This window comes from Lissotriton helveticus, chromosome 3_1, assembly GCF_964261635.1.
Source record: "Lissotriton helveticus chromosome 3_1, aLisHel1.1, whole genome shotgun sequence".
Taxonomy (NCBI): Eukaryota; Metazoa; Chordata; class Amphibia; order Caudata; family Salamandridae; genus Lissotriton; species Lissotriton helveticus.
Window position 1 is genome coordinate 1354514277 of NC_136061.1, and position 72089 is coordinate 1354586365.

Below are 72089 nucleotides of genomic sequence, written 5' to 3' on the forward strand. Positions count from 1 at the left end.
ACATCAAAACAAAAACAAAAAAATGGGAGGGAGGAGCAAAAGGGCAGAAACAAATACGGTCGGCTACAGCCCTCCACCCAACCATACGATCATATTACATGTGAACCAGAACGACACAATCTCGAGCGCCAAAAAAACGTACGGGGGGGTCTCCCACAGCACAAGAATTATGAGCAACGTCGCCACAGATCCGTACATCAATAAACCACCGGGAGCCGTGCATCTCACCCCAGTCCCTTCCTAACCACAGTTACCACCCACCAAAGGACAGTGTGAGGTAGACAACACAATGCGAGGCAAGCACACAATTGAAAGAGAGTACGAGCAAAACGTAGGCCAGGGAGGGCAATCAATAAGCAAGCGGGCAAAAGTTCAAATAGGCAGTTCAAATGTCTCAGCAATAACAACGAGGGCAATAATAGACAGGAGTTCAGTCTCGCCGTTAGGAAAAGCGGGGATTTCCCAGCAAAATAGGAACACGACCTCATCAAGGCAACGACAGGCAGCGGTCCACCATTGGTCTCAGGCACCCGGGGAGGATCGGGTCCCCGCACGACATCCAAGTCCCCAAACTCCAAACATCGAAGAGCAGGAGGTCCCAAATCCACCGGCCAGCAGACCCGTCGATGGATAGCGACAGTATCCCCCGCAGCAACCTGGGGAGGTGAGGCAGTGGCATCACTGAGGCAAGAGGGGACCATGAAGGAGCGTTCACCCAAGATGGCGGTGGAACAAATCGAGTCTTCCGGAGCACCGGGGGCCAGGGCCGCACGTAAGGATCGTAAGGCATCAAGAACGTCTCCAATCGTAGGCTCACGCACACACGTCCAGGCCCCCGTGAAGTCCAGCAACCCAAGGCCGTCATCACGAGGAGACCCACAGCACAGGTCGTCGGTAGCCATTTTGTGAATTCAGCCTCCTCACCACCCTCCGCGATTCTTGGAACAGTTCACAAATGCGGGCCTTTACAGATTTCCGGGGGGACCCAGCAATGGCAGCCTCGGTGAAAAAAGGAGATTCGCCCAAGGCGGGGGGCCGTCTGCAATATCGCTGGTGCTCCTCTCAAACAGAGTCCGAAGACGAGGGTCCAGGATCGATGGACGGAGCAGCAGCGGGGGGACCCCTTCCCACGATCAGTCCACGGAGCACCGCGCCCCGCACTAGCCTCACGGCCGTCAAGGCGGGCCCGGATCAGGGTCACCGGGGTGTTCTCACAACGGCTCTCACCAGTGGCGCAGTCTCTCGGCCGGGGCCGACGGTCACCATGACGCCAGGCCGGATCCGATAGGCGAGGCCCCGGTCTCAACACCACGAGGGCCCAGGTCCCTTCGGGGGGCACAACTTCGAAACCGCAGCACGCCGGAGTCTCCAGGCCAAACGGTGAGTAAGAGCGAAACGTTGCGTTGCTATTTCTTCGGAATTGTGTCGTCTCTGGGCAGGATATACAACAGGATAGGCGAGTCAGGCCAGAGGGCTGACGGAGCCGAGCTACAAGGCGACCATTACGCTCGCGAGCTTGGCTTCTCCCCTCTACGAACATTTTTCGCATATGTTTGCTCCTGCTGGATCAGCCGAGCGGCGAATTTCTACTTAACCACCTCCTATCATGAGAGACCTCAGGGCTGCATCTTTTGAGCCCAGTACTGAGCCTGAAAAGCGTTTCCAACCCCACTTACAAGTAAAACTTGCTAAAATGTGCCTGGCTGGTCTTCTCTGAAAAGCTCATTCTGCGTACATTTTTGGCATACGTTTGCTCCTGCCGGGTCAGCCAAGCAGCGAATTTTTACTTAACCACCTGCTACCATGAGAGACATCAGGGCTGCATGTTTTTAGCCCAGTACTGAGCCTGAAAAGCGTTTCCAACCCCACTTACAAGTAAAACTTGCTAAAATGTGCCTGGTTGCTCTTCACTGAAAAGCTCATTCTGCGTACATTTTTGGCATACATTTGCTCCTGCTGGGTCTGCCGAGCGGCGAATTTCTACTTAACAACCTGCTATCATGAGAGACATCAGGGCTGCATCTTTTGAGCCCTGTACTGGAGCCTGAAAAGCGTTTCCAACCCCTCTTACAAGTAAAACTTGCTAAAATGTGCCTGGCTGCTCTTCACTGAAAAGCTGGTTCTGCATACATTTTTGGCATACGTTTGCTCCTGCTGGGTCAGCCGAGCAGCACATTTCTACTTAACCACCTGCTATCATGAGAGACATCAGGGCTGCATCTTTTGAGCCCAGTACTGAGCCTGAAAAGCGTTTCCAACCCCACTTACAAGTGAAACTTGCTAAAATGTGCCTGGCTGCTCTTCACTGAAAAGCTGGTTCTGCATACATTTTTGGCATACGTTTGCTCCTGCAGGGTCAGCCGAGCAGCGAATTTTTACTTCACCACCTGCTATCATGAGAGACATCAGGGCTGCATGTTTTGACCCCAGTACTGAGCCTGAAAAGCGTTTCCAACCCCACTTACAAGTAAAACTTGCTAAAATGTGCCTGGCTGCTCTTCACTAAAAAAGCTCATTCTACGAACATTTTTTTTTTTTTTTTTTGTAAACCTTTATTGGTATAGACAGGATATACAAATCTGGGCCTACAACCAAACTGGCCGGCCATAATACGTGAAAGCAGTCAAGAAGTCCAGAATGGAGTTACAGAATCAATCATAGAGGAACGTAAGCAATACAATCTTAAAAGGGGGGGGGGAGAGAGGATCCAAACGGCCAGCAAACAGGAGCAAAGAAGGTTATTTATTATAATAGGGCGATAAGGAGCATGACAGGCTCGGCGACAATAGAGGAGAATCCGGATTCCCAAATCAAACCATCGGTAACAGAACGGCTAAAGGGCAGCCATGCAGGAACGTCAGCACTGTAGATATCAGTATAAAAACAGGGCCGTGAACACAAGTCAGTGTATAATTAAGAACAACTTTGCGTCCCCACCACCCAGTAGCACATCGGAAACAGAACAAAGGGGCCGGAATAGCAACAACACCAAGACTAACCCGTCATACTAACCTTGGGAGAGAAGGAAAAAGGGAGGGAGGGGGGGGGAAAGAGGAAATAAGAAGGGGAAAGGAAAACACAAACTGAAAGAGAAGACTGCCGCGCCTAAACAAGCGCCCCGTAGTAAGGAACACATAAAAGAGCAATAATATCAACAACGAGAAGAGCATGGGAGTCTCAATGGAAAGCAGCAGAAATACAAAAGGAAGAACAGCGACGTTACAGACCCCACCCCAAGCATACCACGGAAGGCAAGGACAGACGCGGCACTCCAATAAAGAGATACAAAAGGGCCATAGAACTGAGGAAAATAAAACATCAAATAAGACCCAACCCACCCATCCCACCCAGCACCCCTGCAGAAGGCTACGGCCTACCCTCCAAACAGCGCGCCTGTCGCCCTAAACCAGAACCCGAAATGTAGTAGAGACAAGAGAAAGGAAGAATATAGAGACAAAAAAGGACATCAAAACAAAAAAAAACAAAAATGGGAGGGAGGAGCAAAAGGGCAGAAACAAATACGGTCGGCTACAGCCCTCCACCCAACCATACGATCATATTACATGTGAACCAGAACGACACAATCTCGAGCGCCAAAAAAACGTACGGGGGGGGGTCTCCCACAGCACAAGAATTATGAGCAACGTAGCCACAGATCCGTACATCAATAAACCACCGGGAGCCGTGCATCTCACCCCAGTCCCTTCCTAACCACAGTTACCACCCACCACAGGACAGTGTGAGGTAGACAACACGATGCGAGGCAAGCATACAATTGAAAGAGAGTACGAGCAAAACGTAGGCCAGGGAGGGCAATCAATAAGCAAGCGGGCAAAAGTTCAAATAGGCAGTTCAAATGTCTCAGCAATAACAACGAGGGCAATAATAGACAGGAGTTCAGTCTCGCCGTTAGGAAAAGCGGGGATTTCCCAGCAAAATAGGAACACGACCTCATCAAGGCAACAACAGGCAGCGGTCCACCATTGGTCTCAGGCACCCGGGGAGGATCGGGTCCCCGCACGACATCCAAGTCCCCAAACTCCAAACATCGAAGAGCAGGAGGTCCCAAATCCACCGGCCAGCAGACCCATCGATGGATAGCGACAGTATCCCCCGCAGCAACCTGGGGAGGCGAGGCGGTGGCATCACTGAGGCAAGAGGGGACCATGAAGGAGCGTTCACCCAAGATGGCGGTGGAACGAATCGAGTCTTCCGGAGCACCGGGGGCCAGATCCGCGCGTAAGGATCGTAAGGCATCAAGAACGTCTCCAATCGTAGGCTCAGGCACACACGTCCAGGCCCCCGTGCAGTCCAGCAACCCAAGGCCGTCTTCACGAGGAGACCCACAGCACAGGTCGTCGGTAGCCATTTTGTGAATTCAGCCTCCTCACCACCCTCCGCGATTCTCGGAACAGTTCACAAATGCGGGCCTTTACAGATTTCCGGGGGGACCCAGCAATGGCAGCCTCGGTGAAAAAAGGAGATTCACCCAAGGCGGGGGGCCCTCTGCAATATCGCTGGCGCTCCTCTCAAACAGAGTCCAAAGACGAGGGTCCAGGGTCGATGGACGGAGCAGCGGCGGGGGGACCCCTTCCCACGATCAGTCCACGGAGCACCGCGCCCCGCACCAGCCTCACGGCCGTCAAGGCGGGCCCGGATCAGGGTCACCGGGGTGTTCTCACAACGGCTCTCACCAGTGGCTCAGTCTCTCGGCCGGGGCCGACGGTCACCACAACGCCAGGCCGGATCCGATAGGCGAGGCCCCGGTCTCAACACCACGAGGGCCCAGGTCCCTTCGGGGGGGCACAACTTCGAAACCGCAGCACGCCGGAGTCTCCAGGCCAAACGGTGAGAAAGAGCGAAACGTTGCGTTGCTATTTCTTCGGAATTGTGTCGTCTCTGGGCAGGATATACAACAGGATAGGCGAGTCAGGCCAGAGGACTGACGGAGCCGAGCTACAAGGCGACCATTACGCTCGCGAGCTTGGCTCCTCCCCTCTACGAACATTTTTCACATATGTTTGCTCCTGCTGGATCAGCCAAGCGGCGAATTTCTACTTAACCAACTCCTATCATGAGAGACCTCAGGGCTGCATCTTTTGAGCCCAGTACTGAGCCTGAAAAGCATTTCCAACCCCACTTACAAGTAAAACTTGCTAAAATGTGCCTGGCTGCTCTTCACTGAAAAGCTCATTCTGCGTACATTTTTGGCATACGTTTGCTCCTGCCGGGTCAGCCAAGCAGCGAATTTTTACTTAACCACCTGCTACCATGAGAGACATCAGGGCTGCATGTTTTGAGCCCAGTACTGAGCCTGAAAAGCGTTTCCAACCCCACTTACAAGTAAAACTTGCTATAATGTGCCTGGCTGCTCTTCACTGAAAAGCTGGTTCTGCGTACATTTTTGGCATACGTTTGCTCCTGCTGGGTCAGCCGAGCAGCAAATTTCCACTTAACCACCTCCTATCAAGAGAGACCTCAGGGCTGCATGTTTTGAGCCCAGTACTGAGCTTGAAAAGCGTTTCAACCCCACTTTCAAGTAAAACTTGCTAAAATGTGCCTGGTTGCTCTTCACTGAAAAGCTCATTCTGCGTACATTTTTGGCATACGTTTGTTCCTGCTGGGTCAGCCGGGCGGCGAATTTCTACTTAACCACCTGCTATCATGAGAGAAATCAGGGCTGCATCTTTTGAGCCCAGTACTGAGCCTGAAAAGCATTTCCAACCCCAATTACAAGTAAAACTTGCTAAAATGTGCCTGGCTGCTCTTCACTGAAAAGCTCATTCTACAAACATTTTTAGCATACGTTTGCTCCTGCAGGGTCAGCCGAGCAGCGAATTTCTATTTAACCAACTGCTATCATGAGAGACATCAGGGCTGCATCTTTTGAGCCCAGTACTGAGCCTGAAAAGCGTTTCCAAAGCCACTTACAAGTAAAACTTGCTAAAATGTGCCTGGATGCTCTTCACTGAAAAAGCTCATTCTACGAACATTTTTCGCATATGTTTGCTCCTGCTGGATCAGCCGAGCGGCGAATTTCTACTTAACCACCTCCTATCATGAGAGACCTCAGGGCTGCATGTTTTGAGCCCAGTACTGAGCCTGAAAAGCGTTTCAACCCCACTTTCAAGTAAAACTTGCTAAAATGTGCCTGGCTGCTCTTCACTGAAAAGCTCATTCTACGAACATTTTTAGCATACGTTTGCTCCTGCAGGGTCAGCCGAGCAGCGAATTTCTACTTAACTACCTGCTATCATGAGAGACATCAGGGCTGCATCTTTTGAGCCCACTACTGAGCCTGAAAAGCGTTTCCAACCCCACTTACAAGTAAAACTTGCAAAAATGTGCCTGGCTGCTCTTCACTGAAAAAGCTCATTCTACGAACATTTTTCGCATATGTTTGCTCCTGCTGGATCAGCCGAGCTGCGAATTTCTACTTAACCACCTCCTATCATGAGAGACCTCAGGGCTGCATCTTTTGAGCCCAGTACTGAGCCTGAAAAGCGTTTCCAACCCCACTTACAAGTAAAACTTGCTAAAATGTGCCTGGCTGCTCTTCACTGAAAAGCTCATTCTGTGTACATTTTTGGCATACGTTTGCTCCTGCCGGGTCAGCCAAGCAGCGAATTTTTACTTAACCACCTGCTACCATGAGAGACATCAGGGCTGCATGTTTTGAGCCCAGTACTGAGCCTGAAAAGCGTTTCCAACCCCACTTACAAGTAAAACTTGCTAAAATGTGCCTGGCTGCTCTTCACTGAAAAGCTGGTTCTGCGTACATTTTTGGCATACGTTTGCTCCTGCTGGGTCAGCCGAGCAGCAAATTTCTACTTAACCACCTCCTATCAAGAGAGACCTCAGGGCTGCATGTTTTGAGCCCAATACTGAGCCTGAAAAGCGTTTCAACCGCACTTTCAAGTAAAACTTGCTAAAATGTGCCTGGTTGCTCTTCAGTGAAAAGCTCATTCTGCGTACATTTTTGGCATACGTTTGTTCCTGCTGGGTCAGCCGAGCGGCGAATTTCTACTTAACCACCTGCTATCATGAGAGAAATCAGGGCTGCATCTTTTGAGCCCAGTACTGAGCCTGAAAAGCATTTCCAACCCCACTTACAAGAAAAACTTGCTAAAATGTGCCTGGCTGCTCTTCACTGAAAAGCTCATTCTACGAACATTTTTAGCATACGTTTGCTCCTGCAGGGTCAGCCGAGCAGCGAATTTCTACTTAACCACCTGCTATCATGAGAGACATCAGGGCTGCATGTTTTGAGCCCAGTACTGAGCCTGAAAAGCGTTTCCAACCCCACTTACAAGTAAAACTTGCTAAAATGTGCCTGGCTGCTCTTCACTGAAAAGCTCATTCTACGAACATTTTTCGCATATGTTTGCTCCTGCTGGATCAGCCGAGCGGCGAATTTCTACTTAACCACCTCCTATCATGAGAGACCTCAGGGCTGCATCTTTTGAGCCCAGTACTGAGCCTGCAAAGTGTTTCCAACCCCACTTACAAGTAAAACTTGCTAAAATGTGCCTGGCTGCTCTTCACTGAAAAGCTCATTCTGCGTACATTTTTGGCATACGTTTGCTCCTGCCGGGTCAGCCAAGCAGCAAATTTTTACTTAACCACCTGCTACCATGAGAGACATCAGGGCTGCATGTTTTGAGCCCAGTACTGAGCCTGAAAAGCGTTTCAACCCCACTTTCAAGTAAAACTTGCTAAAATGTGCCTGGTTGCTCTTCACTGAAAAGCTCATTCTGCGTACATTTTTGGCATACGTTTGTTCCTGATGGGTCAGCCGAGCGGCGAATTTCTACTTAACCACCTGCTATCATGAGAGAAATCAGGGCTGCATCTTTTGAGCCCAGTACTGAGCCTGAAAAGCATTTCCAACCCCACTTACAAGTAAAACTTGCTAAAATGTGCCTTGCTGCTCTTCACTGAAAAGCTCATTCTACGAACATTTTTAGCATACGTTTGCTCCTGCAGGGTCAGCCGAGCAGCGAATTTCTACTTAACCACCTGCTATCATGAGAGACATCAGAGCTGCATGTTTTGAGCCCAGTACTGAGCCTGAAAAGCGTTTCCAACCCCACTTACAAGTAAAACTTGCTAAAATGTGCCTGGCTGCTCTTCACTGAAAAGCTCATTCTACGAACATTTTTCGCATATGTTTGCTCCTGCTGGATCAGCCGAGCGGCGAATTTCTACTTAACCACCTCCTATCATGAGAGACCTCAGGGCTGCATCTTTTGAGCCCAGTACTGAGCCTGAAAAGCGTTTCCAACCCCACTTACAAGTAAAACTTGCTAAAATGTGCCTGGCTGCTCTTCACTGAAAAGCTCATTCTGCATACATTTTTGGCATACGTTTGCTCCTGCCGGGTCAGCCAAGCAGCGAATTTTTACTTAACCACCTGCTACCATGAGAGACATCAGGGCTGCATGTTTTGAGCCCAGTACTGAGCCTGAAAAGCGTTTCCAACCCCACTTACAAGTAAAACTTGCTAAAATGTGCCTGGTTGCTCTTCACTGAAAAGCTCATTCTGCGTACATTTTTGGCATACTTTTGCTCCTGCTGGGTCAGCCGAGCGGCGAATTTCTACATAACAACCTGCTATCATGAGAGACATCAGGGCTGCATCTTTTGAGCCCAGTACTGGAGCCTGAAAAGCGACTCCAACCCCTCTTACAAGTAAAACTTGCTAAAATGTGCCTGGCTGCTCTGCACTGAAAAGCTGGTTCTGCATACATTTTTGGCATACGTTTGCTCCTGCTGGGTCAGCCGAGCAGCACATTTCTACTTAACCACCTGCTATCATGAGAGACATCAGGGCTGCATCTTTTGAGCCCAGTACTGAGCCTGAAAAGCGTTTCCAACCCCACTTACAAGTGAAACTTGCTAAAATGTGCCTGGCTGCTCTTCACTGAAAAGCTGGTTCTGCATACATTTTTGGCATACGTTTGCTCCTGCAGGGTCAGCCGAGCAGCAAATTTTTACTTAACCACCTGCTATCATGAGAGACATCAGGGCTGCATGTTTTGACCCCAGTACTGAGCCTGAAAAGCGTTTCCAACACCACTGTAGTGTAGTTCCTATTATCCCAATAGGCTCTGCGCATTGGAATAATACCTTCAATAGTATAGGCCTAGACCAGACGTTAACTAGGTCTACTACTGTCAATATTAGACTTAAAGTTTTGGGTTTGCCAGCTAGCTCAGAGTTCACTAGAAACTTTCTCGAATAGGCAAGGAGGAGTTGAACCTCCCTGGATAGACAAGAAGGGATTTAGTTTCTGACAACCATAGAACATGACAACTTTGCTCTCCCCTAATCAAGAGTGTATCTCTAGAGTCGTGTGAAAACAAAAGACAACTTATTTTACTCAGTCAGTACGTGCATTCTTAGTCTCACCAGATTGTAGAGAAAAGGAAGAGACGGGCGTGTTCAATAAAAGATGTTATTTATTGATCAGTCTCTTTTCTCGTACAAGAGAAATGGATCGATATTATTGCAATACTTATGGTTAAGTAAAGTGCATACAATAAAAGCAGAAGTATAAAATAATACTGTAAAAACATTTATATGGTTTCTAAGCCATATGATGGTTTAAAATGGATAAAATAGATACATACATATAAACATTTGACTAATCGTACTCAACTGGTGTTTCTAACTACGCCTACCCCAGATGTACCTGACCTAAGCCTAATACGTGGGCGGGAATAGAAAGTAGCAGTTTAAGTTAAGTTTGTTTTGCCAAGTGACTGACTAAAGAATTCTCTGCAAGGGGTTATTCAGTTCTGTACCTGGAATCTAGGATGAATGAGGGATGGTATCTCTCGTCTCTGGTCTCGATATTCCAGGCTGCCTGCGAGGGCTACCCGGAAGCGCCGGAGCTGGATTTCTCGGCAGGAGAAAGCAGCGTCTCGTTCTCAGCGCGTCAGGAAGGCGGGGCTGCGCCAGCGGGGTCTGCTCTGCTCTGGGTTTCGGCAAGTCTGGCTGCTCCGATCTCGTCACCACCGCGTGTGTTTGCATAGGGCAATATCGGTAATATTTATACCTTTAAGGTGCCGAGATTGACGTAAGGATGGACATAGATACGTCAATAAGGATGTCAAACGACCTGGTCGTTAGCACATTCTTTTGCTGAAGTTCTCAGTGAAATCAAAACAATGGCCGCAGGGTTTTTCCCAGGATGTCATAGGTTTGATTTGTTTTGAGAACTCCGTATGCCTTATCAGGGGCTGGAGGAATATCGCTTGTCTAATTAGATGGCAAGCGTTATGACCTAATCAGATAACACGTTCCTGTGCCGTAATGTGGCTTAATCAGATAACGGTTCCTGCATCATGGGGGTTTTCTGCCTCATGGGATGGCTGCTAGTTAACTTGTTAACCAGAATAGGGTCAGGAATAGGGGGATCGATACAGAACCTATAGGAATACATCACACCCACTCCACGCTAACTATGGACATATTTACGAATCTATGCATAGTAAAACATACTGTAGAGTATCATGTATACCTTACCACCCCAAAATACATAAAATGCATTTTGAAATTATCAAATATACGGAAAAAACAGTCACATGTAATATATGCACTCAAGCTGTAGAATAATGCTAAAGTAATCACGCATATCTATACATAATCACTAATTTGTATATGAGAATTTACACATGGAAGGGCTCTAAATACAGAAAAAAGGTTCGAGACCATTCCATCACAGAATAAAATAATTATGAACATACCAGCGGGCAGCTAATGTCTATAAAGTATCTAAAAATAAAATGTTAGTTCTCTAAGAATATTTCTTTCTTTAAGCAGAATATAAGTGTCCCAAAAAATATGTAGAAAGATTTTGGGGCTGCTGAAAAAAATTGCTGTCCGTGAACTGGAGGGAAAATTGTTCATGGTATTTTGCTATTCTAGTTGAAGGCCAAATTCAGGGAACGCCGTGTGCGAGCTTGCTCAAAAGTCTCTATTTCTGCTCTGGTGAGAACATCATATCATTTAGACTGTCGAAAAAGCTGTCAACAGCTTCCTGGGAGAGTTCCACTAACTCGGAAAAAGGTGTAACCATGCATTCGTGCGCCTGATTGTCTCCATTGACGTTTTGATTAGAGTTGCTGACAGAAGGTCGTACCTGATCAATGCTGCTTTCATCTTGAACTTCACTGCCCCTTAATCGTAGTGGTGAAGCTTCCACAAATGCCGTCATCAGGATTGGTAGCCGTTGAGGGCAGCACAAAGCATGAGCCTTTATTGGACTCAACAATGTTTCTGCATCCATTGGCGCATCCGATTGTAGCGTCAGACAGGTGTCTAACACGCATTCTTCTCCGCATAGCAAGCACCTTAATACAGGTAAAACACATCGTTGCCACATTGGTCGAAATGAAAGAAACCAAGTCATGTTCAGGTCTCTAAGCCGGGATAGTCCCAGGATTTTTGATATCCGGTCCCGGTATCCAATGGCTAGGATTGTTTCTTCCCTTGTCGCAGGTGTTTTGTCTGTGACATGGTTTGCCATAACGAAATATAAGGACTAGGAATAGGATTCCTGCAATTAGTCCCAAAATGAGGGGAAGTCCGCCAAAAATCGAATGGACGAAATCTGGAAAAATACCCAGTATGGCTTTGAATGGTGTTAATGCCATCGAAAATACTGTCTTAAATACTTTTGAGACTCCACTGGTATCAGAAATATTTAAGATTTCATTCAGGATTTCTGTGAAATGTATGGGGGAATTAGTTGATAAAAATGAGTGAATCTCTGCAGTCGTCCTTGCGACTAGGAGATCATACGTTTCTTTTGATGACGTGAGCCTGGTCGGCGTCTGAAGAAGCACTGTTTTCATTCTGCTTAAAGTATCTATTCGAATAGAAGTAATTTTCAAGTTGGGCCATGCCCTTGCCTCCCTGTCTGGAAGGGAGCTGGGGAACAATAAGCGTCCACAGCACCTGACCTTCGCAGTCGTAGTTACGAGATAAGGAGTCCCGGGCATAAGACTACAACATCTGCGGTCCACAATTAGAATGTAACTCCCATTATAGAGTCTTTGAAAGAATGGTTCTATCTCTGTTGCAGGTGCGCCTAGCTGGTGACATGAAAGGTTATTTGAGTTCCCTTCACAGGCTCCATGCAAACTAATTCCATTACACAGAAGTGTACCGCTCAGTGACATCGCACAATTATTGCCACTAAGAAACACTTTCTGTCCTTTATTACTGACACATGCATGTGAATAGGGCAAGTTCCATGTTGTTTTAATGTACCCTTTTCCCAATTTTTCGTACATGCCAGCCTGTATATATTTTTGGCAGTATTGAAACCTGAAGGTAGATATTGGAATATTAATTATCCCATGTATTATCCATTCACTGACAGGTCGTTCTGACATTGTCACTGGTAATCTCTCGAGTTTCTCAATGCTCAGGATTGTATAATCAGCACCCTTCTGTGCCATACTGATTTGTTTATCAGTAAGGTTAAAGATATTGAATAGTGACGTTGTGTTGATTAAACGCCAAGGCACATAGCCTGAACGCAGATTTTGTAACGTCCAGCCAAGCTGTACAATAGAACGCAAATTGGGACTGACCGTGTTGTAACAACAGTAAGTCTTGCGATAATATGTCGATTGCTGAAGACACAATGCTGTCCAGAGAAAAAATTCTGGAGGACAGAGTCATTAACCCATTGTCCACTACAGAAAGTGATTTTTCCAAATTAATACGGTCAATTTCCCGTATACTTTCTGCTGTCTCAATTTGAGTCACCTTCCAGGCCTCGTTGTATGCTGCATATACAGAGGCTGCTATGAAACGTTTCTGACGCTGTTTGCGTGGTCCCATAATGAAATCACGCAAGTCAGCACCATCAGTAAGTAAAGTTAGGTGTTGCTTAATTTCTGCCAGTGTGGAAGTTTGTAGCCACTGAAGGCATAATTTGCCCACACTGTAGGTGGTTATTATCCCTGTGTGTTGTCTTTGGGAATATCTAGGGTCTGGCCTGGTCATTTTGAACCCCTGTGTTTTGTTCAGGCATCTGTCTTGACAGTTATTAGTATCTGTAGGCCAGATCAACCACTTTTTCCAATCAGGATTTGTTCTGTTTTGGTTTAATACATAATTTACGTCTATCTCTTCATCTGTAGAGCTATTGTTGTTCATTATTGGTTTTGGAATAGACGGTTTATTTAAGTCTTTGATTTTGGCTAGGCCGAGACAGGTAGTTTGTTGAACAGTGTCATTTAAAAATATAATTTGTTCTGGGATCATGCAGGCTCTAAACAAAGATTCTATACCCTGTACTTGCCATTCTTTTGTACCCCAAACACTCTTTACTTCAACATTTTTGTCCCAATAATCAAAACCAAAAGTATTCATTTGTTCAAAGAATGAGTCTGAATATATCAATTTCGTGTTTGTTATCATGGTCTTTGTCCCTGTCTTATTTGACAATTTGAAATAAAATGTTTCAGCAGTACTTGAGTTGAAACCTGAAAAGTATGAATATTTGTCATAAACGGTTCTTGAGCTTCCTTTTGGAGGGGTTGCACAATGTTCCCATTGATTATAATTTAAAACATTTCTAGGTTGTGCAGATCTATGTAGAAAATGGTTACCATAGTGGTTATAACAGTACATACTATCATAATTTGTCGAACCCTGCAAATAATCATGTTTTGTAAATTTAGCAGACATCACTAAGTCAGACATCATATTATTTATACTTTCAAAGTCCCAATCATCAGCAAACGAGCTTGCTTTTACAAAGTCACTCAACGAGATCTTAATTTGGTGTGGATATTTCAGGATTTCAACCGGACCATAAATTTCGTAGTCAGTGTTGTCCCATGCTACCCCACCCGGTATAGGATTGGCTGTGAAGTTGACTGAAGAAAGTTCTCTTTTCTCGACGTGTGAAGATGTGTGTGGTTTGAGGATCAAGTTGATTTTCTGACTTGCTGTGTCCATTTTAGCATATTTTCCCTCAATGAAGCGTCCCAAAGTTAGTACCATGATGAGCCAAAGTATGAGGATAAATGCACCAAAACCCACCCAAAATTCAATCCATGGAGAAATCAGATATGTTTCTTTCAGTTGTTTCAAAAATACTTTAACTTTATCTTTAAAGGTTTTTGTTGATGGCTGTGTTTTTGATTCACTTAGGTCTTCAGAGGAATCATCGAAGTTTATGAAGTAGCCGGATGCAGTTCTGTCAATTGTTCCAATTGCTTCAGGATTACTGTTTCTTGCATAGTCGTTTGTTACTTCATTATAGATTGGTGTGTCTCTGCTAAATGTTTTTATTTGGGTTTTCAGAGGTTTAAGTTCCAATGCATTGTTGCATAGTCCTTGTTGTAGTTCTGTAGGCGTTTCGAATGTGATTAGCCTCTTAGTTTGATATTATTAAATGTACAAAGCCTCTGACACCATAGATTACACAGGTTATTTTTTGTTCAAGTCCTATTTATTGACTATGAACGCTATTTGTCTTAGCACATTATTTTAGGGTTCAAACAGGTACACATGGGGTGTGAACAACTCAGCTTAGAGTATCTCCTTATGACATAAAGTGCATTCACTATTTACAACAACATGTAAAAAACACAATTGCAAAATTACAATGACAGAAACGGTCCACAAAAAAGAAAAGTGAGTTAATGTGACAGCAAAATCTTATTTACAAATGGTATTTCAAGGTCCTACCATACATCTAAGAGAGATTATGTTATTGTCCCTGGGGAATATTATCAATTTGTCCCTCCAAGGTAAAAGTAAGTTGTCCTGTAGCTTGCCAGGGACAGTCATGTATTCAAAGTTATAAGATGCCTGATTGTGAGATACGTCTCTCACTATATGTCCCAAGTATTTAATTGGATCATATGGCTTGTGTCTCTCCTGGCACTTAAGTTGAGCCTACGCGTTTCGACCTGGATAGAAATCTTGACAGGATAGGAAATTTAAGGCAGGTCTTCATCAGGGCTCACAGTAGGTGTTGGGGATCATCATGTCACACCTGGGGGAGATTTATAAGGGGCATGTTTTAGTGATAGGATATTGGGCATAGGACCAATTACAGTGCTTGTGGGTGATATTTACAAATCAGTGTGAATGATAATTATTTGAGATCACGTACCCGAGTGTGGAAAAGTCTGTACTGGATTTGTTGAGTACTGGTAAGTATCAGGAGGCGGGGTTACTCACTAGCCGGAATGGCTGTGTGTCCGCAGTCTTTAGTTACTGTGGGGGGAAGTAGGAAGATGAATTCAAAACTTCATGTGGATCAATTAGGTCCTGGAGGCTTATCTACGTTTGGAACCTATTACATGATGCATATGTGGGCGCGGCAAGATGCCGATGTTAATTAATGTTACGCTGGCATCGGTGCATCTCGTACCTGGGGAAATGTGGAAATTTCCTTTATGGCGCCACAGCGTCGTCGTTTGCGGGACGTATTCTCCGCAAGGTGGAGGAGCAGGGGGTCGTTACATTCCCGGCGTCTCCTCGTTGGCGTGTTGCTTCTCTCTCCGCCGCCGCTGTGGAGGGATTGCACAGCGTTCCGAAGGCTGGGAATCTTACGTCTTGGACGCAGTTGAGAGCGGAGCTCTCATTGGCTAGTGCGCCTGCTTTGATGTTTGAGCGCTGCTAATTGGACGGCGTATCGCGTCATGGGCACATGCGCTTGTTGCTAGGCGATCAGGACGCTTAATTCTTCGCAGAAAGCTTCTGGCAGCGCGCTGGGGTTTATGTTATGATTCACATGAAGTTGGATATTTCTGATAATTCATTGAGTCCGTGGTTGACTGTATCAAGATACATGATTGTCTTGGCTTCTTGCTTGGACAAATTCTCAGCCACATTTTTCCCTTTCACTTGTTTCACCACAGTCCATTTCAGGTCATCTGGTCCGTGCTGTTTTTCAATGCAATGGGCGACCATGGGTGCATTTTCCTTTCTGCATCGAATTCTCGAGCGGTGTTGTGATATTCTTGTTTTTACGGGCTGGCTAGTTTTTCCAACGTACGCAAACCCGCAGGGGCATATGGCGCAGTAGATAACGTTGCAGGTATTGCAGTTTGTAAATACCTTGTGTTTCATTTGTTTCAGGCCATAGGAAAAGACTGTTCCTTCTATAGTGCTACTACAGGAAATGCAATTGCCGCATTTATGGTGTCCTTTAACTGGCGGAAGGTGCAGAAGTGACTGGATTGAACTTTCTTGCCTCGGTAATGTAGTGTCAGCTCTGACCAATTTGTTTCTTATACTCTCGTTCTTTTTGAGTGCGAAAATGGGTGGACCTTCAAATGGTTTTAGGCTCCGTACTGTATTCCAATTTTTTGTGACTATTTTCTTGATTTCTGCGGTTGCTCCTGAGAAGGTTGTCACACATACCATTGGGGTGTCTTCCTTGTTTTTGTCTTTGGGGGTCAAAAGGGTATCTCTCGGGATGTACCATGCTCTCTTCATGCTTCTCTTTAGTAGTTTCCTGGGATAACCTCTTTCGATCAGTTTACATAGCAACTCTTGGGCATGGTGGAAGTAGTCAGTCTTCTTCGTGCAATTCCTGCGCAGTCTCATGAATTGGCTGAATGGTAAGTTTTCACGGAGGTTGCGTTGGTGAAAACTAGAAAAATGTAAAAAAGTGTTGCGGTCCGTCTCTTTGGTGTATAGCGTGGTATACATATTGCCTTCTTCATGCTTGACCATTAAATCCAAGAAATGTATTTGTGTTTTGTTATATGTCATCGTGAACTGGATGTTGGGATTACGGTCATTGAGCCAGACAGCAAATTCATTCAATGTTCTTTCATCACCTCGCCACAGCATGAAGACGTCGTCTATATAACGTCGCCAGACTTTTATATGTCCTTCGTATGGATTGTTATTGTAGATCCAAGTGGCTTCATATAGGGCCATATACATTATAGCCATTTCCGGCGCAAAGGGGCATCCCATAGCCGTCCCCATCGTTTGGAGAAATTGTACGTTGTTGAATTTAAAGAAATTGAATTTCAGGCAAATTTCCGCTAATTTGATTAGGAAATCTGTAGGGACATTATGTGGCCTTTCTCTCTTTTCCAGAAAAAATTCTAGTGCTTCCAAGCCGTCTTCTTGCGGAATGTTCGAATATAGACTCACGATGTCCATGGTGACTAGAAATTCCATTGGTTCATCAAAGGGTTGACCATCTAGAAAGTTTATCGCTTCCATCGTGTCTTTAATGAAGCTTGCAGTCTGACCCACAAGGGGTTTTAAAAATGTGTCAACGTATTTAGCCGGTCGTTCCAGAATAGAGTTCACTCCCGATATAATCGGGCGGCCAGGAGGGTTCATAGAGTCCTTATGAACTTTGGGTAGAATATACATCAAGGGCGTGCGTGGATTCTTATTTATTAGATATTCTCCCTCTTTTTTGGATAGCCATCCTTCTTTTCTACCTTGATTGACCAGCGTTTCTAGGCGATCTTTCAGTTTTTCATTCCAGTTGTCATTCGTTTTTTTATAGTATTTTTCGTCTGTTAGTTGCCGCAGCACTTCAGCTTCATACATTTCTCGTTGGAGGATAACAATCCCCCCACCTTTGTCCGCCGGCTTAATAATGAGACTTTTGTTGTCTTGGAGTCCCTGTAGGGCGATTTTTTCATCCAGTGTTAAGTTCCATTTTGTATATTTTTTCTTCATTCTCTTATCTAACGTGTCTAGGTCACGTAACACATTCTTTTCGAACGTCAGTAATTCTACAGGCATCTGACTGGAATTAGGAAAAAAGGTTGAAGGATTTTTCAGTCCAGAATAGTTTCTAGTCGTTAGGTCTGATTGATTTTCGAAGAATATCTTAAGCCTCATTTTTCGAAAAAGTTGGATCAGTTCCAATTTAGTTTGACAGATATCTGGACGGACAGTTGGAATGAATGTTAGGCCTTTCTGTAGCACACTTCTTTCGTTATCTGACAGAATGTGGTTAGACAAGTTGAAGACTGCGTTGGAGTACGGTTCTACCATCGGTAAACTCGTCTCCTCGTTGTGATCTCCCCTTGGTATTGGTTGTTGGGGCGGTTGAACCACCTGTTGCCTCTCGGGCGGCCACGGGATCTGCCTCTGCCTCTGTCGGAAAAAGGTGCCTGTTGGTAAAATTGGCGGGCTTGGTCGTCTCTATTGCTGGTGGAGGCGTCGGCGTCACTTGAGTTGGTTGATGCGGAGGAATCTTCTGAGAATGTTATAAATTGTCTTCTGCTTCTGCCTCCGTATGTGCGTAAGGCGCCGGTGTTCTGTTGTTGTTTGTAGTAGTCCTTATCCAGATACGGGTACGTTTTTTTCTCGGAATAGTTTGTAATGTCTTTCAATAATTTCTGTTTTTTGAAGTCTTCGGTTGTTTTTTGGAAGATTTGGTTTTCTTTTTCTATTTTGCTTAAAAGTGCCTGGGCGTTTTCAATTGCTTTATTGTTCTTGAAGGCTTCTTCCAGTTCTTTAATTAACTCCTGTTCTTTTAGTCCTAGTCGTTCAGCAGTTTTGATTGAATGGAACATCCAATCTCTTGAGCATTTAGTGCCGATGTGGCTGAATCCTTCCAAATATTCGGGGTCGTCTGTAAAGATCACGGGCACATTTTTTACTTGTAAACCAACTGGAATGGTTCCCGCTCGTAGGTGTTCTAGTAGTACTTCACCGTGAAGGGATGTTCTTATTTGTTTTTTCTTCAGGCGGGCAATTTTTTCCAATTCAGTGGATTGGCCAGCTTGTAGTATGGTATTGCCAGGATTCAATGTTGATGGTCTCTTCAACAGTGTTTCAATGTCTTCTTCTCTAATGCTCAGAGTCTTCGGTTCTGACATTTAGATATCGTCAGGGTGAAATTGTAATGCGAGTGCTCGGGTACGTGAAATTCTTGAGTAACACTGTTTGTAAGGGATAAATATTATGTTTGGTTGGGTGTCGCACCAGTGTACCGTTGGTGGATTTAAGCAGAAAGTGGACTTAACGATCTGCTGGGTGGGGCTTGTCTCTCCAAAGGGAAAAAGTTTGGACCTCTGTATTGGTAGCAAATCTTGGTGTTCTACTACTTATCGGGAGTCCACTTGGCCTACTGTTTGTTATCGGCCACATGATTGTGGTTTTACCAGGTCGATGGATAAGACTCGGTTCTCCTTTTTACCAGCAAGCGGCGGTAGTACAACTGATCTTGTCCCGTTGATAGACAAGACAGGAACTGCTTTTCTGTAAGAAGGCCCAAATTCCTTCTTTACCGCGATCTTTTCTCTGACTAGATCCCCAACTTTTGGAATCCAGACAGGTCTTGCTGGGACAGGTGGTGGTTCTTCAGTGGTTGTTGGCTGCTGTTTCAACTTTATGTTGCTCAGGTCTTTTCTTGTTTCGTTTAAGTCCTGCAAAATAGCCAAACAATCTTTGATATCAAAGCTTTTTTTCCTTCACCACTGAAGTCTGACTGTCGAGGTCTAAGACTAACATCCTAGTTCCAAACAATAATTCGTACGGACTGAATCCCTTCAGAGAATTTCTTGGCAGGTTATTTAGACTACGTTGGACACTTATTAGATGTTTGACCCACCCAGCTCCCGAACCTAATATCCTTTCTGTTATAGATAGCTTTATGCCTTGGTTTTTTCTTTACACCATCCCGTATCCCTCAGGAAGGAAGTGAGAAGAGTCCCGCTGTGCTATGCTCATTTGGCCATGTTTCCCCTCAGGCTGGAGGGCTAGAGTGAAAACAATGGTCAAACGTAGCATGCTTCTAGCGTATATGCCATTTAGACTCGCAAATCTTTGTATAACAGTCCAGACGTCAGCCGAGTGCTGGTGATCTACATTATAAGTGGAAACTAGCCTGTATATGTTAATCGGACGCTTTGCTTTTTACTGTTGATCTTTTCTGGAGTGAAACGACACGGTATTACACCGTTTCTCTCACCACTGCGATTTCTGTTACAGTTTGGGCAGTTCTTTACAAACATGGTATGATGCAGGCTCATGCCTGGCCACCAGTACCTTGATTGTAATTCTTCCAGAGAATCTTTTAGTTTGAGGTGTCTGAGACCCTCGCCCATATGTGCGTCTGCTATTAACAAGGTTCTCCTGTCCATGTTTGGAATCACTCTATCCCCCACTCCAGGGATTCGAGCAAAAGGGACGGAGTTTGCATCGATTATGTATGTATAATTGAGTGGATAGTTGATCGGTAGCGCTGAGCAGTCGCCTTTTGATGACGTTTTCACCGCCAGCACTGTTTCACCGTCAATATACTTCACTGTACGCTTTTTTCGAGCTACGGAAGCCGATTTAGTTGCTACCGCTGTGGCTGTCTCAGCCAATGAATTCCCTGCAACGTGAACGCCATCACGCTGATGACTCAGTGTATGTATCACGTGAGTCTTTGGTAGTTCTTTTTGTAACAGAACTATTTGTTCCCAAAGCAGTTTTTGCTTTATTGTTGCACCTGCGTCATCTTTGTAACCGTTTTGAATCCATGTCTGCAAATCGTTGTTATATGATTTGACGCAGTAATATGAATCGGACACTATAAGTGTAGGGAATTCGCAATCCGCATTATATAGCGCCATTTTCAATGCTATTATTTCAGTCTGTTGTTCTGAATTAGTTTCTACTGAGTGTGTTTTTGTTAATAGAGGTCTTAGATTACCTCCGCGCCACACTTCTTTTTTAATCTCACATGTGGGATTGTATGCTTGTTCTCCCGAAACGGAGGGTTGAGCATGTCCGTCTGTATAGATTACACAAGCGTATTGTCGTAAGGGCAGAATGTCGATTGGCAGAGGGAATGTTCTTTCATATTCTAGATTTTCCAATTCCTTTAGTTCTGGATCAAAGTAGTAGTATACTTTGTCCATTGTAATTGAATTCACCCATTGTATCCATTCCGGATTCAATGTTGTTGTTGGTAAATTACACGGTGTTGTTAATGCCTCAAAGGCTGATTCTGCTATTCTGACTGTGATGTGTCTACCGTCCGCTTGATCTTTTTCTCTAGCTATTGCGGTTTGAACTGCATGAACAATGTTTTCTTTAATGCTGAATTTCTTTTCAGCTTCTGTGTACAAGTGTGATTTGAATGCAATTGGTACCTTTTCTCCCTCATTAGAGGTCAGGTATGTGAATCTGCATCTTCCTGGGATGACTCGAATCACAAGATTGCGTGTGTTATCACGTGTTTCTAATTTTGTTTTAATTAACATGTCTGTTTGTAAGGATCTCAGAATTTCTGTGTGTATTTGAGTCCAATTGGTTCTTTTAAAATCTGGTTTTATTAGATCATAAAGGGGTTTGACCCTTTCTGCGTAATTTGCAATGTATGTTCTTCCGAAATTTAGGAAGCCTAGAATTGACTGTAGGTTTTTTAGTGTTCTAGGTGCTTGGAGTACGGCACATTTCTCTAGGAAAATGTCAGCCAGGCTTTTACCTTCACTTGATAATTCATATCCTAAGAACAGGACTGTTAGATGGGCAATTCTCGATTTTTTAAAGTTGAATTTGTAACCCTCTGCTGCGAACCCAAGTATTATGGTGTTCACTCTCTTCAAGTGAGTATCCAAGTCATCATCTGTTAGGTATATGTCATCGACATAAGATAATGCTTCGTCATCATATGTTTGTAGTAACTCTGTTACTCTCGCTGAGAATACCCCTGGGCTATTCTTGTACCCCTGGGCTAACCGACAGAATTGTTTTTGAGTGCCATTTATTGAGAACGCAGACAAATATCTGCTCTCTGGTGCTATGTTTTGACAAAAGAATCCATTAGAGATGTCTAATGTTGTTTTGTATTTTTTGCGCACTATGTTATTCATTAGTGCAGCACTATGCGAATTTTGCACTGCAAAAGTTTTGCAACATGAGTTAAGGTGTCTGTAATCCAAAACTAGACGATATGAATTGTCTGGTTTGGAGACAGGAAACAAAGGGTTGTTCATTTGTGAGGTGCAAGTTTCAATCACCCCCTGGTATTCTAATTGATCTAGAATTTCTTTTACCTGTTTTCTAGCTTCTTGCTTGATTGGATACTGCCTTTGTGCAGTAGGTTGTGATTTTAACTGGATTTTGTGAGGAGGAGAGTCCTCATCCCATCCTACATGATTTTTATATAAAGCAGGAGCTTGAGCTACTGCCCACTTTCTGGCAAGTGTGTATTTTTTATGAATTGGGATATGATTTGAGAAGGCAGGCATAATTATTTCTTCGCCATGAGGGCACTCCCTGACAAACTCTGGTGGCCAGTCTTTTTCAGCTAGAAGGATGTCATAGCCCTTGGAGAGATTATCCCAAAATAGTCCCCTTATTTTTCTAGTCTTATCCCCTTCTATACGTAAAGTTATTTCATATATTTTGTGAGGTTTGCTAACTCTGGTGTCTGCAGTTTCCACTTGAAGATATTCATTCGTGTCCACTGTCTCCAGATGATTCATAAGGACTTTGCGAGCTATGCTCACTTCTGCTGCGCTGTCTAGCATTGTCTGAGCCCATTCTCCGTTTTTCAGTTGTGTCCTCAGTATTCTCGGCATTGTTTACTACCTTGATACTGGCTACCTTCTTTTTTGGAAATTGTAGTTTCTTTTTTAGATGAGCAGATTCCTTGTCTTTGGACTTGGCGTGCTCTTCTCTTTGTTCTGATCGTCCTCTTCTTTCCGATTTCTGCGAGGAAGTCTGAAAAGATTGAGAGGGACGTGTATCAATGTCTTGATATCTATCAGGCTTCTTTATATTATCCCTATTTCTAAGGTTATATCTTTTCCCAGAGGGGTCACTTTGGGGTGACCTGTGTCTTTGGTTCGGAGATTTTTCTCTCCGCCGAGGAGACCTTCCTCTGGACTGGAATTTCTTTTCTTTAGGATTGGATTGTTTATTTCCATCCCAGCTCATTTTTTGTGATGTTGAATTATTATTAAAAAATATTTTTCCAGGACTTTCAATCAGTTGTGGTTTTACTGGTATTCCACCTAAACTATCTCTACCTAGTTCCTCATAGGATTTTTCTATAATTCTGGCAATTTCAGCTGGTTGGTCTGCTATATCTGTCTCCTTTAACCTCTGGCGGATCGCCACGTTTGCTGCTTCTCCCTTTATGTTGGCTAATAATATAGCCGAGACCTGCTTGAAGTCTTTTAGTAATTTCATACCAAGAGTTAAAGCGGGTTCTGGACCGTATTCGTCTTGAATTTGTTTTAGCACATCTGGTATTACCGAAATGGATGGAACACCGTGCGTTTTTGTGTAGATGGAAGCAAAGACTGTACCCCAAGTGTCACAGTCCTCCACGTGTGGTGCGATTCCCATTGGAAGACAGATAGTCAGAATCCTGTGTTTTTCTAACGGGGTGGTGTCTGGAAACACCGCCTCTATTTGGGTGATTTGTTGTGCTAACCAGAATGGTATTTGTTCCCGTTTAGCTGGTACCTTACCTAGGCAGGATTGTATGTTCTGTGGTGTAATTTTATTTGTGTTCCCCTGATGAGGGGTCAGCTGTGGAATTTTAATTGCTGGTTGAATTGTTGAAGTCCGCATCACATATTGGACTAATTGTCTATGTAATTTTATTAATTGTTTTAGCTGTGTTAAAAGCTCTGCTGCAGACATCCCATCGATGTCTGGATGTGGTGTGTATCCGGCTAGAACCGGCCACGTTGCTCCTGGTCTACCTAATGGACCGAGCCTGGTGATGTGATTATTATGTTTTAGGGCGCCATTAAATAAGAGCAGATGCTCTTGAAATTTAAGTGGTACTTCCACCTCCTCGAAAGGAGTGTACTCATTAGGAGGTTCCTCTGTTTTGTAATAGTGGAAGACCTTTGTTACAGCATTAGCTGCTGGAAAGTTTATCCATGTGTAGAATACCTCTGTCTGCCGATATTCGTGTGCCTCAATTACGAATATGACTGTGCCACCTCTAGGTGTCAGTCCATTTTCTATAAGTTTTAAAGTTATAGATTTTCTTGTGTTGACCGGGATGATTATTATACCCGGGTCTGCTTCTTGCATAGCAGTATCAGCTGCTGGGAGTTCAGTTGCTATTCTAACTGCCTCTCTTTCTCCTTCACTGTCTGACATTGTACTGTCCAGAAGGTTATTTTGTTTGTTTGCAGATCAGGTTCTTATGGAAACAAAGATTAGATGCACAATATTTTGGAACAGTGTATCCTTCAACGTTGACTAAACCAAGGACCATACATAGGAGTTTCCTCCTGCGAGGTCTGGCGGATATTACCTTTCACCCACTCCAGACGTCTTTGGAGTATTATGGGAAAAAAGGGGTCTGAGTGAAAAAGCACGACTGAGTTACTCTAAATGTCTTACGTTAGTTTTATCGCCTATCCAAATGCGTTGGGCGCCATGTAGTGTAGTTCCTATTATCCCAATAGGCTCTGCGCATTGGAATAATACCTTCAATAGTATAGGCCTAGACCAGACGTTAACTAGGTCTACTACTGTCGATATTAGACTTAAAGTTTTGGGTTTGCCAGCTAGCTCAGAGTTCACTAGAAACTTTCTCGAATAGGCAAGGAGGAGTTGAACCTCCCTGGATAGACGAGAAGGGATTTAGTTTCTGACAACCATAGAACATGACAACTTTGCTCTCCCCTAATCAAGAGTGTATCTCTAGAGTCGTGTGAAAACAAAAGATGACTTATTTTACTCAGTCAGTACGTGCATTCTTAGTCTCACCAGATTGTAGAGAAAAGGAAGAGACGGGCGTGTTCAATAAAAGATGTTATTTATTGATCAGTCTCTTTTCTCGTACAAGAGAAATGGATCGATATTATTGCAATACTTATGGTTAAGTAAAGTGCATACAATAAAAGCAGAAGTATAAAATAATACTGTAAAAACATTTATATGGTTTCTAAGCCATATGATGGTTTAAAATGGATAAAATAGATACATACATATAAACATTTGACTAATCGTACTCAACTGGTGTTTCTAACTACGCCTACCCCAGATGTACCTAACCTAAGCCTAATACGTGGGCGGGAATAGAAAGTAGCAGTTTAAGTTAAGTTTGTTTTGCCAAGTGACTGACTAAAGAATTCTCTGCAAGGGGTTATTCAGTTCTGTACCTGGAATCTAGGATGAATGAGGGATGGTATCTCTCGTCTCTGGTCTCGATATTCCAGGCTGCCTGCGAGGGCTACCCGGAAGCGCCGGAGCTGGATTTCTCAGCAGGAGAAAGCAGCGTCTCGTTCTCAGCGCGTCAGGAAGGCGGGGCTGCGCCAGCGGGGTCTGCTCTGCTCTGGGCTTCGGCAAGTCTGGCTGCTCCGATCTCGTCACCACCGCGTGTGTTTGCATAGGGCAATATCGGTAATATTTATACCTTTAAGGTGCCGAGATTGACGTAAGGATGGACATAGATACGTCAATAAGGATGTCATACGACCTGGTCGTTAGCACATTCTTTTGCTGAAGTTCTCGGTGAAATCAAAACAATGGCCGCAGGGTTTTTCCCAGGTTGTCATAGGTTTGATTTGTTTTGAGAACTCCGTATGCCTTATCAGGGGCTGGAGGAATATTGCTTGTCTAATTAGATGGCAAGCGTTATGACCTAATCAGATAACACGTTCCTGTGCCGTAGTGTGGCTTAATCAGATAACGGTTCCTGCATCATGGGGGTTTTCTGCCTCATGGGATGGCTGCTAGTTAACTTGTTAACCAGAATAGGGTTAGGAATAGGGGGATCGATACAGAACCTATAGGAATACATCACACCACTTAGAAGTAAAACTTGCTAAAATGTGCCTGGCTGCTCTTCACCGAAAAGCTGGTTCTGCGTACATTTTTGGCATACATTTGCTCCTGCTGGGTCAGCCGAGCAGCAAATTTCTACTTAACCACCTCCTATCATGAGAGACCTCAGGGCTGCATGTTTTGAGCCCAGTACTGAGCCTGAAAAGCGTTTCAACCCCACTTACAAGTAAAACTTGCTAAAATGTGCCTGGTTGCTCTTCACTGAAAAGCTCATTCTGCGTACATTTTTGGCATACGTTTGCTCCTGCTGGGTCAGCCGAGCGGCGAATTTCTACTTTACCACCTGCTATCATGAGAGACATCAGGGCTGCATCTTTTGAGCCCAGTACTGAGCCTGAAAAGCGTTTCCAACCCCACTTACAAGTAAAACTTGCTAAAATGTGCCTGGCTGCTCTTCACTGAAAAAGCTCATTCTACGAACATTTTTCGCATATGTTTGCTCCTGCTGGATCAGCCGAGCGGCGAATTTCTACTTAACCATCTCCTATCATGAGAGATATCAGGGCTGCATCTTTTGTGCCCAGTACAGAGCCTGAAAAGCGTTTCCAACCCCACTTACAAGTAAAACTTGCTAAAATGTGCTTGGCTGCTCTTCACTGAAAAGCTCATTCTGCGTACATTTTTGGCATACGTTTGCTCCTGCCGGGTCAGCCAAGCAGCGAATTTTTACTTAACCACCTGCTACCATGCGAGACATCAGGGCTGCATGTTTTGAGCCCAGTACTGAGCCTGAAAAGCGTTTCCAACCCCACGTACAAGTAAAACTTGCTAAAATGTGCCTGGTTGCTCTTCACTGAAAAGCTCATTCTGCGTAGATTTTTGGCATAGGTTTGCTCCTGCCGGGTCAGCCAAGCAGCAAATTTTTACTTAACCACCTGCTACCATGAGAGACATCAGGGCTGCATGTTTTGAGCCCAGTACTGAACCTGAAAAGCGTTTCCAACCCCACTTACAAGTAAAACTTGCTAAAATGTGCCTGGCTGCTCTTCACTGAAAAGCTGGTTCTGCGTACATTTTTGGCATACGTTTGCTCCTGCTGGGTCAGCCGAGCAGCAAATTTCTACTTAACCACCTCCTATCAAGAGAGACCTCAGGGCTGCATGTTTTGAGCCCAATACTGAGCCTGAAAAGCGTTTCAACCCCACTTTCAAGTAAAACTTGCTAAAATGTGCCTGGTTGCTCTTCACTGAAAAGCTCATTCTGCGTACATTTTTGGCATACGTTTGTTCCTGCTGCGTCAGCCGAGCGGCGAATTTCTACTTAACCACCTGCTATCATGAGAGAAATCAGGGCTGCATCTTTTGAGCCCAGTACTGAGCCTGAAAAGCGTTTCCAACCCCACTTACAAGTAAAACTTGCTAAAATGTGCCTGGCTGCTCTTCACTGAAAAAGCTCATTCTACGAACATTTTTCGCATATGTTTGCTCCTGCTGGATCAGCCGAGCGGCGAATTTCTACTTAACCATCTCCTATCATGAGAGATATCAGGGCTGCATCTTTTGAGCCCAGTACTGAGCCTGAAAAGCGTTTCCAACCCCACTTACAAGTAAAACTTGCTAAAATTTGCCTGGCTGCTCTTCACTGAAAAGCTCATTCTGCGTACATTATTGGCATACGTTTGCTCCTGCCGGGTCAGCCAAGCAGGGAATTTTTACTTAACCACCTGCTACCATGAGAGACATCACGGCTGCATGTTTGGAGCCCAGTACTGAGCCTGAAAAGCGTTTCCAACCCCACTAACAAGTAAAACTTGCTAAAATGTGCCTGGCTGCTTTTCACTGAAGAGCTCATTCTGCGTACATTTTTGGCATACGTTTGCTCCTGCCGTGTCAGCCGAGCAGCGAATTTCTACTTAACCACCTGCTATCATGAGAGACATCAGGGCTGCATGTTTTGAGCCCAGTACTGAGCCTGAAAAGCGTTTCCAACCCCACTTACAAGTAAAACTTGCTAAAATGTGCCTGGTTGCTCTTCACTGAAAAGCTCATTCTGCGTACATTTTTGGCATACATTTGCTCCTGCAGGGTCAGCCGAGCAGCGAATTTCTACTTAACCACCTGCTTAATGAGAGACATCAGGGCTGCATGTTTTGATCCCAGTACTAAGCCTGAAAAGCGTTTCCAACCCCACTTACAAGTAAAACTTGCTAAAATGTGCCTGGCTGCTCTTCACTGAAAAACTCATTCTACGAACATTTTTCGCATATGTTTGCTCCTGCTAGATCAGCCGAGCGGCGAATTTCTACTTAACCACCTCCTATCATGAGAGACCTCAGGGCTGCATGTTTTGAGCCCAGTACTGAGCCTGAAAAGCGTTTCCAACCCCACTTACAAGTAAAACTTGCTAAAATGTGCCTGGCTGCTCTTCACTGAAAAGTTGGTTCTGCGTACATTTTTGGCATACATTTGCTCCTGCGGGGTCAGCCGAGCAGCAAATTTCTATTTAACCACCTCCTATCATGAGAGACCTCAGGGCTGCATGTTTTGAGCCCAGTACTGAGCCTGAAAAGCGTTTCAACCCCACTTACAAGTAAAACTTGCTAAAATGTGCCTGGTTGCTCTTCACTGAAGAGCTCATTCTGCGTACATTTTTGGCATACGTTTGCTCCTGCTGGGTCAGCCGAGCTGCGAATTTCTACTTAACCACCTGCATTCATGAGAGACATCAGGGCTGCATGTTTTGAGCCCAGTACTGAGCCTGAAAAGCATTTCCAATCCCACTTACAAGTAAAACTTGCTCAAATGTGCCTGGCTGCTCTTCACTGAAAAGCTCATTCTACGAATAATTTTAGCATACGTTTGCTCCTGCAGGCTCAGCCGAGCAGCGAATTTCTACTTAACCACCTGCTATCATGAGAGACATCAGGGCTGCATGTTTTGAGCCCAGTACTGAGCCTGAAAAGCGTTTCCAACCCCACTTACAAGTAAAACTTGCTAAAATGTGCCTGGCTGCTCTTCACTGAAAAAGCTCATTCTACGAACATTTTTCGCATATGTTTGCTCCTGCTGGATCAGCCGAGCGGCGAATTTCTACTTAACCACCTCCTATCATGAGAGACCTCAGGGCTGCATCTTTTGAGCCCAGTACTGAGCCTGAAAAGCGTTTCCAACCCCACTTACAAGTAAAACTTGCTAAAATGTGCCTGGCTGCTCTTCACTGAAAAGCTCATTCTGCGTACATTTTTGGCATACGTTTGCTCCTGCCGGGTCAGCCAAGCAGCACATTTTTACTTAACCACCTGCTACCATGAGAGACATCAGGGCTGCATGTTTTGAGCCCAGTACTGAGCCTGAAAAGCGTTTCCAACCCCACTTACAAGTAAAACTTGCTAAAATGTGCCTGGTTGCTCTTCAGTGAAAAGCTCATTCTGCGTACATTTTTGGCATACGTTTGCTCCTGCTGGGTCAGCCGAGCTGCGAATTTCTACTTAACAACCTGCTATCATGAGAGACATCAGGGCTGCATCTTTTGAGCCCAGTACTGGAGCCTGAAAAGCGTTTCCAACCCCTCTTACAAGTAAAACTTGCTAAAATGTGCCTGGCTGCTCTTCACTGAAAAGCTGGTTCTGCATACATTTTTGACATACGTTTGCTCCTGCTGGGTCAGCCGAGCAGCACATTTCTACTTAACCACCTGCTATCATGAGAGACATCAGGGCTGCATCTTTTGAGCCCAGTACTGAGCCTGAAAAGCGTTTCCAACCCCACTTACAAGTGAAACTTGCTAAAATGTGCCTGGCTGCTCTTCATTGAAAAGCTGGTTCTGCATACATTTTTGGCATACGTTTGCTCCTGCAGGGTCAGCCGAGCAGCAAATTTTTACTTAACCACCTGCTATCATGAGAGACATCAGGGCTGCATGTTTTGACCCCAGTACTGAGCCTGAAAAGCGTTTCCAACCCCACTTACAAGTAAAACTTGCTAAAATGTGCCTGGCTGCTCTTCACCGAAAAGCTGGTTCTGCGTACATTTTTGGCATACGTTTGTTCCTGCTGGGTTAGCCGAGCAGCAAATTTCTACTTAACCACCTCCTATCATAAGAGACCTCAGGGCTGCATGTTTTGAGCCCAGTACTGAGCCTGAAAAGCATTTCAACCCCACTTACAAGTAAAACTTGCTAAAATGTGCCTGGTTGCTCTTCACTGAAAAGCTCATTCTGCGTACATTTTTGGCATACGTTTGCTCCTGCTGGGTCAACCGAGCGGCAAATTTCTACTTTACTACCTGCTATCATGAGAGACATCAGGGCTGCATCTTTTGAGCCCAGTACTGAGCCTGAAAAGCGTTTCCAACCCCACTTACAAGTAAAACTTGCTAAAATGTGCCTGGCTGCTCTTCACTGAAAAAGCTCATTCTACGAACATTTTTCGCATATGTTTGCTCCTGCTGGATCAGCCGAGCAGAGAATTTCTACTTAACCACCTCCTATCATGAGAGACCTCAGGGCTGCATCTTTTGAGCCCAGTACTGAGCCTGAAAAGCTTTTACAACCCCACTTACAAGTAAAACTTGCTAAAATGTGCCTGGCTGCTCTTCACTGAAAAGCTCATTCTGCGTACATTTTTGGCATACGTTTGCTCCTGCCGGGTCAGCCGAGCAGCGAATTTCTACTTAACCACCTGCTATCATGAGACCCTTCAGGGCTGCATGTTTGGAGCCCAGTACTGAGCCTGAAAAGCGTTTCCAACCCCACTTACAAGTAAAACTTGCTAAAATGTGCCTGGCTGCTCTTCACTGAAAAAGCTCATTCTACGAACATTTTTCGCATATGTTTGCTCCTGCTGGATCAGCCGAGCGGCGAATTTCTACTTAACCACCTCCTATCATGAGAGACCTCAGGGCTGCATCTTTTGAGCCCAGTACTGAGCCTGAAAAGCGTTTCCAACCCCACTTACAAGTAAAACTTGCTAAAATGTGCCTGGCTGCTCTTCACTGAAAAGCTCATTCTGCGTACATTTTTGGCATACGTTTGCTCCTGCCGGGTCAGCCAAGCAGCAAATTTTTACTTAACCACCTGCTACCATGAGAGACATCAGGGCTGCATGTTTTGAGCCCAGTACTGAGCCTGAAAAGCGTTTCCAACCCCACTTACAAGTAAAACTTGCTAAAATGTGCCTGGCTGCTCTTCAGTGAAAAGCTCATTCTGCGTACATTTTTGGCATACGTTTGCTCCTGCTGGGTCAGCCGAGCTGCGAATTTCTACTTAACAACCTGCTATCATGAGAGACATCAGGGCTGCATCTTTTGAGCCCAGTACTGGAGCCTGAAAAGCGTTTCCAACCCCTCTTACAAGTAAAACTTGCTAAAATGTGCCTGGCTGCTCTTCACTGAAAAGCTGGTTCTGCATACATTTTTGGCATACGTTTGCTCCTGCTGGGTCACCGAGCAGCACATTTCTACTTAACCACCTGCTATCATGAGAGACATCAGGGCTGCATCTTTTGAGCCCAGTACTGAGCCTGAAAAGCGTTTCCAACCCCACTTACAAGTGAAACTTGCTAAAATGTGCCTGGCTGCTCTTCATTGAAAAGCTGGTTCTGCATACATTTTTGGCATACGTTTGCTCCTGCAGGGTCAGCCGAGCAGCAAATTTTTACTTAACCACCTGCTATCATGAGAGACATCAGGGCTGCATGTTTTGACCCCAGTACTGAGCCTGAAAAGCGTTTCCAACCCCACTTACAAGTAAAACTTGCTAAAATGTGCCTGGCTGCTCTTCACCGAAAAGCTGGTTCTGCGTACATTTTTGGCATACGTTTGTTCCTGCTGGGTCAGCCGAGCAGCAAATTTCTACTTAACCACCTCCTATCATAAGAGACCTCAGGGCTGCATGTTTTGAGCCCAGTACTGAGCCTGAAAAGCATTTCAACCCCACTTACAAGTAAAACTTGCTAAAATGTGCCTGGTTGCTCTTCACTGAAAAGCTCATTCTGCGTACATTTTTGGCATACGTTTGCTCCTGCTGGGTCAACCGAGCGGCGAATTTCTACTTTACTACCTGCTATCATGAGAGACATCAGGGCTGCATCTTTTGAGCCCAGTACTGAGCCTGAAAAGCGTTTCCAACCCCACTTACAAGTAAAACTTGCTAAAATGTGCCTGGCTGCTCTTCACTGAACAAGCTCATTCTACGAACATTTTTCGCATATGTTTGCTCCTGCTGGATCAGCCGAGCAGAGAATTTCTACTTAACCACCTCCTATCATGAGAGACCTCAGGGCTGCATCTTTTGAGCCCAGTACTGAGCCTGAAAAGCTTTTACAACCCCACTTACAAGTAAAACTTGCTAAAATGTGCCTGGCTGCTCTTCACTGAAAAGCTCATTCTGCGTACATTTTTGCCATACGTTTGCTCCTGCCGGGTCAGCCGAGCAGCGAATTTCTACTTAACCACCTGCTATCATGAGAGACTTCAGGGCTGCATGTTTGGAGCCCAGTACTGAGCCTGAAAAGCGTTTCCAACCCCACTTACAAGTAAAACTTGCTAAAATGTGCCTGGCTGCTCTTCACTGAAAAACTCATTCTACGAACATTTTTCGCATATGTTTGCTCCTGCTAGATCAGCCGAGCGGCAAATTTCTACTTAACCACCTCCTATCATGAGAGACCTCAGGGCTGCATCTTTTGAGCCCAGTACTGAGCCTGAAAAGCGTTTCCAACCCCACTTACAAGTAAAACTTGCTAAAATGTGCCTGGCTGCTCTTCACTGAAAAGTTGGTTCTGCGTACATTTTTGGCATACATTTGCTCCTGCTGGGTCAGCCGAGCAGCAAATTTCTATTTAACCACCTCCTATCATGAGAGACCTCAGGGCTGCATGTTTTGAGCCCAGTACTGAGCCTGAAAAGCGTTTCAACCCCACTTACAAGTAAAACTTGCTAAAATGTGCCTGGTTGCTCTTCACTGAAGAGCTCATTCTGCGTACATTTTTGGTATACGTTTGCTCCTGCTGGGTCATCCGAGCTGCGAATTTCTACTTAACCACCTGCATTCATGAGAGACATCAGGGCTGCATGTTTTGAGCCCAGCACTGAGCCTGAAAAGCATTTCCAATCCCACTTACAAGTAAAACTTGCTAAAATGTGCCTGGCTGCTCTTCACTGAAAAGCTCATTTTACGAACATTTTTAGCATACGTTTGCTCCTGCAGGCTCAGCCGAGCAGCAAATTTCTACTTAACCACCTGCTATCATGAGAGACATCAGGGCTGCATGTTTTGAGCCCAGTACTGAGCCTGAAAAGCGTTTCCAATCCCACTTACAAGTAAAACTTGCTAAAATGTGCCTGGTTGCTCTTCACTGAAAAGCTCATTCTGCGTACATTTTTGGCATACGTTTGCTCCTGCTGGGTCAGCCGAGCGGCGAATTTCTACTTAACCACCTGCTATCATGAGAGACATCAGGGCTGCATGTTTTGAGCCCAGTACTGAGCCTGAAAAGCTTTTCCAACCCCACTTACAAGTAAAACTTGCTAAAATGTACCTGGCTGCTCTTCACTGAAAAGCTCATTCTACGAACATTTTTAGCATACGTTTGCTCCTGCAGGGTCAGCCGAGCAGCGAATTTCTACTTAACCACCTGCTATCATGAGAGACATCAGGGCTGCATGTTTTGAGCCCAGTACTGAGCCTGAAAAGCGTTTCCAACCCCACTTAAAAGTAAAACTTGCTAAAATGTGCCTGACTGCTCTTCACTGAAAAACTCATTCTGCGTACATTTTTGGCATACGTTTGCTCCTGCCGGGTCAGCCGAGCAGCGAATTTCTACTTAACCACCTGCTATCATGAGAGACATCAGGGCTGCATGTTTTGAGCCCAGTACTGAGCCTGAAAAGCGTTTCCAACCACACTTACAAGTAAAACTTGCTAAAATGTGCCTGGTTGCTCTTCACTGAAAAGCTCATTCTGCGTACATTTTTGGCATACGTTTGCTCCTGCTGGGTCAGCCGAGAGGCGAATTTCTATTTAACCACCTGCTATCATGAGAGACATCAGGGCTGCATGTTTTGAGCCCAGTACTGAGCCTGAAAAGCGTTTCCAACCCCACTTACAAGTAAAACTTGCTAAAATGTGCCTGGCTGCTCTTCACTGAAAAGCTCATTCTACGAACATTTTTCGCATATGTTTGCTCCTGCTGGATCAGCTGAGCGGCAAATTTCTACTTAACCACCTCTAATCATGAGAGACCTCAGGGCTGCATCTTTTGAGCCCAGTACTGAGCCTGAAAAGCGTTTCCAACCCCACTTACAAGTAAAACTTGCTAAAATGTGCCTGGATGCTCTTCACTGAAAAGCTGGTTCTGCGTACATTTTTGGCATACGTTTGCTCCTGTTGGGTCAGCCGAGCAGCAAATTTCTACTTAACCACCTCCTATCATGATAGACCTCAGGGCTGCATGTTTTGAGCCCAGTACTGAGCCTGAAAAGCATTTCCAACCCCACTTACAAGTAAAACTTGCTAAAATGTGCCTGGCTGCGCTTCACTGAAAAGCTCATTCTACGAACATTTTTAGCATACGTTTGCTCCTGCAGGGTCAGCCGAGTAGCGAATTTCTACTTAACCACCTGCTATCATGAGAGACATCAGGGCTGCATGTTTTGATCCCAGTACTAAGCCTGAAAAGCGTTTCCAACCCCACTTACAAGTAAAACTTGCTAAAATGTGCCTGGCTGCTCTTCACTGAAAAGCTCATTCTACGAACATTTTTAGCATACGTTATATCCTGCAGGCTCAGCCGAGCAGCGAATTTCTACTTAACCACCTGCTATCATGAGAGACATCAGGGCTGCATATTTTGAGCCCAGTTCTGAGCCTGAAAAGCGTTTCCAACCCCACTTACAAGTAAAACTTGCTAAAATGTGCCTGGCTGCTCTTCACTGAAAAGCTCATTCTGCGTACATTTTTGGCATACGTTTGTCCTGCTGGGTCAGCCGAGCAGCGAATTTCTACTTAACCACCTGCTATCATGAGCGACATCAGGGCTACATGTTTTGAGCCCAGTACTGAGCCTGAAAAGCGTTTCCAACCCCACTTACAAGTAAAACTTGCTAAAATGTGCCTGGTTGCTCTTCACTTAAAAGCTCATTCTGCGTACATTTTTGGCATACGTTTGCTCCTGCTGGGTCAGCCGAGCGGCGAATTTCTACTTAACCACCTGCTATCATGAGAGACATCAGGGCTGCATGTTTTGAGCCCAGTACTGAGCCTGAAAAGCATTTCCAACCCTACTTACAAGTAAAACTTGCTAAAATGTGCCTGGCTGCTCTTCACTGAAAAGCTCATTCTACGAACATTTTTAGCATACGTTTGCTCCTGCAGGGTCAGCCGAGCAGCAAATTTCTACTTAACCACCTGCTATCATGAGAGACATCAGGGCTGCATGTTTTGAGCCCAGTACTGAGCCTGAAAAGTGTTTCAACCCCACTTACAAGTAAAAGTTGCTCAAATGTGCCTGGTTGCTCTTCACTGAAAAGCTCATTCTGCGTACATTTTTGGCATACGGCTGCTCCTGCTGGGTCAGCCGAGCAGCGAATTTCTACTTAACCACCTGCTATCATGAGAGACATCAGGGCTGCATGTTTTGAGCCCAGTACTGAGCCTGAAAAGCATTTCCAACCCCACTTACAAGTAAAACGTGCTAAAATGTGCCTGGCTGCTCTTCACTGAAAAGCTCATTCTACGAACATTTTTAGCATACGTTTGCTCCTGCAGGGTCAGCCGAGCAGCGAATTTCTACTTAACCACCTGCTATCATGAGAGACATCAGGGCTGCATGTTTTGAGCCCAGTACTGAGCCTGGAAAGCGTTTCCAACCCCACTTACAAGTAAAATTTGCTAAAATGTGCCTGGCTGCTCTTCACTGAAAAGCTCATTCTACGAACATTTTTCGCATATGTTTGCTCCTGCCGGATCAGCCGAGCGGCGAATTTCTACTTAACCACCTCCTATCATGAGAGACCTCAGGGCTGCATCTTTTGAGCCCAGTACTGAGACTGAAGAGCGTTTCCAACCCCACTTACAAATAAAACTTGCTAAAATGTGCCTGGCTGCTCTTCACTGAAAAGCTCAATCTGCGTACATTTTTGGCATACGTTTGCTCCTGCCGGGTCAGCCGAGCAGCGAATTTCTACTTAACCACCTGCTATCAAGAGAGACATCAGGGCTGCATGTTTTGAGCCCAGTACTGAGCCTGAAAAGCGTTTCCAACCCCACTTACAAGTAAAACCTGCTAAAATGTGCTTGGTTGCTCTTCACTGAAAAGCTCATTATGCGTACATTTTTGGCATACGATTGCTCCGGCTGGGTCAGCCGAGCGGCGAATTTCTACTTAACCACCTGCTATCATGAGAGACATCAGGGCTGCATCTTTTGAGTCCAGTACTGAGCCTGAAAAGCGTTTCCAACCCCTCTTACAAGTAAAACTTGCTAAAATGTAATGTGCCTGGCTGCTATTCACTGAAAAGTTCATTCTACGTACATTTTTGGCAAACGTTTGCTCCTGCAGGGTCAGCCGAGCAGCGAATTTCTACTTAACCACCTGCTATCATGAGAGACATCAGGGCTGCATGTTTTGAGCCCAGTACTGAGCCTGAAAAGCGTTTCCAACCACACTTACAAGTAAAACTTGCTAAAATGTGCCAGGTTGCTCTTCACTGAAAAGCTCATTCTGCGTACATTTTTGGCATACGTTTGCTCCTGCTGGGTCAGCCGAGAGGCGAATTTCTACTTACCCACCTGCTATCATGAGAGACATCAGGGATGCAGCTTTTGAGCCCAGTACTGAGCCTGAAAAGCGTTTCCAACCCCTCTTACAAGTAAAACTTGCTAAAATGTGCCTGGCTGCTATTCACTGAGAAGCTCATTCTACGTACATTTTTGGCATACGTTTGCTCCTGCAGGGTCAGCCGAGCTGTGAATTTCTAGTTAACCACCTGCTATCATGAGAGACATCAGGGCTGCATGTTTTGATCCCAGTACTGAGCCTGAAAAGCGTTTCCAACCCCACTTACAAGTAAAACTTGCTAAAATGTGCCTGGCTGCTCTTCACTGAAAAGCTCATTCTACGAAAATTTTTCGCATATGTTTGCTCCTGCTGGATCAGCTGAGCGGCGAATTTCTACTTAACCATCTCCTATCATGAGAGACCTCAGGGCTGCATCTTTTGAGCCCAGTACTGAGCCTGAAAAGCGTTTCCAACCCCACTTACAAGTAAAACTTGCTAAAATGTGCCTGGATGCTCTTCACTGAAAAGCTGGTTCTGCGTACATTTTTGGCATATGTTTGCTCCTGTTGGGTCAGCCGAGCAGCACATTTCTACTTAACCACCTCCTATCATGAGAGACCTCAGGGCTGCATGTTTTGAGCCCAGTACTGAGCCTGAAAAGCGTTTCAACCCCACTTACAAGTAAAAGTTGTTCAAATGTGTTTGGTTGCTATTCACTGAAAAGCTAATTCTGCGTACATTTTTGGCATACGTTTGCTCCTGCAGGGTCAGCCGAGCAGCGAATTTCTACTTAACCACCTGCTATCATGAGAGACGTCAGGGCTGCATATTTTGAGCCCAGTTCTGAGCCTGAAAAGCGTTTCCAACCCCACTTACAAGTAAAACTTGCTAAAATGTGCCTGGCTGCGCTTCACTGAAAAGCTCATTCTACGAACATTTTTAGCATACGTTTGCTCCTGCAGGGTCAGCAGAGCAGCGAATTTCTACTTAACCACCTGCTATCATGAGAGACGTCAGGGCTGCATGTTTTGATCCCAGTACTAAGCCTGAAAAGCGTTTCCAACCCCACTTACAAGTAAAACTTGCTAAAATGTGCCTGGCTGCTCTTCACTGAAAAGCTCATTCTACGAACATTTTTAGCATACGTTATATCCTGCAGGCTCAGCCGAGCAGCGAATTTCTACTTAACCACCTGCTATCATGAGAGACATCAGGGCTGCATGTTTTGAGCCCAGTTCTGAGCCTGAAAAGCGTTTCCAACCCCACTTACAAGTAAAACTTGCTAAAATGTGCCTGGCTGCTCTTCACTGAAAAGCTCATTCTGCGTACATTTTTGGCATACGTTTGTCCTGCTGGGTCAGCCGAGCAGCGAATTTCTACTTAACCACCTGCTATCATGAGCGACATCAGGACTGCATGTTTTGAGCCCAGTACTGAGCCTGAAAAGCGTTTCCAACCCCACTTACAAGTAAAACTTGCTAAAATGTGCCTGGTTGCTCTTCACTTAAAAGCTCATTCTGCGTACATTTTTGGCATACGTTTGCTCCTGCTGGGTAAGCCGAGCGGCGAATTTCTACTTAACCACCTGCTATCATGAGAGACATCAGGGCTGCATGTTTTGAGCCCAGTACTGAGCCTGACAAGCATTTCCAACCCCACTTACAAGTAAAACTTGCTAAAATGTGCCTGGCTGCTCTTCACTGAAAAGCTCATTCTACGAACATTTTTAGCATACGTTTGCTCCTGCAGGGTCAGCCGAGCAGCACATTTCTACTTAACCACCTGCTATCATGAGAGACATCAGGGCTGCATGTTTTGAGCCCAGTACTGAGCCTGAAAAGCGTTTCCAACCCCACTTACAAGTAAAACTTGCTAAAATGTGCCTGGCTGATCTTCACTGAAAAGCTCATTCACGAACATTTTTCGCATATGTTTGCTCATGCTGCATCAGCCGAGCGATGAATTTCTACTTAACCACCTCCTATCATGAGAGACCTCAGGGCTGCATCTTTTGAGCCTAGTACTGAGCCTGAAAAGCGTTTCCAACCCCACTTACAAGTAAAACTTGCTCAAATGTGCCTGGCTGCTCTTCACTGAAAAGCTCATTCTGCATACATTTTTGGCATACGGTTGCTCCTGCCGGGTCAGCCGAGCGGCGAATTTCTACTTAACCACCTCCTATCATGATAGACCTCAGGGATGCATCTTTTGAGCCCAGTACTGAGCCTGAAAAGCGTTTCCAACCACTCTTACAAGTAAAACTTGCTAAAATGTGCCTGGCTGCTATTCACTGAAAAGCTCATTCTACGTACAATTTTGGCATACGTTTGCTCCTGCAGGGTCAGCCGAGCAGAAAATTTCTACTTAACCACCTGCTATCATGAGAGACATCAGGGCTGCATGTTTTGATCCCAGTACTGAGCCTGAAAAGCGTTTCCAACCCCACTTACAAGTAAAACTTGCTAAAATGTGCCTGGCTGCTCTTCACTGAAAAGCTCATTCTACGAACATTTTTCGCATATGTTTGCTCCTGCTGGATCAGCCGAGCGGCAAATTTCTACTTAACCACCTCCTATCATGAGAGACCTCAGGGCTGCATGTTTTGAGCCCAGTACTGAGCCTGAAAAGTTTTTCAACCCCACTTACAAGTAAAAGATGCTCAAATGTGCCTGGTTGCTCTTCACTGAAAAGCTCATTCTGCGTACATTTTTGGCATACGTTTGCTCCTGCTGGGTCAGCCGAGCAGCGAATTTCTACTTAACCACCTGCTATCATGAGAGACATCAGGGCTGCATGTTTTGAGCCCAGTACTGAGCCTGAAAAGCATTTCCAACCCCACTTACAAGTAAAACGTGCTAAAATGTGCCTGGCTGCTCTTCACTGAAAAGCTCATTCTACGAACATTTTTAGCATACGTTTGCTCCTGCAGGGTCAGCCGAGCAGCGAATTTCTACTTAACCACCTGCTATCATGAGAGACATCAGGGCTGCATGTTTTGAGCCCAGTACTGAGCCTGAAAAGCGTTTCCAACCCCACTTACAAGTAAAACTTGCTAAAATGTGCCTGGCTGCTCTTCACTGAAAAGCTCAATCTGCGTACATTTTTGGCATACGTTTGCTCCTGCCGGGTCAGCCGAGCAGCGAATTTCTACTTAACCACCTGCTATCATGAGAGACATCAGGGCTGCATGTTTTGAGCCCAGTACTGAGCCTGAAAAGCGTTTCCAACCCCACTTACAAGTAAAACTTGCTAAAATGTGCTTGGTTGCTCTTCACTGAAAAGCTCATTCTGCGTACATTTTTGGCATACGTTTGCTCCGGCTGGGTCAGCCGAGCGGCGAATTTCTACTTAACCACCTGCTATCATGAGAGACATCAGGGCTGCATCTTTTGAGTCCAGTACTGAGCCTGAAAAGCGTTTCCAACCCCTCTTACAAGTAAAACTTGCTAAAATGTAATGTGCCTGGCTGCTATTCACTTAAAAGTTCATTCTACGTACATTTTTGGCAAATGTTTGCTCCTGCAGGGTCAGCCGAGCAGCGAATTTCTACTTAACCACCTGCTATCATGAGAGACATCAGGGCTGCATGTTTTGATCCCAGTACTGAGCCTGAAAAGCGTTTCCAACCCCACTTACAAGTAAAACTTGCTAAAATGTGCCTGGCTGCTATTCACTGAAAAGCTCATTCTACGTACAATTTTGGCATACGTTTGCTCCTGCAGGGTCAGCCGAGCAGCAAATTTCTACTTAACCACCTGCTATCATGAGAGACATCAGGGCTGCATGTTTTGATCCCAGTACTGAGCCTGAAAAGCGTTTCCAACCCCACTTACAAGTAAAACTTGCTAAAATGTGCCTGGCTGCTCTTCACTGAAAAGCTCATTCTACGAACATTTTTCGCATATGTTTGCTCCTGCTGGATCAGCCGAGCGGCAAATTTCTACTTAACCATCTCCTATCATGAGAGACCTCAGGGCTGCATGTTTTGAGCCCAGTACTGAGCCTGAAAAGTGTTTCAACCCCACTTACAAGTAAAAGTTGCTCAAATGTGCCTGGTTGCTCTTCACTGAAAAGCTCATTCTGCGTACATTTTTGGCATACGTTTGCTCCTGCTGGGTCAGCCGAGCAGCGAATTTCTACTTAACCACCTGCTATCATGAGAGACATCAGGGCTGCATGTTTTGAGCCCAGTACTGAGCCTGAAAAGCGTTTCCAACCCCACTTACAAGTAAAACTTGCTAAAATGTGCCTGGCTGATCTTCACTGAAAAGCTCATTCACGAACATTTTTCGCATATGTTTGCTCATGCTGGATCAGCCGAGTGGCGAATTTCTACTTAACCACCTCCTATCATGAGAGACCTCAGGGCTGCATCTTTTGAGCCCAGTACTGAGCCTGAAAAGCGTTTCCAACCCCACTTACAAGTAAAACATGCTCAAATGTGCCTGGCTGCTCTTCACTGAAAAGCTCATTCTGCATACATTTTTGGCATACGGTTGCTCCTGCCGGGTCTGCCGAGCAGCGAATTTCTACTTAACCACCTGCTATCATGAGAGACATCAGGGCTGCATCTTTTGAGCCCAGTACTGAGCCTGAAGAGCGTTTCCAACCCCACTTACAAGTAAAACTTGCTAAAATGTGCCTGGTTGCCCTTCACTGAAAAGCTCATTCTGCGTACATTTTTGTCATACGTTTGCTCCTGCTGGGTCAGCCGAGCGGCGAATTTCTACTTAACCACCTGCTATCATGAGAGACATCAGGGATGCATCTTTTGAGCCAAGTACTGAGCCTGAAAAGCGTTTCCAACCACTCTTACAAGTAAAACTTGCTAAAATGTGCCTGGCTGCTATTCACTGAAAAGCTCATTCTACGTACAATTTTGGCATACGTTTGCTCCTGCAGGGTCAGCCGAGCAGCAAATTTCTACTTAACCACCTGCTATCATGAGAGACATCAGGGCTGCATGTTTTGATCCCAGTACTGAGCCTGAAAAGCGTTTCCAACCCCACTTACAAGTAAAACTTGCTAAAATGTGCCAGGCTGCTCTTCACTGAAAAGCTCATTCTACGAACATTTTTCGCATATGTTTGCTCCTGCTGGATCAGCCGAGCGGCGAATTTCTACTTAACCACCTCCTATCATGAGAGACCTCAGGGCTGCATGTTTTGAGCCCAGTACTGAGCCTGAAAAGTGTTTCAACCCCACTTACAAGTAAAAGATGCTCAAATGTGCCTGGTTGCTCTTCACTGAAAAGCTCATTCTGCGTACATTTTTGGCATACGTTTGCTCCTGCTGGGTCAGCCGAGCAGCGAATTTCTACTTAACCACCTGCTATCATGAGAGACATCAGGGCTGCATGTTTTGAGCCCAGTACTGAGCCTGAAAAGTATTTCCAACCCCACTTACAAGTAAAACGTGCTAAAATGTGCCTGGCTGCTCTTCACTGAAAAGCTCATTCTACGAACATTTTTAGCATACGTTTGCTCCTGCAGGGTCAGCCGAGCAGCGAATTTCTACTTAACCACCTGCTATCATGAGAGACATCAGGGCTGCATGTTTTGAGCCCAGTACTGAGCCTGAAAAGCGTTTCCAACCCCACTTACAAGTAAAACTTGCTAAAATGTGCCTGGCTGCTCTTCACTGAAAAGCTCAATCTGCGTACATTTTTCGCATATGTTTGCTCATGCTGGATCAGCCGAGTGGCGAATTTCTACTTAACCACCTGCTATCATGAGAGACATCAGGGCTGCATCTTTTGAGTCCAGTACTGAGCCTGAAAAGCGTTTCCAACCCCTCTTACAAGTAAAACTTGCTAAAATGTAATGTGCCTGGCTGCTATTCACTTAAAAGTTCATTCTACGTACATTTTTGGCAAATGTTTGCTCCTGCTGGGTCAGCCGAGCAGCGAATTTCTACTTAACCACCTGCTATCATGAGAGACATCAGGGCTGCATGTTTTGAGCCCAGTACTGAGCCTGAAAAGCGTTTCCAACCCCACTTACAAGTAAAACTTGCTAAAATGTGCCTGGCTGATCTTCACTGAAAAGCTCATTCACGAACATTTTTCGCATATGTTTGCTCATGCTGGATCAGCCGAGTGGCGAATTTCTACTTAACCACCTCCTATCATGAGAGACCTCAGGGCTGCATCTTTTGAGCCCAGTACTGAGCCTGAAAAGCGTTTCCAACCCCACTTACAAGTAAAACATGCTCAAATGTGCCTGGCTGCTCTTCACTGAAAAGCTCATTCTGCATACATTTTTGGCATACGGTTGCTCCTGCCGGGTCTGCCGAGCAGCGAATTTCTACTTAACCACCTGCTATCATGAGAGACATCAGGGCTGCATCTTTTGAGCCCAGTACTGAGCCTGAAGAGCGTTTCCAACCCCACTTACAAGTAAAACTTGCTAAAATGTGCCTGGTTGCCCTTCACTGAAAAGCTCATTCTGCGTACATTTTTGTCATACGTTTGCTCCTGCTGGGTCAGCCGAGCGGCGAATTTCTACTTAACCACCTGCTATCATGAGAGACATCAGGGATGCATCTTTTGAGCCAAGTACTGAGCCTGAAAAGCGTTTCCAACCACTCTTACAAGTAAAACTTGCTAAAATGTGCCTGGCTGCTATTCACTGAAAAGCTCATTCTACGTACAATTTTGGCATACGTTTGCTCCTGCAGGGTCAGCCGAGCAGCAAATTTCTACTTAACCACCTGCTATCATGAGAGACATCAGGGCTGCATGTTTTGATCCCAGTACTGAGCCTGAAAAGCGTTTCCAACCCCACTTACAAGTAAAACTTGCTAAAATGTGCCAGGCTGCTCTTCACTGAAAAGCTCATTCTACGAACATTTTTCGCATATGTTTGCTCCTGCTGGATCAGCCGAGCGGCGAATTTCTACTTAACCACCTCCTATCATGAGAGACCTCAGGGCTGCATGTTTTGAGCCCAGTACTGAGCCTGAAAAGTGTTTCAACCCCACTTACAAGTAAAAGATGCTCAAATGTGCCTGGTTGCTCTTCACTGAAAAGCTCATTCTGCGTACATTTTTGGCATACGTTTGCTCCTGCTGGGTCAGCCGAGCAGCGAATTTCTACTTAACCACCTGCTATCATGAGAGACATCAGGGCTGCATGTTTTGAGCCCAGTACTGAGCCTGAAAAGTATTTCCAACCCCACTTACAAGTAAAACGTGCTAAAATGTGCCTGGCTGCTCTTCACTGAAAAGCTCATTCTACGAACATTTTTAGCATACGTTTGCTCCTGCAGGGTCAGCCGAGCAGCGAATTTCTACTTAACCACCTGCTATCATGAGAGACATCAGGGCTGCATGTTTTGAGCCCAGTACTGAGCCTGAAAAGCGTTTCCAACCCCACTTACAAGTAAAACTTGCTAAAATGTGCCTGGCTGATCTTCACTGAAAAGCTCATTCACGAACATTTTTCGCATATGTTTGCTCATGCTGGATCAGCCGAGTGGCGAATTTCTACTTAACCACCTCCTATCATGAGAGACCTCAGGGCTGCATCTTTTGAGCCCAGTACTGAGCCTGAAAAGCGTTTCCAACCCCACTTACAAGTAAAACATGCTCAAATGTGCCTGGCTGCTCTTCACTGAAAAGCTCATTCTGCATACATTTTTGGCATACGGTTGCTCCTGCCGGGTCTGCCGAGCAGCGAATTTCTACTTAACCACCTGCTATCATGAGAGACATCAGGGCTGCATCTTTTGAGCCCAGTACTGAGCCTGAAGAGCGTTTCCAACCCCACTTACAAGTAAAACTTGCTAAAATGTGCCTGGTTGCCCTTCACTGAAAAGCTCATTCTGCGTACATTTTTGTCATACGTTTGCTCCTGCTGGGTCAGCCGAGCGGCGAATTTCTACTTAACCACCTGCTATCATGAGAGACATCAGGGATGCATCTTTTGAGCCAAGTACTGAGCCTGAAAAGCGTTTCCAACCACTCTTACAAGTAAAACTTGCTAAAATGTGCCTGGCTGCTATTCACTGAAAAGCTCATTCTACGTACAATTTTGGCATACGTTTGCTCCTGCAGGGTCAGCCGAGCAGCAAATTTCTACTTAACCACCTGCTATCATGAGAGACATCAGGGCTGCATGTTTTGATCCCAGTACTGAGCCTGAAAAGCGTTTCCAACCCCACTTACAAGTAAAACTTGCTAAAATGTGCCAGGCTGCTCTTCACTGAAAAGCTCATTCTACGAACATTTTTCGCATATGTTTGCTCCTGCTGGATCAGCCGAGCGGCGAATTTCTACTTAACCACCTCCTATCATGAGAGACCTCAGGGCTGCATGTTTTGAGCCCAGTACTGAGCCTGAAAAGTGTTTCAACCCCACTTACAAGTAAAAGATGCTCAAATGTGCCTGGTTGCTCTTCACTGAAAAGCTCATTCTGCGTACATTTTTGGCATACGTTTGCTCCTGCTGGGTCAGCCGAGCAGCGAATTTCTACTTAACCACCTGCTATCATGAGAGACATCAGGGCTGCATGTTTTGAGCCCAGTACTGAGCCTGAAAAGTATTTCCAACCCCACTTACAAGTAAAACGTGCTAAAATGTGCCTGGCTGCTCTTCACTGAAAAGCTCATTCTACGAACATTTTTAGCATACGTTTGCTCCTGCAGGGTCAGCCGAGCAGCGAATTTCTACTTAACCACCTGCTATCATGAGAGACATCAGGGCTGCATGTTTTGAGCCCAGTACTGAGCCTGAAAAGCGTTTCCAACCCCACTTACAAGTAAAACTTGCTAAAATGTGCCTGGCTGCTCTTCACTGAAAAGCTCAATCTGCGTACATTTTTGGCATACGTTTGCTCCGGCTGGGTCAGCCGAGCGGCGAATTTCTACTTAACCACCTGCTATCATGAGAGACATCAGGGCTGCATCTTTTGAGTCCAGTACTGAGCCTGAAAAGCGTTTCCAACCCCTCTTACAAGTAAAACTTGCTAAAATGTAATGTGCCTGGCTGCTATTCACTTAAAAGTTCATTCTACGTACATTTTTGGCAAATGTTTGCTCCTGCAGGGTCAGCCGAGCAGCGAATTTCTACTTAACCACCTGCTATCATGAGAGACATCAGGGCTGCATGTTTTGATCCCAGTACTGAGCCTGAAAAGCGTTTCCAACCCCACTTACATGTAAAACTTGCTAAAATGTGCCTGGTTGCTCTTCACTGAAAAGCTCATTCTGCGTACATTTTTGGCGTACGTTTGCTCCTGCAGGGTCAGCCGAGCTGCGAATTTCTACTTAACCACCTGCTATCATGAGCGACATCAGGGCTGCATCTTTTGAGCCCAGTACTGAGCCAGAAAAACGTTTCCAACCCCACTTACAAGTAAAACTTGCTAAAATGTGCCTGGCTGCTCTTCACTGAAAAGCTCATTCTACGAACATTTTTAGCATACGTTTGCTCCTGCAGGGTCAGCCGAGCAGCGAATTTCTACTTAACCACCTGCTATCATGAGAGACATCAGGGCTGCATGTTTTGAGCCCAGTACTGAGCCTGAAAAGCGTTACCAACCCCACTTACAAGTAAAACTTGCTAAATTGTGCCTGGTTGCTCTTCACTTAAAAGCTCATTCTGCGTACATTTTTGGCATACGTTTGCTCCTGCTGGGTCAGCCGAGCGGCGAATTTCTACTTAACCACCTGCTATCATGAGAGACATCAGGGCTGCATGTTTTGAGCCCAGTACTGAGCCTGAAAAGCATTTCCAACCCCACTTACAAGTAAAACTTGCTAAAATGTGCCTGGCTGCTCTTCAATGAAAAGCTCATTCTACGAACATTTTTAGCATACGTTTGCTCCTGCAGGGTCAGCCGAGCAGCAAATTTCTACTTAACCACCTGCTATCATGAGAGACATCAGGGCTGCATGTTTTGAGCCCAGTACTGAGCCTGAAAAGCGTTTTCAACCCAACTTACAAGTAAAACTTGCTAAAATGTGCCTGGCTGCTCTTCACTGAAAAGCTCATTCACGAACATTTTTCGCATATGTTTGCTCCTGCTGGATCAGCCGAGCGGCGAATTTCTACTTAACCACCTCCTATCATGAACGACCTCAGGGCTGCATCTTTTGAGCCCAGTACTGAGCCTGAAAAGCGTTTCCAACCCCACTTACAAGTAAAACGTGCTCAAATGTGCCTGGCTGCTCTTTAATGAAAAGCTCATTCAGCATACATTTTTGGCATACGGTTGCTCCTGCCGGGTCAGCCGAGCAGCGAATTTCTACTTAACCACCTGCTATCATGAGAGACATCAGGGCTGCATGTTTTGAGCCCAGTACTGAGCCTGAAAAGCGTTTCCAACCCCACTTACAAGTAAAACTTGCTAAAATGTGCCTGGTTGCTCTTCACTGAAAAGCTCATTCTGCGTACATTTTTGGCATACGTTTGCTCCTGCTGGGTCAGCCGAGCGGCGAATTTCTACTTAACCACCTGCTATCATGAGAGACATCAGGGATGCATCTTTTGAGCCCAGTACTGAGCCTGAAAAGCGTTTCCAACCCCTCTTACAAGTAAAACTTGCTAAAATGTGCCTGGCTGCTATTCACTGAAATGCTCATTCTACGTACATTCGTGGCATACGTTTGCTCCTGCAGGGTCAGCCGAGCAGCGAATTTCTACTTAACCACCTGCTATCATGAGAGACATCAGGGCTGCATGTTTTGAGCCCAGTACTGAGCCTGAAAAGCGTTTCCAATCCCACTTACAAGTAAAACTTGCTAAAATGTGCCTGGTTGCTCTTCACTGAAAAGCTCATTCTGCGTACATTTTTGGCATACGTTTGCTCCTGCTGGGTCAGCCGAGCGGCGAATTTCTACTTAACCACCTGCTATCATGAGAGACATCAGGGCTGCATGTTTTGAGCCCAGTACTGAGCCTGAAAAGCATTTCCAACCCCACTTACAAGTAAAACTTGCTAAAATGTGCCTGGCTGCGCTTCACTGAAAAGCTCATTCTACGAACATTTTTAGCATACGTTTGCTCCTGCAGGGTCAGCCGAGCAGCGAATTTCTACTTAACCACCTGCTATCATGAGAGACATCAGGGCTGCATGTTTTGAGCCCAGTACTGAGCCTGAAAAGCGTTTCCAACCCACTTACAAGTAAAACTTGCTAAAATGTGCCTGGCTGCTCTTCACTGAAAAGCTCATTCACGAACATTTTTCACATATGTTTGCTCCTGCTGGATCAGCCGAGCGGCGAATTTCTACTTAACCACCTCCTATCATGAGAGACCTCAGGGCTGCATGTTTTGAGCCCAGTACTGAGCCTGAAAAGCGTTTCAACCCCACTTACAAGTAAAACTTGCTAAAATGTGCCTGGTTGCTCTTCACTGAAGAGCTCATTCTGCGTACATTTTTGGCATACGTTTGCTCCTGCTGGGTCAGCCGAGCTGTGAATTTCTACTTAACCACCTGCATTCATGAGAGACATCAGGGCTGCATGTTTTGAGCCCAGTACTGAGCCTGAAAAGCATTTCCAACCACACTTACAAGTAAAACTTGCTAAAATGTGCCTGGCTGCTCTTCACTGAAAAGCTCATTCTGCGTACATTTTTGGCATACGTTTATCCTGCCGGGTCAGCCGAGCAGCGAATTTCTACTTAACCACCTGCTATCATGAGAGACATCAGGGCTACATGTTTTGAGCCCAGTACTGAGCCTGAAAAGCATTTCCAACCCCACTTACAAGTAAAACTTGCTAAAATGTGCCTGGCTGCTCTTCACTGAAAAGCTCATTCTACGAACATTTTTAGCATACGTTTGCTCCTGCAGGGTCAGCCGAGCAGCGAATTTCTACTTAACCACCTGCTATCATGAGAGACATCAGGGCTGCATGTTTTGAGCCCAGTACTGAGCCTGAAAAGCGTTTCCAACCCCACTTAAAAGTAAAACTTGCTAAAATGTGCCTGGCTGCTCTTCACTGAAAAGCTCATTCTGAGTACATTTTTGGCATACGTTTGCTCCTGCCGGGTCAGCCGAGCAGCGAATTTCTACTTAACCACCTGCTATCATGAGAGACATCAGGGCTGCAAGTTTTGAGCCCAGTACTGAGCCTGAAAAGCGTTTCCAACCCCACTTACAAGTAAAACTTGCTAAAATGTGCCTGGTTGCTCTTCACTGAAAAGCTCATTCTGCGTACATTTTTGGCATACGTTTGCTCCTGTGGGTCAGCCAAGAGGCGAATTTCTACTTAACCACCTGCTATCATGAGAGACATCAGGGATGCATCTTTTGAGCCCAGTACTGAGCCTGAAAAGCGTTTCCAACCCCTCTTACAAGTAAAACTTGCTAAAATGTGCCTGGCTGCTATTCACTGAAAAGCTCATTCTACGTACATTTTTGGCATACGTTTGCTCCTGCAGGGTCAGTCGAGCAGTGAATTTCTACTTAACCACCTGCTATCATGAGAGACATCAGGGCTGCATGTTTTGATCCCAGTACTGAGCCTGAAAAGCGATTCCAACCCCACTCACAAGTAAAACTTGCTAAAATGTGCCTGGCTGCTCTTCACTGAAAAGCTCACTCTACAAACATTTTTCGCATATGTTTGCTCCTGCTGGATCAGCCGAGCGGCGAATTTCTACTTAACCACCTCCTATCATGAGAGACCTCAGGGCTGCATCTTTTGAGCCCAGTACTGAGCCTGAAAAGCGTTTCCAACCCCACTTACAAGTAAAACTTGCTAAAATGTGCCTGGATACTCTTCACTGAAAAGCTGGTTCTGCGTACATTTTTGGCATACGTTTGCTCCTGTTGGGTCAGCCGAGCAGCAAATTTCTACTTAACCACCTCCTATCATGAGAGACCTCAGGGCTGCATGTTTTGAGCCCAGTACTGAGCCTGAAAAGTGTTTCAACCCCACTTACAAGTAAAAGTTGCTCAAATGTGCCTGGTTGCTCTTCACTGAAAAGCTCATTCTGCGTACATTTTTGGCATACGTTTGCTCCTGCTGGGTCAGCCGAGCAGCGAATTTCTACTTAACCACCTGCTATCATGAGAGACATCAGGGCTGCATGTTTTGAGCCCAGTACTGAGCCTGAAAAGCGTTTCCAACCCCACTTACAAGTAAAACTTGCTAAAATGTGCCTGGCTGATCTTCACTGAAAAGCTCATTCACGAACATTTTTCGCATATGTTTGCTCATGCTGGATCAGCCGAGTGGCGAATTTCTACTTAACCACCTCCTATCATGAGAGACCTCAGGGCTGCATCTTTTGAGCCCAGTACTGAGCCTGAAAAGCGTTTCCAACCCCACTTACAAGTAAAACTTGCTCAAATGTGCCTGGCTGCTCTTCACTGAAAAGCTCATTCTGCATACATTTTTGGCATACGGTTGCTCCTGCCGGGTCAGCCGAGCACCGAATTTCTACTTAACCACCTGCTATCATGAGAGACATCAGGGCTGCATCTTTTGAGCCCAGTACTGAGCCTGAAGAGCGTTTCCAACCCCACTTACAAGTAAAACTTGCTAAAATGTGCCTGGCTGCTATTCACTGAAAAGCTCATTCTACGTACAATTTTGGCATACGTTTGCTCCTGCAGGGTCAGCCGAGCAGAAAATTTCTACTTAACCACCTGCTATCATGAGAGACATCAGGGCTGCATGTTTTGATCCCAGTACTGAGCCTGAAAAGCGTTTCCAACCCCACTTACAAGTAAAACTTGCTAAAATGTGCCTGGCTGCTCTTCACTGAAAAGCTCATTCTACGAACATTTTTCGCATATGTTTGCTCCTGCTGGATCAGCCGAGCGGCAAATTTCTACTTAACCACCTCCTATCATGAGAGACCTCAGGGCTGCATGTTTTGAGCCCAGTACTGAGCCTGAAAAGAATTTCAACCCCACTTACAAGTAAAAGATGCTCAAATGTGCCTGGTTGCTCTTCACTAAAAAGCTCATTCTGCGTACATTTTTGGCATACGTTTGCTCCTGCTGGGTCAGCCGAGCAGCGAATTTCTACTTAACCACCTGCTATCATGAGAGACATCAGGGCTGCATGTTTTGAGCCCAGTACTGAGCCTGAAAAGCATTTCCAACCCCACTTACAAGTAAAACGTGCTAAAATGTGCCTGGCTGCTCTTCACTGAAAAGCTCATTCTACGAACATTTTTAGCATACGTTTGCTCCTGCAGGGTCAGCCGAGCAGCGAATTTCTACTTAACCACCTGCTATCATGAGAGACATCAGGGCTGCATGTTTTGAGCCCAGTACTGAGCCTGAAAAGCGTTTCCAACCCCACTTACAAGTAAAACTTGCTAAAATGTGCCTGGCTGCTCTTCACTGAAAAGCTCAATCTGCGTACATTTTTGGCATACGTTTGCTCCTGCCGGGTCAGCCGAGCAGCGAATTTCTACTTAACCACCTGCTATCATGAGAGACATCAGGGCTGCATGTTTTGAGCCCAGTACTGAGCCTGAAAAGCGTTTCCAACCCCACTTACAAGTAAAACTTGCTAAAATGTGCTTGGTTGCTCTTCACTGAAAAGCTCATTCTGCGTACATTTTTGGCATACGTTTGCTCCGGCTGGGTCAGCCGAGCGGCGAATTTCTACTTAACCACCTGCTATCATGAGAGACATCAGGGCTGCATCTTTTGAGTCCAGTACTGAGCCTGAAAAGCGTTTCCAACCCCTCTTACAAGTAAAACTTGCTAAAATGTAATGTGCCTGGCTGCTATTCACTTAAAAGTTCATTCTACGTACATTTTTGGCAAATGTTTGCTCCTGCAGGGTCAGCCGAGCAGCGAATTTCTACTTAACCACCTGCTATCATGAGAGACATCAGGGCTGCATGTTTTGATCCCAGTACTGAGCCTGAAAAGCGTTTCCAACCCCACTTACAAGTAAAACTTGCTAAAATGTGCCTGGCTGCTATTCACTGAAAAGCTCATTCTACGTACAATTTTGGCATACGTTTGCTCCTGCAGGGTCAGCCGAGCAGCAAATTTCTACTTAACCACCTGCTATCATGAGAGACATCAGGGCTGCATGTTTTGATCCCAGTACTAAGCCTGAAAAGCGTTTCCAACCCCACTTACAAGTAAAACTTGCTAAAATGTGCCTGGCTGCTCTTCACTGAAAAGCTCATTCTACGAACATTTTTCGCATATGTTTGCTCCTGCTGGATCAGCCGAGCGGCAAATTTCTACTTAACCATCTCCTATCATGAGAGACCTCAGGGCTGCATGTTTTGAGCCCAGTACTGAGCCTGAAAAGTGTTTCAACCCCACTTACAAGTAAAAGTTGCTCAAATGTGCCTGGTTGCTCTTCACTGAAAAGCTCATTCTGCGTACATTTTTGGCATACGTTTGCTCCTGCTGGGTCAGCCGAGCAGCGAATTTCTACTTAACCACCTGCTATCATGAGAGACATCAGGGCTGCATGTTTTGAGCCCAGTACTGAGCCTGAAAAGCGTTTCCAACCCCACTTACAAGTAAAACTTGCTAAAATGTGCCTGGCTGATCTTCACTGAAAAGCTCATTCACGAACATTTTTCGCATATGTTTGCTCATGCTGGATCAGCCGAGTGGCGAATTTCTACTTAACCACCTCCTATCATGAGAGACCTCAGGGCTGCATCTTTTGAGCCCAGTACTGAGCCTGAAAAGCGTTTCCAACCCCACTTACAAGTAAAACTTGCTCAAATGTGCCTGGCTGCTCTTCACTGAAAAGCTCATTCTGCATACATTTTTGGCATACGGTTGCTCCTGCCGGGTCTGCCGAGCAGCGAATTTCTACTTAACCACCTGCTATCATGAGAGACATCAGGGCTGCATCTTTTGAGCCCAGTACTGAGCCTGAAGAGCGTTTCCAACCCCACTTACAAGTAAAACTTGCTAAAATGTGCCTGGTTGCCCTTCACTGAAAAGCTCATTCTGCGTACATTTTTGTCATACGTTTGCTCCTGCTGGGTCAGCCGAGCGGCGAATTTCTACTTAACCACCTGCTATCATGAGAGACATCAGGGATGCATCTTTTGAGCCCAGTACTGAGCCTGAAAAGCGTTTCCAACCACTCTTACAAGTAAAACTTGCTAAAATGTGCCTGGCTGCTATTCACTGAAAAGCTCATTCTACGTACAATTTTGGCATACGTTTGCTCCTGCAGGGTCAGCCGAGCAGCAAATTTCTACTTAACCACCTGCTATCATGAGAGACATCAGGGCTGCATGTTTTGATCCCAGTACTGAGCCTGAAAAGCGTTTCCAACCCCACTTACAAGTAAAACTTGCTAAAATGTGCCTGGCTGCTCTTCACTGAAAAGCTCATTCTACGAACATTTTTCGCATATGTTTGCTCCTGCTGGATCAGCCGAGCGGCGAATTTCTACTTAACCACCTCCTATCATGAGAGACCTCAGGGCTGCATGTTTTGAGCCCAGTACTGAGCCTGAAAAGTGTTTCAACCCCACTTACAAGTAAAAGATGCTCAAATGTGCCTGGTTGCTCTTCACTGAAAAGCTCATTCTGCGTACATTTTTGGCATACGTTTGCTCCTGCTGGGTCAGCCGAGCAGCGAATTTCTACTTAACCACCTGCTATCATGAGAGACATCAGGGCTGCATGTTTTGAGCCCAGTACTGAGCCTGAAAAGTATTTCCAACCCCACTTACAAGTAAAACGTGCTAAAATGTGCCTGGCTGCTCTTCACTGAAAAGCTCATTCTACGAACATTTTTAGCATACGTTTGCTCCTGCAGGGTCAGCCGAGCAGCAAATTTCTACTTAACCACCTGCTATCATGAGAGACATCAGGGCTGCATGTTTTGAGCCCAGTACTGAGCCTGAAAAGCGTTTCCAACCCCACTTACAAGTAAAACTTGCTAAAATGTGCCTGGCTGCTCTTCACTGAAAAGCTCAATCTGCGTACATTTTTGGCATACGTTTGCTCCGGCTGGGTCAGCCGAGCGGCAAATTTCTACTTAACCATCTCCTATCATGAGAGACCTCAGGGCTGCATGTTTTGAGCCCAGTACTGAGCCTGAAAAGTGTTTCAACCCCACTTACAAGTAAAAGTTGCTCAAATGTGCCTGGTTGCTCTTCACTGAAAAGCTCATTCTGCGTACATTTTTGGCATACGTTTGCTCCTGCTGGGTCAGCCGAGCAGCGAATTTCTACTTAACCACCTGCTATCATGAGAGACATCAGGGCTGCATGTTTTGAGCCCAGTACTGAGCCTGAAAAGCGTTTCCAACCCCACTTACAAGTAAAACTTGCTAAAATGTGCCTGGCTGATCTTCACTGAAAAGCTCATTCACGAACATTTTTCGCATATGTTTGCTCATGCTGGATCAGCCGAGTGGCGAATTTCTACTTAACCACCTCCTATCATGAGAGACCTCAGGGCTGCATCTTTTGAGCCCAGTACTGAGCCTGAAAAGCGTTTCCAACCCCACTTACAAGTAAAACTTGCTCAAATGTGCCTGGTTGCCCTTCACTGAAAAGCTCATTCTGCGTACATTTTTGTCATACGTTTGCTCCTGCTGGGTCAGCCGAGCGGCGAATTTCTACTTAACCACCTGCTATCATGAGAGACATCAGGGATGCATCTTTTGAGCCCAGTACTGAGCCTGAAAAGCGTTTCCAACCACTCTTACAAGTAAAACTTGCTAAAATGTGCCTGGCTGCTATTCACTGAAAAGCTCATTCTACGTACAATTTTGGCATACGTTTGCTCCTGCAGGGTCAGCCGAGCAGCAAATTTCTACTTAACCACCTGCTATCATGAGAGACATCAGGGCTGCATGTTTTGATCCCAGTACTGAGCCTGAAAAGCGTTTCCAACCCCACTTACAAGTAAAACTTGCTAAAATGTGCCTGGCTGCTCTTCACTGAAAAGCTCATTCTACGAACATTTTTCGCATATGTTTGCTCCTGCTGGATCAGCCGAGCGGCGAATTTCTACTTAACCACCTCCTATCATGAGAGACCTCAGGGCTGCATGTTTTGAGCCCAGTACTGAGCCTGAAAAGTGTTTCAACCCCACTTACAAGTAAAAGATGCTCAAATGTGCCTGGTTGCTCTTCACTGAAAAGCTCATTCTGCGTACATTTTTGGCATACGTTTGCTCCTGCTGGGTCAGCCGAGCAGCGAATTTCTACTTAACCACCTGCTATCATGAGAGACATCAGGGCTGCATGTTTTGAGCCCAGTACTGAGCCTGAAAAGTATTTCCAACCCCACTTACAAGTAAAACGTGCTAAAATGTGCCTGGCTGCTCTTCACTGAAAAGCTCATTCTACGAACATTTTTAGCATACGTTTGCTCCTGCAGGGTCAGCCGAGCAGCGAATTTCTACTTAACCACCTGCTATCATGAGAGACATCAGGGCTGCATGTTTTGAGCCCAGTACTGAGCCTGAAAAGCGTTTCCAACCCCACTTACAAGTAAAACTTGCTAAAATGTGCCTGGCTGCTCTTCACTGAAAAGCTCAATCTGCGTACATTTTTGGCATACGTTTGCTCCGGCTGGGTCAGCCGAGCGGCGAATTTCTACTTAACCACCTGCTATCATGAGAGACATCAGGGCTGCATCTTTTGAGTCCAGTACTGAGCCTGAAAAGCGTTTCCAACCCCTCTTACAAGTAAAACTTGCTAAAATGTAATGTGCCTGGCTGCTATTCACTTAAAAGTTCATTCTACGTACATTTTTGGCAAATGTTTGCTCCTGCAGGGTCAGCCGAGCAGCGAATTTCTACTTAACCACCTGCTATCATGAGAGACATCAGGGCTGCATGTTTTGATCCCAGTACTGAGCCTGAAAAGCGTTTCCAACCCCACTTACAAGTAAAACTTTCTAAAATGTCCCTGGCTGCTCTTTACTGAAAAGCTCATTCTACGAACATTTTTCGCATATGTTTGCTCCTGCTGGATCAGCCGAGCGGCGAATTTTTACTTAACAAGCTCCTATCATGAGAGACCTCAGGGCTGCATGTTTTGAGCCCAGTACTGAGCCTGAAAAGCGTTTCCAACCCCACTTACATGTAAAACTTGCTAAAATGTGCCTGGTTGCTCTTCACTGAAAAGCTCATTCTGCGTACATTTTTGGCGTACGTTTGCTCCTGCAGGGTCAGCCGAGCTGCGAATTTCTACTTAACCACCTGCTATCATGAGCGACATCAGGGCTGCATCTTTTGAGCCCAGTACTGAGCCAGAAAAACGTTTCCAACCCCACTTACAAGTAAAACTTGCTAAAATGTGCCTGGCTGCTCTTCACTGAAAAGCTCATTCTACGAACATTTTTAGCATACGTTTGCTCCTGCAGGGTCAGCCGAGCAGCGAATTTCTACTTAACCACCTGCTATCATGAGAGACATCAGGGCTGCATGTTTTGAGCCCAGTACTGAGCCTGAAAAGCGTTACCAACCCCACTTACAAGTAAAACTTGCTAAATTGTGCCTGGTTGCTCTTCACTTAAAAGCTCATTCTGCATACATTTTTGGCATACGTTTGCTCCTGCTGGGTCAGCCGAGCGGCGAATTTCTACTTAACCACCTGCTATCATGAGAGACATCAGGGCTGCATGTTTTGAGCCCAGTACTGAGCCTGAAAAGCATTTCCAACCCCACTTACAAGTAAAACTTGCTAAAATGTGCCTGGCTGCTCTTCAATGAAAAGCTCATTCTACGAACATTTTTAGCATACGTTTGCTCCTGCAGGGTCAGCCGAGCAGCAAATTTCTACTTAACCACCTGCTATCATGAGAGACATCAGGGCTGCATGTTTTGAGCCCAGTACTGAGCCTGAAAAGCGTTTTCAACCCAACTTACAAGTAAAACTTGCTAAAATGTGCCTGGCTGCTCTTCACTGAAAAGCTCATTCACGAACATTTTTCGCATATGTTTGCTCCTGCTGGATCAGCCGAGCGGCGAATTTCTACTTAACCACCTCCTATCATGAGAGACCTCAGGGCTGCATCTTTTGAGCCCAGTACTGAGCCTGAAAAGCGTTTCCAACCCCACTTACAAGTAAAACGTGCTCAAATGTGCCTGGCTGCTCTTTAATGAAAAGCTCATTCAGCATACATTTTTGGCATACGGTTGCTCCTGCCGGGTCAGCCGAGCAGCGAATTTCTACTTAACCACCTGCTATCATGAGAGACATCAGGGCTGCATGTTTTGAGCCCAGTACTGAGCCTGAAAAGCGTTTCCAACCCCACTTACAAGTAAAACTTGCTAAAATGTGCCTGGTTGCTCTTCACTGAAAAGCTCATTCTGCGTACATTTTTGGCATACGTTTGCTCCTGCTGGGTCAGCCGAGCGGCGAATTTCTACTTAACCACCTGCTATCATGAGAGACATCAGGGATGCATCTTTTGAGCCCAGTACTGAGCCTGAAAAGCGTTTCCAACCCCTCTTACAAGTAAAACTTGCTAAAATGTGCCTGGCTGCTATTCACTGAAAAGCTCATTCTACGTACATTTGTGGCATACGTTTGCTCCTGCAGGGTCAGCCGAGCAGCGAATTTCTACTTAACCACCTGCTATCATGAGAGACATCAGGGCTGCATGTTTTGAGCCCAGTACTGAGCCTGAAAAGCGTTTCCAATCCCACTTACAAGTAAAACTTGCTAAAATGTGCCTGGTTGCTCTTCACTGAAAAGCTCATTCTGCGTACATTTTTGGCATACGTTTGCTCCTGCTGGGTGAGCCGAGCGGCGAATTTCTACTTAACCACCTGCTATCATGAGAGACATCAGGGCTGCATGTTTTGAGCCCAGTACTGAGCCTGAAAAGCGTTTCCAACCCCTCTTACAAGTAAAACTTGCTAAAATGTAATGTGCCTGGCTGCTATTCACTTAAAAGTTCATTCTACGTACATTTTTGGCAAATGTTTGCTCCTGCAGGGTCAGCCGAGCAGCGAATTTCTACTTAACCACCTGCTATCATGAGAGACATCAGGGCTGCATGTTTTGATCCCAGTACTGAGCCTGAAAAGCGTTTCCAACCCCACTTACAAGTAAAACTTGCTAAAATGTGCCTGGCTGATCTTCACTGAAAAGCTCATTCACGAACATTTTTCGCATATGTTTGCTCATGCTGGATCAGCCGAGTGGCGAATTTCTACTTAACCACCTCCTATCATGAGAGACCTCAGGGCTGCATCTTTTGAGCCCAGTACTGAGCCTGAAAAGCGTTTCCAACCCCACTTACAAGTAAAACTTGCTCAAATGTGCCTGGCTGCTCTTCACTGAAAAGCTCATTCTGCATACATTTTTGGCATACGGTTGCTCCTGCCGGGTCTGCCGAGCAGCGAATTTCTACTTAACCACCTGCTATCATGAGAGACATCAGGGCTGCATCTTTTGAGCCCAGTACTGAGCCTGAAGAGCGTTTCCAACCCCACTTACAAGTAAAACTTGCTAAAATGTGCCTGGTTGCCCTTCACTGAAAAGCTCATTCTGCGTACATTTTTGTCATACGTTTGCTCCTGCTGGGTCAGCCGAGCGGCGAATTTCTACTTAACCACCTGCTATCATGAGAGACATCAGGGATGCATCTTTTGAGCCCAGTACTGAGCCTGAAAAGCGTTTCCAACCACTCTTACAAGTAAAACTTGCTAAAATGTGCCTGGCTGCTATTCACTGAAAAGCTCATTCTACGTACAATTTTGGCATACGTTTGCTCCTGCAGGGTCAGCCGAGCAGCAAATTTCTACTTAACCACCTGCTATCATGAGAGACATCAGGGCTGCATGTTTTGATCCCAGTACTGAGCCTGAAAAGCGTTTCCAACCCCACTTACAAGTAAAACTTGCTAAAATGTGCCTGGCTGCTCTTCACTGAAAAGCTCATTCTACGAACATTTTTCGCATATGTTTGCTCCTGCTGGATCAGCCGAGCGGCGAATTTCTACTTAACCACCTCCTATCATGAGAGACCTCAGGGCTGCATGTTTTGAGCCCAGTACTGAGCCTGAAAAGTGTTTCAACCCCACTTACAAGTAAAAGATGCTCAAATGTGCCTGGTTGCTCTTCACTGAAAAGCTCATTCTGCGTACATTTTTGGCATACGTTTGCTCCTGCTGGGTCAGCCGAGCAGCGAATTTCTACTTAACCACCTGCTATCATGAGAGACATCAGGGCTGCATGTTTTGAGCCCAGTACTGAGCCTGAAAAGTATTTCCAACCCCACTTACAAGTAAAACGTGCTAAAATGTGCCTGGCTGCTCTTCACTGAAAAGCTCATTCTACGAACATTTTTAGCATACGTTTGCTCCTGCAGGGTCAGCCGAGCAGCGAATTTCTACTTAACCACCTGCTATCATGAGAGACATCAGGGCTGCATGTTTTGAGCCCAGTACTGAGCCTGAAAAGCGTTTCCAACCCCACTTACAAGTAAAACTTGCTAAAATGTGCCTGGCTGCTCTTCACTGAAAAGCTCAATCTGCGTACATTTTTGGCATACGTTTGCTCCGGCTGGGTCAGCCGAGCGGCGAATTTCTACTTAACCACCTGCTATCATGAGAGACATCAGGGCTGCATCTTTTGAGTCCAGTACTGAGCCTGAAAAGCGTTTCCAACCCCTCTTACAAGTAAAACTTGCTAAAATGTAATGTGCCTGGCTGCTATTCACTTAAAAGTTCATTCTACGTACATTTTTGGCAAATGTTTGCTCCTGCAGGGTCAGCCGAGCAGCGAATTTCTACTTAACCACCTGCTATCATGAGAGACATCAGGGCTGCATGTTTTGATCCCAGTACTGAGCCTGAAAAGCGTTTCCAACCCCACTTACAAGTAAAACTTTCTAAAATGTCCCTGGCTGCTCTTTACTGAAAAGCTCATTCTACGAACATTTTTCGCATATGTTTGCTCCTGCTGGATCAGCCGAGCGGCGAATTTTTACTTAACAAGCTCCTATCATGAGAGACCTCAGGGCTGCATGTTTTGAGCCCAGTACTGAGCCTGAAAAGCGTTTCCAACCCCACTTACATGTAAAACTTGCTAAAATGTGCCTGGTTGCTCTTCACTGAAAAGCTCATTCTGCGTACATTTTTGGCGTACGTTTGCTCCTGCAGGGTCAGCCGAGCTGCGAATTTCTACTTAACCACCTGCTATCATGAGCGACATCAGGGCTGCATCTTTTGAGCCCAGTACTGAGCCAGAAAAACGTTTCCAACCCCACTTACAAGTAAAACTTGCTAAAATGTGCCTGGCTGCTCTTCACTGAAAAGCTCATTCTACGAACATTTTTAGCATACGTTTGCTCCTGCAGGGTCAGCCGAGCAGCGAATTTCTACTTAACCACCTGCTATCATGAGAGACATCAGGGCTGCATGTTTTGAGCCCAGTACTGAGCCTGAAAAGCGTTACCAACCCCACTTACAAGTAAAACTTGCTAAATTGTGCCTGGTTGCTCTTCACTTAAAAGCTCATTCTGCGTACATTTTTGGCATACGTTTGCTCCTGCTGGGTCAGCCGAGCGGCGAATTTCTACTTAACCACCTGCTATCATGAGAGACATCAGGGCTGCATGTTTTGAGCCCAGTACTGAGCCTGAAAAGCATTTCCAACCCCACTTACAAGTAAAACTTGCTAAAATGTGCCTGGCTGCTCTTCAATGAAAAGCTCATTCTACGAACATTTTTAGCATACGTTTGCTCCTGCAGGGTCAGCCGAGCAGCAAATTTCTACTTAACCACCTGCTATCATGAGAGACATCAGGGCTGCATGTTTTGAGCCCAGTACTGAGCCTGAAAAGCGTTTTCAACCCAACTTACAAGTAAAACTTGCTAAAATGTGCCTGGCTGCTCTTCACTGAAAAGCTCATTCACGAACATTTTTCGCATATGTTTGCTCCTGCTGGATCAGCCGAGCGGCGAATTTCTACTTAACCACCTCCTATCATGAGAGACCTCAGGGCTGCATCTTTTGAGCCCAGTACTGAGCCTGAAAAGCGTTTCCAACCCCACTTACAAGTAAAACGTGCTCAAATGTGCCTGGCTGCTCTTTAATGAAAAGCTCATTCAGCATACATTTTTGGCATACGGTTGCTCCTGCCGGGTCAGCCGAGCAGCGAATTTCTACTTAACCACCTGCTATCATGAGAGACATCAGGGCTGCATGTTTTGAGCCCAGTACTGAGCCTGAAAAGCGTTTCCAACCCCACTTACAAGTAAAACTTGCTAAAATGTGCCTGGTTGCTCTTCACTGAAAAGCTCATTCTGCGTACATTTTTGGCATACGTTTGCTCCTGCTGGGTCAGCCGAGCGGCGAATTTCTACTTAACCACCTGCTATCATGAGAGACATCAGGGATGCATCTTTTGAGCCCAGTACTGAGCCTGAAAAGCGTTTCCAACCCCTCTTACAAGTAAAACTTGCTAAAATGTGCCTGGCTGCTATTCACTGAAAAGCTCATTCTACGTACATTTGTGGCATACGTTTGCTCCTGCAGGGTCAGCCGAGCAGCGAATTTCTACTTAACCACCTGCTATCATGAGAGACATCAGGGCTGCATGTTTTGAGCCCAGTACTGAGCCTGAAAAGCGTTTCCAATCCCACTTACAAGTAAAACTTGCTAAAATGTGCCTGGTTGCTCTTCACTGAAAAGCTCATTCTGCGTACATTTTTGGCATACGTTTGCTCCTGCTGGGTCAGCCGAGCGGCGAATTTCTACTTAACCACCTGCTATCATGAGAGACATCAGGGCTGCATGTTTTGAGCCCAGTACTGAGCCTGAAAAGCGTTTCCAACCCCTCTTACAAGTAAAACTTGCTAAAATGTAATGTGCCTGGCTGCTATTCACTTAAAAGTTCATTCTACGTACATTTTTGGCAAATGTTTGCTCCTGCAGGGTCAGCCGAGCAGCGAATTTCTACTTAACCACCTGCTATCATGAGAGACATCAGGGCTGCATGTTTTGATCCCAGTACTGAGCCTGAAAAGCGTTTCCAACCCCACTTACAAGTAAAACTTTCTAAAATGTCCCTGGCTGCTCTTTACTGAAAAGCTCATTCTACGAACATTTTTCGCATATGTTTGCTCCTGCTGGATCAGCCGAGCGGCGAATTTTTACTTAACAAGCTCCTATCATGAGAGACCTCAGGGCTGCATGTTTTGAGCCCAGTACTGAGCCTGAAAAGCGTTTCCAACCCCACTTACATGTAAAACTTGCTAAAATGTGCCTGGTTGCTCTTCACTGAAAAGCTCATTCTGCGTACATTTTAGATGTACGTTTGCTCCTGCAGGGTCAGCCGAGCTGCGAATTTCTAGTTAACCACCTGCTATCATGAGCGACATCAGGGCTGCATCTTTTGAGCCCAGTACTGAGCCAGAAAAACGTTTCCAACCCCACTTACAAGTAAAACTTGCTAAAATGTGCCTGGCTGCTCTTCACTGAAAAGCTCATTCTACGAACATTTTTAGCATACGTTTGCTCCTGCAGGGTCAGCCGAGCAGCGAATTTCTACTTAACCACCTGCTATCATGAGAGACATCAGGGCTGCATGTTTTGAGCCCAGTACTGAGCCTGAAAAGCGTTACCAACCCCACTTACAAGTAAAACTTGCTAAATTGTGCCTGGTTGCTCTTCACTTAAAAGCTCATTCTGCGTACATTTTTGGCATACGTTTGCTCCTGCTGGGTCAGCCGAGCGGCGAATTTCTACTTAACCACCTGCTATCATGAGAGACATCAGGGCTGCATGTTTTGAGCCCAGTACTGAGCCTGAAAAGCATTTCCAACCCCACTTACAAGTAAAACTTGCTAAAATGTGCCTGGCTGCTCTTCAATGAAAAGCTCATTCTACGAACATTTTTAGCATACGTTTGCTCCTGCAGGGTCAGCCGAGCAGCAAATTTCTACTTAACCACCTGCTATCATGAGAGACATCAGGGCTGCATGTTTTGAGCCCAGTACTGAGCCTGAAAAGCGTTTTCAACCCAACTTACAAGTAAAACTTGCTAAAATGTGCCTGGCTGCTCTTCACTGAAAAGCTCATTCACGAACATTTTTCGCATATGTTTGCTCCTGCTGGATCAGCCGAGCGGCGAATTTCTACTTAACCACCTCCTATCATGAGAGACCTCAGGGCTGCATCTTTTGAGCCCAGTACTGAGCCTGAAAAGCGTTTCCAACCCCACTTACAAGTAAAACGTGCTCAAATGTGCCTGGCTGCTCTTTAATGAAAAGCTCATTCAGCATACATTTTTGGCATACGGTTGCTCCTGCCGGGTCAGCCGAGCAGCGAATTTCTACTTAACCACCTGCTATCATGAGAGACATCAGGGCTGCATGTTTTGAGCCCAGTACTGAGCCTGAAAAGCGTTTCCAACCCCACTTACAAGTAAAACTTGCTAAAATGTGCCTGGTTGCTCTTCACTGAAAAGCTCATTCTGCGTACATTTTTGGCATACGTTTGCTCCTGCTGGGTCAGCCGAGCGGCGAATTTCTACTTAACCACCTGCTATCATGAGAGACATCAGGGATGCATCTTTTGAGCCCAGTACTGAGCCTGAAAAGCGTTTCCAACCCCTCTTACAAGTAAAACTTGCTAAAATGTGCCTGGCTGCTATTCACTGAAAAGCTCATTCTACGTACATTTGTGGCATACGTTTGCTCCTGCAGGGTCAGCCGAGCAGCGAATTTCTACTTAACCACCTGCTATCATGAGAGACATCAGGGCTGCATGTTTTGAGCCCAGTACTGAGCCTGAAAAGCGTTTCCAATCCCACTTACAAGTAAAACTTGCTAAAATGTGCCTGGTTGCTCTTCACTGAAAAGCTCATTCTGCGTACATTTTTGGCATACGTTTGCTCCTGCTGGGTCAGCCGAGCGGCGAATTTCTACTTAACCACCTGCTATCATGAGAGACATCAGGGCTGCATGTTTTGAGCCCAGTACTGAGCCTGAAAAGCATTTCCAACCCCACTTACAAGTAAAACTTGCTAAAATGTGCCTGGCTGCGCTTCACTGAAAAGCTCATTCTACGAACATTTTTAGCATACGTTTGCTCCTGCAGGGTCAGCCGAGCAGCGAATTTCTACTTAACCACCTGCTATCATGAGAGACATCAGGGCTGCATGTTTTGAGCCCAGTACTGAGCCTGAAAAGCGTTTCCAACCCCACTTACAAGTAAAACTTGCTAAAATGTGCCTGGCTGCTCTTCACTGAAAAGCTCATTCACGAACATTTTTCACATATGTTTGCTCCTGCTGGATCAGCCGAGCGGCGAATTTCTACTTAACCACCTCCTATCATGAGAGACCTCAGGGCTGCATGTTTTGAGCCCAGTACTGAGCCTGAAAAGCATTTCAACCCCACTTACAAGTAAAACTTGCTAAAATGTGCCTGGTTGCTCTTCACTGAAGAGCTCATTCTGCGTACATTTTTGGCATACGTTTGCTCCTGCTGGGTCAGCCGAGCTGTGAATTTCTACTTAACCACCTGCATTCATGAGAGACATCAGGGCTGCATGTTTTGAGCCCAGTACTGAGCCTGTAAAGCATTTCCAACCACACTTACAAGTAAAACTTGCTAAAATGTGCCTGGCTGCTCTTCACTGAAAAGCTCATTCTGCGTACATTTTTGGCATACGTTTATCCTGCCGGGTCAGCCGAGCAGCGAATTTCTACTTAACCACCTGCTATCATGAGAGACATCAGGGCTGCATGTTTTGAGCCCAGTACTGAGCCTGAAAAGCATTTCCAACCCCACTTACAAGTAAAACTTGCTAAAATGTGCCTGGCTGCTCTTCACTGAAAAGCTCATTCTACGAACATTTTTAGCATACGTTTGCTCCTGCAGGGTCAGCCGAGCAGCGAATTTCTACTTAACCACCTGCTATCATGAGAGTCATCAGGGCTGCATGTATTGAGCCCAGTACTGAGCCTGAAAAGCGTTTCCAACCCCACTTAAAAGTAAAACTTGCTAAAATGTGCCTGGCTGCTCTTCACTGAAAAGCTCATTCTGAGTACATTTTTGGCATACGTTTGCTCCTGCCGGGTCAGCCGAGCAGTGAATTTCTACTTAACCACCTGCTATCATGAGAGACATCAGGGATGCATCTTTTGAGCCCAGTACTGAGCCTGAAAAGCGTTTCCAACCCCTCTTACAAGTAAAACTTGCTAAAATGTGCCTGGCTGCTATTCACTGAAAAGCTCATTCTACGTACATTTTTGGCATACGTTTGCTCCTGCAGGGTCAGTCGAGCAGTGAATTTCTACTTAACCACCTGCTATCATGAGAGACATCAGGGCTGCATGTTTTGATCCCAGTACTGAGCCTGAAAAGCGATTCCAACCCCACTCACAAGTAAAACTTGCTAAAATGTGCCTGGCTGATCTTCACTGAAAAGCTCACTCTACAAACATTTTTCGCATATGTTTGCTCCTGCTGGATCAGCCGAGCGGCGAATTTCTACTTAACCACCTCCTATCATGAGAGACCTCAGGGCTGCATCTTTTGAGCCCAGTACTGAGCCTGAAAAGCGTTTCCAACCCCACTTACAAGTAAAACTTGCTAAAATGTGCCTGGATACTCTTCACTGAAAAGCTGGTTCTGCGTACATTTTTGGCATACGTTTGCTCCTGTTGGGTCAGCCGAGCAGCAAATTTCTACTTAACCACCTCCTATCATGAGAGACCTCAGGGCTGCATGTTTTGAGCCCAGTACTGAGCCTGAAAAGTGTTTCAACCCCACTTACAAGTAAAAGTTGCTCAAATGTGCCTGGTTGCTCTTCACTGAAAAGCTCATTCTGCGTACATTTTTGGCATACGTTTACTCCTGCTGGGTCAGCCGAGCAGCGAATTTCTACTTAACCACCTGCTATCATGAGAGACATCAGGGCTGCATGTTTTGAGCCCAGTACTGAGCCTGAAAAGCGTTTCCAACCCCACTTACAAGTAAAACTTGCTAAAATGTGCCTGGCTGATCTTCACTGAAAAGCTCATTCACGAACATTTTTCGCATATGTTTGCTCATGCTGGATCAGCCGAGTGGCGAATTTCTACTTAACCACCTCCTATCATGAGAGACCTCAGGGCTGCATCTTTTGAGCCCAGTACTGAGCCTGAAAAGCGTTTCCAACCCCACTTACAAGTAAAACTTGCTCAAATGTGCCTGGCTGCTCTTCACTGAAAAGCTCATTCTGCATACATTTTTGGCATACGGTTGCTCCTGCCGGGTCAGCCGAGCAGCGAATTTCTACTTAACCACCTGCTATCATGAGAGACATCAGGGCTGCATCTTTTGAGCCCAGTACTGAGCCTGAAGAGCGTTTCCAACCCCACTTACAAGTAAAACTTGCTAAAATGTGCCTGGTTGCCCTTCACTGAAAAGCTCATTCTGCGTACATTTTTGGCATACGTTTGCTCCTGCTGGGTCAGCCGAGCGGCGAATTTCTACTTAACCACCTGCTATCATGAGAGACATCAGGGATGCATCTTTTGAGCCCAGTACTGAGCCTGAAAAGCGTTTCCAACCACTCTTACAAGTAAAACTTGCTAAAATGTGCCTGGCTGCTATTCACTGAAAAGCTCATTCTACGTACAATTTTGGCATACGTTTGCTCCTGCAGGGTCAGCCGAGCAGAAAATTTCTACTTAACCACCTGCTATCATGAGAGACATCAGGGCTGCATGTTTTGATCCCAGTACTGAGCCTGAAAAGCGTTTCCAACCCCACTTACAAGTAAAACTTGCTAAAATGTGCCTGGCTGCTCTTCACTGAAAAGCTCATTCTATGAACATTTTTCGCATATGTTTGCTCCTGCTGGATCAGCCGAGCGGCAAATTTCTACTTAACCACCTCCTATCATGAGAGACCTCAGGGCTGCATGTTTTGAGCCCAGTACTGAGCCTGAAAAGTGTTTCAACCCCACTTACAAGTAAAAGATGCTCAAATGTGCCTGGTTGCTCTTCACTGAAAAGCTCATTCTGCGTTCATTTTTGGCATACGTTTGCTCCTGCTGGGTCAGCCGAGCAGCGAATTTCTACTTAACCACCTGCTATCATGAGAGACATCAGGGCTGCATGTTTTGAGCCCAGTACTGAGCCTGAAAAGCATTTCCAACCCCACTTACAAGTAAAACGTGCTAAAATGTGCCTGGCTGCTCTTCACTGAAAAGCTCATTCTACGAACATTTTTAGCATACGTTTGCTCCTGCAGGGTCAGCCGAGCAGCGAATTTCTACTTAACCACCTGCTATCATGAGAGACATCAGGGCTGCATGTTTTGAGCCCAGTACTGAGCCTGAAAAGCGTTTCCAACCCCACTCACAAGTAAAACTTGCTAAAATGTGCCTGGCTGCTCTTCACTGAAAAGCTCAATCTGCGTACATTTTTGGCATACGTTTGCTCCTGCCGGGTCAGCCGAGCAGCGAATTTCTACTTAACCACCTGCTATCATGAGAGACATCAGGGCTGCATGTTTTGAGCCCAGTACTGAGCCTGAAAAGCGTTTCCAACCCCACTTACAAGTAAAACTTGCTAAAATGTGCTTGGTTGCTCTTCACTGAAAAGCTCATTCTGCGTACATTTTTGGCATACGTTTGCTCCGGCTGGGTCAGCCGAGCGGCGAATTTCTACTTAACCACCTGCTATCATGAGAGACATCAGGGCTGCATCTTTTGAGTCCAGTACTGAGCCTGAAAAGCGTTTCCAACCCCTCTTACAAGTAAAACTTGCTAAAATGTAATGTGCCTGGCTGCTATTCACTTAAAAGTTCATTCTACGTACATTTTTGGCAAATGTTTGCTCCTGCAGGGTCAGCCGAGCAGCGAATTTCTACTTAACCACCTGCTATCATGAGAGACATCAGGGCTGCATGTTTTGATCCCAGTACTGAGCCTGAAAAGCGTTTCCAACCCCACTTACAAGTAAAACTTGCTAAAATGTGCCTGGCTGCTATTCACTGAAAAGCTCATTCTACGTACAATTTTGGCATACGTTTGCTCCTGCAGGGTCAGCCGAGCAGCAAATTTCTACTTAACCACCTGCTATCATGAGAGACATCAGGGCTGCATGTTTTGATCCCAGTACTGAGCCTGAAAAGCGTTTCCAACCCCACTTACAAGTAAAACTTGCTAAAATGTGCCTGGCTGCTCTTCACTGAATAGCTCATTCTACGAACATTTTTCGCATATGTTTGCTCCTGCTGGATCAGCCGAGCGGCAAATTTCTACTTAACCATCTCCTATCATGAGAGACCTCAGGGCTGCATGTTTTGAGCCCAGTACTGAGCCTGAAAAGTGTTTCAACCCCACTTACAAGTAAAAGATGCTCAAATGTGCCTGGTTGCTCTTCACTGAAAAGCTCATTCTGCGTACATTTTTGGCATACGTTTGCTCCTGCTGGGTCAGCCGAGCAGCGAATTTCTACTTAACCACCTGCTATCATGAGAGACATCAGGGCTGCATGTTTTGAGCCCAGTACTGAGCCTGAAAAGCATTTCCAACCCCACTTACAAGTAAAACGTGCTAAAATGTGCCTGGCTGCTCTTCACTGAAAAGCTCATTCTACGAACATTTTTAGCATACGTTTGCTCCTGCAGGGTCAGCCGAGCAGCGAATTTCTACTTAACCACCTGCTATCATGAGAGACATCAGGGCTGCATGTTTTGAGCCCAGTACTGAGCCTGAAAAGCGTTTCCAACCCCACTTACAAGTAAAACTTGCTAAAATGTGCCTGGCTGCTCTTCACTGAAAAGCTCAATCTGCGTACATTTTTGGCATACGTTTGCTCCTGCCGGGTCAGCCGAGCAGCGAATTTCTACTTAACCACCTGCTATCATGAGAGACATCAGGGCTGCATGTTTTGAGCCCAGTACTGAGCCTGAAAAGCGTTTCCAACCCCACTTACAAGTAAAACTTGCTAAAATGTGCTTGGTTGCTCTTCACTGAAAAGCTCATTCTGCGTACATTTTTGGCATACGTTTGCTCCGGCTGGGTCAGCCGAGCGGCGAATTTCTACTTAACCACCTGCTATCATGAGAGACATCAGGGCTGCATCTTTTGAGTCCAGTACTGAGCCTGAAAAGCGTTTCCAACCCCTCTTACAAGTAAAACTTGCTAAAATGTAATGTGCCTGGCTGCTATTCACTCAAAAGTTCATTCTACGTACATTTTTGGCAAATGTTTGCTCCTGCAGGGTCAGCCGAGCAGCGAATTTCTACTTAACCACCTGCTATCATGAGAGACATCAGGGCTGCATGTTTTGATCCCAGTACTGAGCCTGAAAAGCGTTTCCAACCCCACTTACAAGTAAAACTTGCTAAAATGTGCCTGGCTGCTATTCACTGAAAAGCTCATTCTACGTACAATTTTGGCATACGTTTGCTCCTGCAGGGTCAGCCGAGCAGCAAATTTCTACTTAACCACCTGCTATCATGAGAGACATCAGGGCTGCATGTTTTGATCCCAGTACTGAGCCTGAAAAGCGTTTCCAACCCCACTTACAAGTAAAACTTGCTAAAATGTGCCTGGCTGCTCTTCACTGAATAGCTCATTCTACGAACATTTTTCGCATATGTTTGCTCCTGCTGGATCAGCCGAGCGGCAAATTTCTACTTAACCATCTCCTATCATGAGAGACCTCAGGGCTGCATGTTTTGAGCCCAGTACTGAGCCTGAAAAGTGTTTCAACCCCACTTACAAGTAAAAGTTGCTCAAATATGCCTGGTTGCTCTTCACTGAAAAGCTCATTCTACGTACATTTTTGGCATACGTTTGCTCCTGCTGGGTCAGCCGAGCAGCGAATTTCTACTTAACCACCTGCTATCATGAGAGACATCAGGGCTGCATGTTTTGAGCCCAGTACTGAGCCTGAAAAGCGTTTCCAACCCCACTTACAAGTAAAACTTGCTAAAATGTGCCTGGCTGATCTTCACTGAAAAGCTCATTCACGAACATTTTTCGCATATGTTTGCTCATGCTGGATCAGCCGAGTGGCGAATTTCTACTTAACCACCTCCTATCATGAGAGACCTCAGGGCTGCATCTTTTGAGCCCAGTACTGAGCCTGAAAAGCGTTTCCAACCCCACTTACAAGTAAAACTTGCTCAAATGTGCCTGGCTGCTCTTCACTGAAAAGCTCATTCTGCATACATTTTTGGCATACGGTTGCTCCTGCCGGGTCTGCCGAGCAGCGAATTTCTACTTAACCACCTGCTATCATGAGAGACATCAGGGCTGCATCTTTTGAGCCCAGTACTGAGCCTGAAGAGCGTTTCCAACCCCACTTACAAGTAAAACTTGCTAAAATGTGCCTGGTTGCCCTTCACTGAAAATCTCATTCTGCGTACATTTTTGTCATACGTTTGCTCCTGCTGGGTCAGCCGAGCGGCGAATTTCTACTTAACCACCTGCTATCATGAGAGACATCAGGGATGCATCTTTTGAGCCCAGTACTGAGCCTGAAAAGCGTTTCCAACCACTCTTACAAGTAAAACTTGCTAAAATGTGCCTGGCTGCTATTCACTGAAAAGCTCATTCTACGTACAATTTTGGCATACGTTTGCTCCTGCAGGGTCAGCCGAGCAGCAAATTTCTACTTAACCACCTGCTATCATGAGAGACATCAGGGCTGCATGTTTTGATCCCAGTACTGAGCCTGAAAAGCGTTTCCAACCCCACTTACAAGTAAAACTTGCTAAAATGTGCCTGGCTGCTCTTCACTGAAAAGCTCATTCTACGAACATTTTTCGCATATGTTTGCTCCTGCTGGATCAGCCGAGCGGCGAATTTCTACTTAACCACCTCCTATCATGAGAGACCTCAGGGCTGCATGTTTTGAGCCCAGTACTGAGCCTAAAAAGTGTTTCAACCCCACTTACAAGTAAAAGATGCTCAAATGTGCCTGGTTGCTCTTCACTGAAAAGCTCATTCTGCGTACATTTTTGGCATACGTTTGCTCCTGCTGGGTCAGCCGAGCAGCGAATTTCTACTTAACCACCTGCTATCATGAGAGACATCAGGGCTGCATGTTTTGAGCCCAGTACTGAGCCTGAAAAGTATTTCCAACCCCACTTACAAGTAAAACGTGCTAAAATGTGCCTGGCTGCTCTTCACTGAAAAGATCATTCTACGAACATTTTTAGCATACGTTTGCTCCTGCAGGGTCAGCCGAGCAGCGAATTTCTACTTAACCACCTGCTATCATGAGAGACATCAGGGCTGCATGTTTTGAGCCCAGTACTGAGCCTGAAAAGCGTTTCCAACCCCACTTACAAGTAAAACTTGCTAAAATGTGCCTGGCTGCTCTTCACTGAAAAGCTCAATCTGCGTACATTTTTGGCATACGTTTGCTCCGGCTGGGTCAGCCGAGCGGCGAATTTCTACTTAACCACCTGCTATCATGAGAGACATCAGGGCTGCATCTTTTGAGTCCAGTACTGAGCCTGAAAAGCGTTTCCAACCCCTCTTACAAGTAAAACTTGCTAAAATGTAATGTGCCTGGCTGCTATTCACTTAAAAGTTCATTCTACGTACATTTTTGGCAAATGTTTGCTCCTGCAGGGTCAGCCGAGCAGCGAATTTCTACTTAACCACCTGCTATCATGAGAGACATCAGGGCTGCATGTTTTGATCCCAGTACTGAGCCTGAAAAGCGTTTCCAACCCCACTTACAAGTAAAACTTTCTAAAATGTCCCTGGCTGCTCTTTACTGAAAAGCTCATTCTACGAACATTTTTCGCACATGTTTGCTCCTGCTGGATCAGCCGAGCGGCGAATTTTTACTTAACAAGCTCCTATCATGAGAGACCTCAGGGCTGCATGTTTTGAGCCCAGTACTGAGCCTGAAAAGCGTTTCCAACCCCACTTACATGTAAAACTTGCTAAAATGTGCCTGGTTGCTCTTCACTGAAAAGCTCATTCTGCGTACATTTTTGGCGTACGTTTGCTCCTGCAGGGTCAGCCGAGCTGCGAATTTCTACTTAACCACCTGCTATCATGAGCGACATCAGGGCTGCATCTTTTGAGCCCAGTACTGAGTCAGAAAAGCGTTTCCAACCCCACTTACAAGTAAAACTTGCTAAAATGTGCCTGGCTGCTCTTCACTGAAAAGCTCATTCTACGAACATTTTTAGCATACGTTTGCTCCTGCAGGGTCAGCCGAGCAGCGAATTTCTACTTAACCACCTGCTATCATGAGAGACATCAGGGCTGCATGTTTTGAGCCCAGTACTGAGCCTGAAAAGCGTTACCAACCCCACTTACAAGTAAAACTTGCTAAATTGTGCCTGGTTGCTCTTCACTTAAAAGCTCATTCTGCGTACATTTTTGGCATACGTTTGCTCCTGCTGGGTCAGCCGAGCGGCGAATTTCTACTTAACCACCTGCTATCATGAGAGACATCAGGGCTGCATGTTTTGAGCCCAGTACTGAGCCTGAAAAGCATTTCCAACCCCACTTACAAGTAAAACTTGCTAAAATGTGCCTGGCTGCTCTTCAATGAAAAGCTCATTCTACGAACATTTTTAGCATACGTTTGCTCCTCCAGGGTCAGCCGAGCAGCAAATTTCTACTTAACCACCTGCTATCATGAGAGACATCGGGGCTGCATGTTTTGAGCCCAGTACTGAGCCTGAAAAGCGTTTTCAACCCAACTTACAAGTAAAACTTGCTAAAATGTGCCTGG